This window comes from Gekko japonicus, unplaced genomic scaffold (assembly GCF_001447785.1).
Source record: "Gekko japonicus isolate JY-2015 unplaced genomic scaffold, Gekko_japonicus_V1.1 scaffold931, whole genome shotgun sequence".
In the NCBI taxonomy this organism is placed as follows: Eukaryota; Metazoa; Chordata; class Lepidosauria; order Squamata; family Gekkonidae; genus Gekko; species Gekko japonicus.
Window position 1 is genome coordinate 390262 of NW_015167566.1, and position 62380 is coordinate 452641.

Sequence of the window (62380 nt, forward strand, 5' to 3'; positions counted from 1 at the left end):
CCGCACTTAAGGCACCGTTTAAAGAAACCCCACCTCTTGGCCACAGGCCGGGAGAGGGGGGAACACACGACAGAGTCCAAAAAGAAATAAATCTGTAGAAACAAAGTCCTTTCACAGTAAAAATAAACAAGAAGAAAACGAAGAAACTTCGAAGAAAAAACGAGTAATAGGCCTAAAAGCCCAAATTTTTTACCAACCGAAGCGGAGAAGATCCTACCAGCGCGGCGGTCAGAAGAGAACTGGCGGGATCGTCATGCCCCTCCCTTGGTCATGCACTGTGGGGCTGGCGCGAAAATCCCTTTCGCTTTCCAGAGGAACTGATCGAGGTCAGCACAGGTGCACTGCATCCCAGAGGTGTGATGCACAGAGACCACGAAGATCTTCATTTGCCACACTGTTGCCCACTCACCCAGTTTGGAGGTCCTCTTAGAGCTCTTCATAGTCAGCCTTGGTTTTCAACATCCACTACACTACACCACTCACTCCTACTTCCATATAATTTATGAAAAAATTAAATAGTATCGGCCCCAATACTGAGCCTTGTGGGATCCCACTGCTTACACACATTACAAGCTCCATGTGTGCCCAAAATCATCTGCTTGAGTTTGATGGAAGGGAGCAGGAAGTAGCCGGTCTACTAGGATTCAGTTAAGGCTTGCTTACTGCAGGAGCAGCGTATTTTTATGAAAGATCAGTCACATGCAATGCTCCCTCTAAGCTGTGGAGTCTTGTGAGCAAAAATTCTACTTTGTGAGCTACTGCCATTAAAGTTGTGAGTGAGTGATTTGGTTACTGCATAAATTAGTTTGCTCTGGAGCTATCCTTCCTGAGCTAAGACAAAAATGTGTGAGCCGGAGGCTAAAAAACTGTGAGCTAGCTCACACTAACTCAGCTTAGAGGGAACACTGGTCACATGCACTCTTTGGTTTTATAAAATGTTCGGTTATAAGGCTGTCAAGGAAAAGGATGAAGTGCTAAATCAATCAAGGAGGAACAAAAGGGAAGCATATAATAGGACCATGTTGTCTCAGACCACTAGCCATTCCAGTTCAGCATCCTGTTGCACAGCAAATCAGAAAAAAATGTGGGGCCCTAGCAGTATCTCCTAATGCTTAGGATTCTAGATTATGCCCTCCTTGTGGCTTTAAAATATGTTACTAGAAGCAGGTAAAAAGGTTAAAGGTTAAGTTGGAACTATAATACAAGAATTCAACAGTTCTCAAAAGAAGTCCCTGATTAGTTTGTCCCAGACACCCCATCTAACTGTGCTTAGCAGCTTGGCCATGTATGCTTCTCCTCATTTAGAAATTTGGTTATCCATCAACTGTAGGGGGTTATACGCAGGTAGAATATATACTTTTCATGTCAGTTAACAATAACATGGGCAAAATTCGTATGCAGATTTATGAAAAATAATTTTATTACGTAACACCTTGTTTTTAACAATGTTGATTTTTTAAATTCAGAATACCTGCGTCATTCATGTAAAATAGTTTTGATACAGTACATTGTATGGTATAGTTTTTCCTCAAATTCTAAGGTTCTCCTAACACCTTAATCCTTTGTTTTAATAAGGGTGCCCCCTAAACAAACGTGCGTACATGTTCAAAAATAATTAACAAAATTTAAAATCCACTACATCAAGCCAGCTCTCAAAAATTATGACAAAAAATCTGAATGAATGTCGCACTGTTTGTTTTTTTTGCAGGGAACGTCATTCATGCTTTTTTAAATTCCAAAGCATGCTCACAAATCAGTTAACACCAACAGGAAAAAATAAAACACTGTCTATGACAATCATTTTAGTTTGTTTTCTGGACCAAACAGGTTTATTTCAATAACACACTCATTTACTATTGAATAGCAGCTTTAATACCAGTCAAGTCATAGATTCGAGAACAAAATAAACGTATGTTTAAAATTAATCTTTGGGAGGCTTGTAAATCTGCTGGAAAATGCTCATTTTATATTGTTTTTTTAAAAAATCTCCTTGTAGCAAATTTGTTGGTCATAAAACATTGATCAGTGTGGAAAATGAATCAACCCACAAAAAAGTCACTAAAAATCAATGTATATCAAAATCCTCTCAATTGGAGCCACAGTTAGTTTTTCATCTTGTTAACACATACTGTATGCTTCAAATACCAGTTAAGAGATTTTGCGTACTATTGGTCAGATAACGTTGTTAACATCAATAGAATTCACAACAACAAAAATGCTTGCCCCTAGCACATTTCACAGCTTCAACTGCTACAGACTGTCACTGAAAACAATGCATTGGTCAGTCTGAACCATGTCAAGTAAACTATGGAAGTAGCATATCCACAACACAAACTGTGCTAGTACTTTCTTTTCAAGTCTAACTCCTTAAACGGGTACAATCTGAGGGAGCCACTACCCCCAACCTGTGAAAAGTAGTGGAACTTGGCTATCAGACATTTTGAAGATGTGATAGTTACAGTACATTCTTGCAGCCCAAGCCAGGTTCCAGGCAGACAGCAGCACGGCCAGTCCTGCAGCCTTATAGCAACAGTGCATTGACTTATTCAGGTGCAGCTCAGTACCGGTGCGTCTGGTGAGAGTACTGTGGAGGCTGCTGGGAGGTAGTTGAATATCCCATGCTGCTCTGTGGCTGTGATGTGCTTGGTCCAGGATTTGGATAGGCAGCATGGGGATTGGAACGCTGAAAAAAACATTGGGAAAGAGGTAAATTAAGACTGTTCTGCTGTCTGAATTCCACTGCACATTCGGAAGCCTGCAATGAATCTGTCAGCAAGCATTATGTACCCTTCCTGCTTCGAACCACTGATATTGGTACTTAATCAGGCTCCTTAGGATACAAATGCCACAGGCAGTTGGGGCATATAAAGCTATATCCATCTTGTGTTCTGAACTCTTCTACATCATTAATAGCCCTTTCTGGATTCAAAGCCATTTCCTGATCATCTCCCTCAAAGTGATTTCTAAAGCAAAGGACAGAGAGAATATCATCTTCTGTGGAGTATTGAATTTCACTTGGAATTAGAGATTCAGGAAGCAATTTTTTACTTATACCTAACCTTTTTACTGCTCATTGCCCTGAGATATATTCTAGGTTGGAATGTATGTGATGCTTAACTCACTCAGACCACACCAGTAGATAGATCGAAGGAAAATAAGTACTTTCAACAAAACTCATTTATTTTTAATGTCACAAATAAAATGGTACTCTATTGTAAGATTGCTTCTTTGGAGAGTCCAATACATAGGAATTAGTGTTACTAACTCTGGATAGGGAAATCCATGGAAGTCCACCCTCCAAAGCAGCCATTTTTTCCAGGGGAACAGATCCTTGACTGCCTGGATATCAGTTGTATTTTAGGAGATCTCTAGGCCTCACCTGGAGGTTGGACCGAAAGAAATTAACTCAGAACATCCAACAATCATTTCTGAAGGTGGACCAGACTTTGGAACATAAGAACCACCCTGCTGGATTAGACTAGTGGTCTAGCATCCTGTTTTATACAGTGGGCAGCTTGTTGCTCTGGAAGGCTGACACACAGGGCATAGAGGCCAAAGGCCATCCTTCAGCTATATTTATTATTTACTTACTTCATTTGTATCACACCTTTCTTCACAACAGCTTTTATTGTTCTTCTCTCCTCCATTTTATCCTCACAACAACCCCATGAGGTAGGTTGAGGATGAGTGACTGGCCCAAGACTCACCCAGTGAATTAATGTGGCAGAGTGGGGATTCAGACTTGAGTCTCCCAGATCCTAGTCTGAAACTCTAACCACTACATCACACTGGCTTTCGTGGGCTATCTGCAGTTGAACAGTAGCAAATAGCCGGGCTTAGGTGAGTCATGCAAGCTGAGTGATAGCAAATAGCCAGGAAGTTGCTAGCAGGCAAGGCCATGAGTCCTCCCTCAAGACCAATATATAGGCACTGCTTCTATTGTTTTGAGTGGTTTTAACCCCTCCCCCTGATGTATTCTTCTGCAAACCTAGTACTTTTTCAGGTTTGCAGAAAGATCTATGTTGTCCATAGCTCTAGTCTCTGGATTTAAGTATCCAGAGATTTAACCATGATGAGAATCAGATATTATGTTGTCCATAGCTCTAGTCTCTGGATGATGAGAATCAGATTTGCATTATAACATAAAAAATGCAAAAGTTGAAAACAGATACCTGATAGTCTGAGGTCATAATAAGTCCACCTGAGGTAGTGGTAGGAGGAACAACTCTCACTTTTTTCAAGGGAGGTCCTTGTGTATGACTGTTGTCTTGGTTCCCTGGGTGACCAGTTCCATTTGTATGGTTATTGCCCTGCTGCTGCTGCTGGTTCTTCTCAATTGGTTGAAGACAAAGTGTAAGGTAATAACTCAGAAGCAGTTCACACAGAGCATGCACAAAGCCTCATAAAAGGTCACATGATGTACAAACCTAAGTACTTCAATACCTATGTTAGCATTTTCATAACATTCAATTATTATCAATGCTTATACATGTAATAAAGTCCTATCCTACACATATTTACTCCAATTTATATAGGCTTTACTTTATATGTTGAAGATTGCAGTCTTACTCAAAACCAATAAATATTAAAATTAATTAGAGTCATCTGCATTTTCTCTGACATTGGATAATCTTAGAAAACCATACACTGTTGGAATTTTTATTGGTTTCCCCAAAGATGGAAAATCAACTGTAAGCCTAGAAATGATAAGCTAGGAGTTACCATGCAGTTTCACTTTCATTGGTTGAGGAATGGGGCAGTCTTCCAGATGGAAAGAGACCTCCTCTTGCTTGCAGACAGCTGCCACAGTGCAGCAACAAGGGCTTCCTCTGAGACTATAGACTAAGACAGTCTGAAAAAGCCCCTATATACATACCCTTAAAACTGAGGTAACTAGAAAAAACATTTGCAGAAGTCTTTTTTGTCTTTGAAGAAGAAAAGTAAGAAAAGATCCTCCCATATCCAAACTAAGCTTGCTACTATTTGTACACACACAGTGAGAGTGAGAGTGAGAGAGAGAGAAAGAAAGAGAGAGAACACGAACAAAAGCAACCCTAAGAGCCTTAACATTAGAAATGTACTGAGTAGAAGACTGTTCCACCATGGCACTGCCAAAAATGAAACTTCACAGTAGACAGCAATTTATCATTCTTCAGTGGTTCCAGGGATGGGGCAGTCTGCAATAATACTTAGTTGATGGACATAGTTCCATGCATCTGCCTTACAAACTGCATCTGAGGACAGGCAATGCCTGTGGGTGGCTCATGCTGATGTCCCTCTAAAGGAATGAACAGTTAGGCAGGCCCTCTGGAGGTTGCTCCCCCATGGATTGTTTCTAATAGCAAATGCACTTCTAATGCCAGATGGATTAAAAAGAGGTCCCCTCTTTTGTTAAGGACAAACATTGGCTATGTTTCTGAAGGTGCTACATGTAAAGTTGGCATTACTAACATGCTTTTACCCTCAGTGTAAGAAAGAGAAGGTATTGGTTTTATGGTTGTGGTTAAAAGTTGCATCGTTTCTGTGCTTCTCCATTTAAGCGCTTGCATTACTCTATTTGACTATGTTATAGTTCCTTCCCTAAGATTGTTTGTATGTTACAGCTACTGTTGTCATTTTTGGTATAATACTGTTGCTATAATATTACTTACAGTTAATAAAAACATTTTTTTAAAAAAAGAGGAAGAGACAGTGCTTCCTAGAGAGGACTTAAAAACAAAAACAAAACAAAACAAAAACACAACAAACAACAAAACAAAACAAAAAACTAAAAGGGCTTCTGATTCTTTGGTCCTGGAGATGTAATAGTTCAGAGTTTTATAAACATTATGATTGTACCAGTCACATCCTTTTTACTGAACAGGACTGGGACCAAAGGAAGGATGATTCCTCTGCCCTGTGAAAAACAGTTATCTTCAGAAATAAAGTGGAAAGCTATACAGAGCACCAGTGTCAGCACAGAATATACATAACACTCTTTTAACAGAGACTGCACACACAGATGCAATATATTCTAAGAGAGGACTTTAAGTGAGAGAACTTTCAAGGCATGTGGCCAAAGACTCAGGGACTTGGTTAGTGTTGGCAGAACTCTATCAAGGTTCCACATGGGCAACTGGTGAATTTTGCAAAGTTTGATTACTGATACTCCACTCAGGAATCTACAAATGTGAAGGTGGTAAGAGAATAATTTCCCTTCATTATGATCTCAAATGACAGAAATGGTTTACACTTAGCACACTTCAAGGTGTTCAAAATTCAGACCTTTCTCCAAACTTTCTTGAAGGAATCTAGGATGGATTCCACCTGTGGGGTGTTAGGGTCTTTATGGTGAAATTAATTGCATCAATAGAAGGTCTGCCATGTGGTATTCTAAATTTTATTAGTCGATAACTTAAGGGAGGCAAGAATAATGTCAGTGACATTTTTGGAGTAGCTTAATTTGATGAGGCTTTGCCTTTCAGTTCCAAGCTGGAAGCTAGAAGAATTCTAAAGATCGAGGATTGGTCCTGTAAGAGGAAATCTGTGACATGGGAGATGCCATAATTCCTGGGTGGACCATCTTAGAAGGTCTGCAAAACATAAGCTTCTTGGCCACTGAGGCACCAAAACTTCCACCTTGTGGTGTAATTTCCATGGGGATTAGGTTGACGGAAGGAAACACATAAAGGAATGATGTTGGTCTTAAACTCTTCAGAGTGTCTATTCCATATGCCTTCTGACAGCAGTAGTGGGAGAACTTGGTCAGCTGATGGTCCTCTGGGGAGGTAAAGAGACTGACCTGCAAAGAGATCAACCTGCAGATTGTTTAAGTGGTAGCAAATATGACTGAAAGCTGAATGAAGACACCATTTTGATTAGCTCCACATGTTAAGAGTGCTGGGTTGTTGCTCCTCGTATCTTATCTATGTGGGACATCTCTACAAAGCATTTCACCCCATGGAACTGTGGCCTTTGAGGCCTCTGTTGATGAATGCCAGTTGGCTATCACTTCAGCTGAAGCCAACTGATGGGCAGGAAAAGTAGGGAAGAAAAAAATGTGAAAAAGATGTGAATGATAATAAACTTATTTTAAAAAACAGACTTAGACACATATGAAGAAATTGCAACTGGAATGATAACCAAAAAGCAGAAAGAGGAAGAAAAGAAGCAGAGCTCTCTTTGCACACATGGTGGAGACAGGAAAAAACTGAGGGTTAAGGGCACCATCAGAAGAGCAAATGGAAACACCAAGTTCTTTCTGCCTCCAAGATGATGATGAGAAAGCGTGTCTCAATATTCACAGTTATGCCCTCAGAGAAAGCATTTCTCTCCCTTTTTTTCAGGTAAAGTGAATGGTAGCAAGATTACTCGCATCAAATCTCCCAGAATACTACTACTATTCTTCTCTTTCCTGGCCAGTGGTGAGGAGAAGCACAGTGAAAAGGGAGAGGAAAGGATTCATCTGTCTGTTCTTGTGCTTTGTGCCTCATTAAAATTCCTCAGAATGCTGTAACTCTTGGTTTTTCCCAGCTAAAGGCACAGAGAAGAACAGGGAGCACTGATGGACATTTTTTCATGAAGTAGCTTGTAGAAACTCCACAAATGGAGCTGCTTTCTCCTGGCTAAAGGATGGGAGAAGAGCAGAGAGAACAGAAACTGCTCATCGGCTGCTAACCTCTAGCCCAGGGGGTCCCCAAACTTTCTGAGCCTGTGAGCATATTTGTAATCCTGATAAGGCATAGTGGGGCACAGCAACAAAAGGGCTGCCACAGGAAGCAGAGCCAGCCACAAAACGATTGCCACAGCTTAACTTCAGTCACACAGTGTAGATCCTTCTGCTGTGGTAGCCAGCTGCTTCCAAAACAACATTTTAAAAAAATCTGGAGAGCCAATCAAATCTCCAGTAGTCAATCAGAAGCCATGCTGGGAAAAAGCCCTACCTGGCCCCACCAACTTCCTGAAAACACTTGGTGGGTGCCCAGAAAAGGTGTTGGTGGGCGCACTGTGCTCACAGGCACCATGTTGGGGACTCCTGCTCTGGCCACTGCTACTATTGCAGTTCTCCCTGGCAATGATGGGGAAAAGAAAGTGAGCAATGCAGCTTCCCTAAGGTCTATGAGTGAAGGGGAAAATGTACAAGAATGGTGTGGGTTTTTCCCCCTCTTCAAGCTTCAGCTTGATGGGGAAACATGAGATACTGTCATTTTCCTAAGGGAGAATGGAAAGAAATAACTGCTGTGCTAAATACTCCAGGGTGAGCAGAACCAAACTGTGATCAATCTGGCTACTTCCCTTGTTGCTGCTTTTCATGAAATCAAGAGGAGCTGCCACCCTGTCTTGAAAGACTGCCCCACCCCAGATCACCTAGATTGTATTTATCACCTGTTTCCTCTAAACACCTTGGTAATTTTAGCATATTTTATTGCAACCTTCATGACAGAGTTGAAGCTGAGCACTATATTTCAGAATTCAGTAATAAAGAAAAGAGACAACACGTGCCAAATGTTAGCACCTCTTTGCTAATATCCTCTTCAAAAGTTTCATTTTCCTTTTGTTTTCCCATTAATACTATGTTTTGTGCATCTTCACTGTATACATGAATCCACAGAGAAGAAGAAGAAGAGATTGGATTTATACCCTGCCCTTCCCAAAGAAGTCTCAGAGCAGCTTACAAACTCCTTTCCCTTCCCCTCCCCACAATAGACATCCTGTGAGGTAGGTGGAGCTGAGAGGGCTCTGAGAAAACTGCTCTTTCAAGGACAGCTTGGACAGAACTATGGCTTGCCCAAGGTCATCCAGCAGCTGCAAGTGGAGGAGTGGGGAATGAAACCCGGTTCACCGAGATTAGAGTCCGCACACTTAACCACTACACCAAACTGGCTCTAGATAATCTCTAGATAAACTACCAGATAATCATAGAGTAGCACACAACATTTAGCATACTTTTCAAACTTACTTTTCCCATCACAGCCTTCAGTTCAATACCTACTTTGTCTCCTTTGTCATCTGGTTCTTCTTCAGTTAAAAATTCTCGTTTGGGGTAAGGGATCTGACATCCTTTAAATACACTGCAAAACAACCCCCCCCAGAAAAATCCAATCATACTTAGCACATTAAATTAGTTAGAACCACAAGTTAGTCCCCCAGCTCTACTAAATGATGTATTTCCATCTTAGCAGATGGCATAAAAATGTTATAAATAAAATAAAATGACCTTTATAGCTGTGGAAGCTGTGCTCTGCTATAGCAGACACTTGCCATTTGAGATTTTATGCAGTAACTGTAGCTTTCCAAGAGATTATACCTCACTTTGGGAAGCTATCAAAGTCTATATAAAGACAATCACTTTATATTAAGAACTACTTACACAACTTGTCAGGCAGAGTTAGTTACATACTTTATTGTCTGTTACCTTCAAATCTGTGCCTGCACACGCCTGCCTGCCTTGTGTATGAGGGAGCCAGATCAAATGCATTTACTCCTGACTTCCTGACTTCTTCCAGACACCTGAGAGTCGTCATATCTTATTGCTAGAAAAAGCTTTGATATGCCTTGTCCTGTTCTTTGGGAACCAGCTTCTCTTCCTGTCCTTTCTTACAGCATCCCATGTGATGCAGCCTTCACTACATGAACAGTTTCTACACCCTTCTGGGATATTACTCTATTTTTCTTTGTGCTGTAAGCTACTCTTCAGATAAACTTTTTCAAAGACTATTGCAAAGTCTCTTGTGCCTTGAGCTAGCAAAAATTATGATGGTTTTAAAAGGGGATTACACAGAGTCACAGAGATTAGATAGGTCCGTCAATGACAATGAGCCATGGTGAGTAAAGGGAACTTCCACATTCAGAGACAGTAGACCTCTGAAACCCAGTGCTACGCAACATCAGGGGAACACGATGGATTAGATGGACCACTGGTCTGATTTAGCAGGGCTTTTCTTATCCTGGCTAAATTCCACACTGACGGTAGAGATTCTATCTAGTACAAGCCTTCCCCCTCTCCTACTACAGCCTGTCATACACCCAACATCTTGCCTTTGTAGGAGGAGCAGAACTACAAAATCTGCACATACCCCCTTCTCCATGGGTACAAGTATCTGGTTAGGATCAAAACTTGGTATTTTGCCAAGGAATCAGAGTCAGGTTTTGATTCCTAGTATGAGAATAATTATTACGGAGCTCCTATTAGGGATGTGCATTCACCTCGGCCGGCCAGCCGACCGCCCCCCCCCCCAAATATAATGCCTATACAGCATTATTCGGGCTCCCCGGAAGCCAAATCAGATTCTCCAATCTGATTCGGCTTCCTGAAAAAGTACTGTCGTATAGAAGCTGAATCTATTCGGCTTCTACACAGCATCCCCCATACATCATTTTCCCAGTCCCCAGGCAGGCCAGCTGGGGAAGCAAGAGGAGGGAGAGCAGGTCAGTTTCACTCTCCTCAGCTTGGAAGCAGAGGAGAGTGTAACTGACACGCTGTACCTCTGAATCCCTTTCTCCAGCCAGCCTGCCATGGCCAGCAGGCTGGGGGGGGGGGTGTTAGGCAAAGCTGAAGGGGCTTGGAACTAAGAGAAATTATTTCAATTGTTAGGATATATGATTTTGCTAAGGGCAAATTAAACAATACCAAATTAGACATTTGGTGACTGACTATAAAAACTGGCGTGCTCCAGTGAAGTTCATTTTCGGAAACAGCTTTTAAGTCCTCATGCTTATAATTGGGAGCAACCAACTTCCCCCTTCCTTCCTACCCGCCTGCCAAGAAAAGCCTTTAAAACCAAGTGTGTGGTGGTTGGGTTTTTGGGGGTTTTTTTTTGCAAGAATTAAAGCTCACAATATTGGGAAGTATCCTCAAAGTAAAGGCCATTTCTCTACTGTAATCAAGAAGAAAACTGGGTGTATGAATCAAATCAGTATTCAAACACTTTGCCAGCCTGCAAGGTAAAGGTCACAAAAAGGCTATGCATGAGTCACTTAATTATAAGTCTTGCCTATATTAATTAGGGATTTTTTGAAAGTCACTGTTCCTACTGGTACAAATAATTTTTAGGTTTTAAAAAACGGTACAATTATGCTCCAGGTTCAGACTATGGTTTTGCCCTTTGAAGGCAGACACTTGTGCTTCTGTCTACCCATTGAATTTACAAATAAAAATAAACTAATTAGTTAAGTGTCATCTGGTATTTGAGGGGAGACAACTGGACCTGCAGGCAGTTTGCAGTTTCTGTGAAGACCTGTAGCATGCATAATCAACCTGTCAGTGAATAATAGGATTAGTACTATGAATAACAGACTCATAAAACAAGAGATTAATGAGAACATTACTTAAAAATGGCAAATGGGAAAGCTTATTATAAATGGTAAGCTTATTTATTTTACTTGAATTTCTTTCACTGTTCCTTTCAGCTGCCACAACCCTATTTCACACTCACTCTCCCCTGGACACTGCAGGCTGGAAATTTTTTTAAAAACATGGATGCTAGCTAATAAACTGACCACTTACTCAGATGTCGGAAGTGGATCTTCTAAGAAGTAAGGATCCTGCATAGCCTGTTCTGAGGTAATTCTCTTTATTGGGTCCATAGTAAGCAATTTCTGTAGCTAAACAAATTTAAACATAAAACATTTAGTGTTATGAAATTAACCACAAAAATATTTGTTGCATTACACTAAAGAAGCTTAACACAATACCTCTTTGCTCAGTTTGCAAAAGAATCCCAGAAGGGGAATAAAAACTGAACAGAACCCCCCCCCCCCCCAGCGGGGGTGGATCGTGGAATAAAAAGTAATGAAAATAAGCCTGAAGGGGGAATGAAAGAGGAAAAAATATCATTTGGGGGGTGGTGGGGGGAAATGAAGAAAATTCTAGTGGGAAAAGAAGGAGAAATATTCCAACCTCCCCTTTTATTTCTGCATATCTCCTCAAACCAAGGGGACTGGTGGAAACTACCATCATCTTGGGAGTTAGTATTGTTTTTCTGACTGTTTTAAAGTATTTTAATGTTGTTTTAACTCAATTATATTGTATTTATTTCTGATGTAAGCCACCCTGAGCCCTGCTTGCAGGGAAGGGAGGCCGATAAAATCAATATAACAAATAAAAAGAAGGAAGGGAGAATGGAAGTACATACTGACTAAGGAAAGCACAGGTGCCTACCAATCCTCTGGTCCTCCAGCCACTGCAGCTGGTACGGCACCTGTGAAAAACTCTTTCCTTTGAATGAGGGCAGCCAGGAAAAGCCTGGCCTTACAATGGCCCCGTCCACTTTCTGAAAAGCTTAGTGGGTGTCAGGGCTGCCATGGGTGCCATGTCAGGGAAACCTAGGCTAGGCCTTAATTCTGAGCACATGACAAATATAGGGTTAGGGACTTTCGAATTACTTTGGAGATATAATATTGCTAACAAAATCACAAAAAAAAACACATGAAGCATGTTTATTTCCCCAACAAAGGCACACGCTCTATAGCAATACTGTTTTGGTGTGCTGAATAAGGAAATGGCTGAATGTCAAATATTTCCACTGGGGGGGGGGGGGATGAAGACACAAAGACTATACTTTAGCGCATTATGTGTGCTGCAACAGATACTAAAGAAAACCTCACACTTAGTCTTGTCTTCAACAAATGCATCTATATGAAGATATTTATTCATTTATTTAAAACATTTATTAGCTGCCTTTCTACCTTGCAGAATTTAAGGTGGCTTGCAATATTAATAAAACAATGATTATAAAAACTACAAAAACACATAAAATACTGCAATTCAAAATCTCCAGTTGGCGACCGATAAATAAAAACCACGTTAGTCAAATGCAGTCCTAAATAAAACTGTCTTCAACTGCCTCCTGAAGATCAAAAGTGAGGGGGCCAGGTACACCTCCCCGAGAAGGTTTTTCCATAATTGTGGCTATAATGAGCAGAGATTTAAAGGTCTCCAATTAATACTGTTGGAAACAGTAAAAATTTCCCAGTTGACAGCATAATACCAACAAAAGCTTACCAAGTGGAATGCTTTGCTATCCGGCTTAACTTTATGTTTTTCCATATATTTGATAAGGCTGCAGTTGGTATACCTGAAAAAAGTTGATTTATAGTATCAGAACCTCTTTTACATCAAACTGAACAGAAAGTGTATTTATGGTGAGTGGCATAAAACCTACAGCACTCTTTTCCTCACTTGCTCAGTTACTCGAAACTGTCTGGTTCATATGAGATTCAAAATGGAGCTAGTACTGTGAGGCCATAGCCAGAGGCTACCAACTCATGTTATGTATGCCACATGGAATTAATTTACTTCATTTGTATCCTGCCTTTCTCCCTAGTGGGGACCCAAGGCAGCTTACATCACTCTCCTCTCTTCCCTTTTATCCTCACAACAACCCCGTGAGGTAGGTTAGGCTGAGAGAGTCTGACTGGCCCAAGGCCTCCAGTGAGCTTCCACTGCACGAATGGCTTCCCCATGATCACAGATCTGGCACAAAATCAAGGGGGAAAAGACTGAAAAACTATTAGTAATCAACTATTTAGTTCTCTTCCTCTAAAATATTACCCACTTCTTTGTAGTTAGGATTCTCATGATCCATTTTGAAAGACATTAAAGTTAATCTTTTGAATTTAACACCTAGAAGTCAAATTACTGTTAGCAAAGCCACAGTAATTTGATGTGTTGTGTGCTACATTTCAAAGATTTCCAGACAAAGTGGCTGCCATGGTTTCTTCAACAGCTTCACAAAACATGCTGCAGAAAAATCCACACATTTGGGGTGGGCTTAGTAGACAGGAATTATCTGTGGTAATCACAGGCCAGTCCCACCTCTTTCCTCCCACGTTTTCTGCCAGGACAGAGAAGTGCATCTAAGAAAGCAGTACAAGTCTCTTGCAGTTTTTGTCTTAACGCCTAGTGCAAACTGACATACCTCTCCCCTTCCAAGTCCTTGCCATTCAAGCAGAACCGCTAGGGGAAAAAGTCTTCATGTGGGAGTCCAGAACAGGGAAAATGAAGTACTGAACCTGTGCAGAACTTACGTGTTTCTTCTAAAGTCTTTCATTAATGTTGAATGTTCAGGCATCTTTTTAATATCTTCCCAATCTTTGTCTATGAAGTGAGCATTTATTAGTATGTTGTTTGCTTTACTTTACAGAGAACACAGAAGACAATCACTTGCACATTCAGAACTGTTATTTTAGCTCTATTCTTCCATTTGCTTAACTGTGCTTCTTTCTTGTTCATCTCTGATGAATCTGTTAAGAATGGAGAAATACTCTCTCTCTATCTCTCATTTCGTCCACAATACCTGAATCAAAGTTCCAAATATGGAACATGGGTTTATTATTCATTTTTAAAATGTTCATTTTGAGGGTTGCTTGCCAATTAACTTCCCTCCCCCCCAAAAAACCTCCCAGCAATCACGTGCCCCTAGCAAACCAATGTGGTAGTTCTACAGCAGCCACCAGGCATTGTTACAAAACTGTATGCTGAAAATATACAAGTTCAGCCTTCAAATTATGCTACTTTTTATTTCAAGACAAGAACTTCTAATCAATCAAGAAATCTAAACACAAAAACTACTTAATTGCTAACTTCCACTGCAGGCTGGGGTGATAACCACCTGCACAACCAGTGAAACACTTGGGAAAATACTGTTTTCTCCTGTCTGCTATGACTCCTTTCAGCACCTCATTATGGCATAAGGTATGGATATATCACCTTAAAATGTTTAAACTTAAAAATGACATTAAAACATGGAAATAAAAATAACTTTTTGCTGTATTCACCTATGATAGCAAAATGTTTAATGCATCTACCAGTGCTGCACAGTTCATTATTTTATTTTTATTTATTTGATTTATAGACCGCCCTCCCCGTGTGTAAGGTTCAGGGCGGTGAACAACATATTCAATAAATACATTTACAAATAAGATTAAAACAGCTAAAAACAATAAACAAGTTCTATAGCTATTTCAGATGGTGCTTAAAGGACCAGTTTATGTCCTTACCCCATGAGGGGAGAGGAGAGATGGAGGAGACCAGGCTCAATGAAAAACCATTGCTGTCCTCAACCATAGTGAAGACCCTAGTGCAACCTATTGATTATAGTGCACTGATAACAATGACAAAGATATACAAACAAATATGACAATATACATCTTGTAGGAATGTCCACAGCTACAGAGACGAATATGCAGACAGGATTCAATGTTGCAGGCTGTCTTGCTTTCAGAAAAGAGATGCAGCAGACATCATGCAACACTCCTCCCGGGCAAAAGTTGTGTGTTTCGAGAAATTCTTCTTCAGGCAAATTATTTCTCCTGGAACCAAAGCTCACAACGCTACAATGTACAAGTCAAGAAATTCTGTAGAAGGCCTGGTGGAACATCTCTGTCTTACAGGCCCTGCAGAACTGCACTAGGTCCTGCAGGGCACGGGTGTCACTGGACAGAGAGTTCCACTAGGCCATGGAGAACCGGAGAAGCCTTCTACAGAATTTCTTGACTTGTGCATTGTAGCATTATGAGCTTTGGTTCCAGGATAAATAATTTGCCTGAAGAAGAATTTCTCAAAACACACAACATTGTTATCAGTTGCACTAGGGTCTTTACTGTTTATTATAAGTATATGATTTAATTGAATAATAGAGTTATAGTAGCATATCAGAACTGTGTGTTTTGTTTGAACACAGTGATTTTCCACATTTACTCAACCTTCCCGTGTTTCCCGCCAGTCCTCAACCAAAGGCCTGGTGGAACATCTCTGTCTTACAGACCCTGCAGAACTGCACAAGGTCCCGCAGGGCACAGGTGTCATTAGGCGGAGAGATCCACCAGGCCAGCGCTAGTGCTGAAAAGGCCCTGGCTCTGGTCAAGGACAGCTGGATATCTTTCAGGCCAGGGATCACCAGGAGGTTCTTCTCCCCAGAGCATAATGCTCTTCTGGGGGGGGGGTATACCACGAAAGGTGGTCCCTGTAGATACATTGGTTTCAGACCGTTTAGGGCCTTAAAGGTTAGTACCAAAACCTTGAATCTGATCCAGTATTTGACCTGAAGCCAGTGCAGCTGTTGAAGCAATGGTTGAATTTGCACTGTCAGATGGGTTCCAGTAAGGACCCAGGCGGCTGCATTCTGGACCAGTTGTAGTTTCCGGCTCAGCCTAAAGGGTAGCCCTGTGTAGAGCGAGTTACAGTACAGCCTTGATGACAATATGAAGCTTTGTTCTATAGCAGCATTACATTGTTTCAAACTAAGCTTTTATGGTACATTAAAGGTATTTTTAATAGCTTTATTGTTCTTAAAATTGATGTGACAAAGCCACCCCCAACAACTCTATCCAGGTAGCAACAAAAGAAGAAATAGAATATATACCTGCAGGAAATCCCATAACATTGAATATTCTGTCCAGTTGGTCATGGTGATACGGATTACTAGTTTTTATATCTTCTTGTCGGCAGTGGAATATTGGCTCTGATGTTAGTAGTTCTGCAAATATACACCCTATAGCCCAAATATCTTTACAAAAAGGGGAAAATTATATATTTTTCTAAAAGAAAAAAGCATGGTTTAAAAAACAGCAGCATAGCTTTCACATGGCCTCTTACAGCAAGCAAATCTGCTTTTAAGTAATTTGGAAAAAGCTTTATATTTTCATCTTAACTGCTGTACTTCCAAATTTGCCCTTCAGTTTCAGACATTCCGTCTCAGATATACAACATACCACAATGCCAGACCTCAATATATGAATTAATATTTTATTCTTTGGATGAAATAAACAAGAAGCACTATTAAAACTTTTAACCAGTGACCAAATTTCATCTAATGCTGTTTTTTGCCTTCTATTTTTCTTTTCAAAATTTAAGCATGAGCCATCATGCATTCAAAACTGGTTCCACTAGCACAACTTAGGCCAACCTAAATGTTATACTAAAAATGCATCGCTGGATGCAGAGCAACTGAACATTTAGCTCCCATCTGTCATCTCTACTATAAATTGCTCATGTCTTGATATCACAACATTCTGTGTTCCTTGCTCCCCGCCCTCCATTTCCATCAGTAACAACCAATAATACAGAGTGCAAGCAGGGAAGCGGAGATCATTAAAATTTCAGGATACAGGTAGATTTTACTATATGTTACAGAAGCAACATCTAAATGCACAACTTCTTTTTTGGGAGCAGCTATGCATTTAGTGTCATATTTCACTTGGTTCTAAAATAATTTTCAAGTTTCATTTGGTTTTAAAGTAATTTTCAAGTTTGTTGTCACAAATAGGGAGCAAGCATTCTAAGTCAAACAATCTGTAAAATGGCAGCATTTCAATAGAACACTCAAGAAACTTTCAAAAGCTAGCTTTTATATACACTAAAATACAACAATGACTTCACCAAGTGTGTGTGTTCTATGGGACTGTTTATGGAACCACTATGCAAGTATCCAAGCTACACTGTTTTATATCCAAGTCCCAAAGACTGATCTTTAAGGTATCCAGGGACTGTATACATTATCTCACAGGACACAATCCAGGGACGCCCTCAAGTCTGGGGAGGGGAGGGGAGAAGCAAGAAGCCATGCATTCTTCAACTGATTCCTTGAGCATACTTCCTAAGCAAACAATCCAGAGTCTGAATGCCTATGTAAACCTGGGCACCATGGTGCTTGCCAGTGAATTTCCTGGTGCCTGTTTACTCCTTCAACAAACCATTTCTTCCCCAAAGCTAGTCCAGACATTCCTCTACCTCACTGGAGGAGGTTGTGCTGCAAAAGAACCCAAGAGGCATAACCTTTGTGTTTGCAGGAAGCACCTCATTCAGAAACAGCTGTCTTCAGTGGTTGATGTACAACTTTCCCAACATTTAATAATTGGCCCCAACACTCCATGGAAGCCATTTTTGAACAGATGCCCACAGTAGCTGTTTGTGGTGGTGTCCCAGTCCTCAAAATTCCAGAAGTGCTCACAAACTCAAAAAGACTGGTGACTGCTGTGTAAGCTTCTCCAAGCCCAATTGAGCACTCATGTCTTTTATTTAGAGCCCACTTTCTCACTGAGACTCAGGGCGGGTGACAAGGTGTACATATGATGTAGCAGTTAGACTCCCTAACTAAAATGGGGAGGCTCGTGTATAATCATCACCTATGAAGCTCAATTAATTAGTCAATTTCTTTCAGCTTAATCTACCAACCAGTCTGTTATAAGGATAAAATGAAGTTGGAAAGAATCAAATACAGTGCCTTAAATACCTTCAAAGAAAAACAGGAGAAAAGTAAATGACAGAGATAACCTTCTCATTCTTTCTCCATCCCTAGTACTGCTAAATCACATGAGCTGGGGACAAAGAAGGGGAGGTTTTCAACTTTGATGTCTGTTGGGCTCAGGGAGCATCTTCAAGCTCAGTCAGACAAGTTAAGGAACTGCAAAGTTTTCTTGCTTCTAAACCTCAAGAGTCTCCAAGAACTAGGCCTTGGGCTAGCTCAGGGACAGCTCAGCTCCCTAAAGTCTTAGCATTCAGTCTTTGGACAGCACTATTCTGTTAAAATTTGCAAAATTGTGAAATGAACTAAATTTGTGGTATTTTATAACGGAGTATCAGATTGACCTATGAATTAGTTAACAAGGAATTACTCTTGTAAGGTTATTCTTGAGATCACTACATGTATACGTGGCTTGCATACAAAACTAAAACTATCTGCCCCTGTGGGGCTTGTGTATAGCTAGTTCTAGAGTGAAGGAGCATTTGAAAGGATGTTGTCAGGTGGGATTTCCCCCTCCCCCTTAGCAAAACTAGGACAAAACAGATTTCTTTCAGTTCTAGCTAAGAGTCTGCTAGAATGAAAACATTCCTGTTGCTATTCAACAGTAGCATATGCTTTAGATAGAAGTGGGCATTAATCATTTTATTTATTATTTATTCATTTAAAACACCACTCTGGATCTTAGCCAAAAGGCCAACAAGAGATTTATTTAAATTTTAAAACATTCATTAGCCACCTTTCTACTCTGTGGAACTCAAGGCAGCTTACAATGTAACTAAAAATAACTATCAGAAAAAATGCCACAATTTAAGATCTCAATTAGGAATGCCAAATAAAATTTTTAAACACAAAATTAGTCAAATGTAGTCCTAAATAAAACGGTCTTCAACTGCCTCCTAAAGACATGAGGGGACTAGGCGTACCTCCTTGTGGAGGCTGTTTCATAACTGTAGGGCTCCCAACTAAAAGACCCTCTCGTATGCCCACCAGATGAGTATGGTGAGACAGTCAGAAGGGTCTCTCTCTGCAATCTCAGTCCCTGGGCAGGAATGTATGGCAGAAGATGGTCCTTCAGATATCCTGGTCCCAAGCCATGTAGGGTATACAAAACCAAAACCTTGAACTGGGCTCAGGCGCAGATCGGTAGCTAGTGTAATTGCTGTAGTACTGGGGGTCACATGCTCCTGGTAGCTGGCTCCCACAAGCAGTCTAGCCACAGTGTTCCGCACTATCTACAGCTTCTGAATGCTCTTTCAAGGGTAGCCCCAAGTAGAGTGCATCTCAATCATTATTAGAGACATTTAATTAGTGAGATTCATATTCAATAAAAGTTAATGATTAAATACATTGCAAGTATTTGAGATTTATTTTATATCATTATTTGCAAGGCTGGGGAACTAATTTATTTACAAAATCTATGCTTTTCTGTCTTCATCAGGTCCACCAAGGCAGCTAACAGGTAAAGTAAGCATTATAAATGTTAAAGATTCAACAAGATGGCCCTGACCTGAATAGTCCAGGCAAGCTTGATCTCGTCAGAGCTCAGAAGCTAAGCAGGGCCAACCCTGGCAAGTACTTGGATGGGAGACATCCAAAGAATACCAGGGCCATGACACAGAGGCAGGCAGCAAGCCACCTCTCTGAATGTCCTTGCCTTCCAGCCCCACTAGGGGTCGCCAGAAGTCAGCCATTACTTCCAGGCAATTCAACAATATGTAGAAAAAACAAAACAAGGTTCAACAAATTTCTTCTCTATGTTGAAAATGTATTCTCAGATCCAAAGAATGGATTTTTGCACATGCAAAGTCACTTCAGGTATAACCAGAAATATAAATATGCTGTCTTGATAAATCAAATATCATCTGTTGCACCAACAACATGAAATTACTTACCAATAGCTTTGGTATAATGTCTTGCTCCAAGCAGCAACTCTGGAGCTCGATACCAGAATGTTACAACTACTGGATCCAAATCGGCTAAAGGCTTCAAAGGTGAATTAAATAGCCGGGCAAAGCCCATGTCAGCTGCAAAAGGATGAAGGGAAAAAGTGCTTTACATTTTAGCACACAGGCTGCTTACTATGAACTGACTCAGCTCAAACTCACACGCTCTGGTAGAAGGCCTTTTCAGTCTCTCTTAAACAAGCTAGCAGAACCTTTCCCACTTTTATTGAAAAAATGTAGCATCATAAGTCATAGCTAACAGAGGATTCGCCAGTGTTCTGAATCAAAGCTCATCAAGTCCTCAGAAAGCTGTGAAACCCAGACTAGTAGGGGAGAATCCAACCCAATGGAAAATGCTGCAAACATTTTTTTAAATATAAAGAGAAGGTGTGATAGGGTAGGTGACATACTATTCTGACCGAAAAATAATAATTTTAAAAAAATTATTAGACAACCCAGTTTAGGCACCTTGTACATTTCACTTGTACTAATTCAAGAAGCTTAGAGAGGCTGAACAGATGTACCAATTGTAGCTGGGTTTCCTTCTAGCCTAAATGCAAAGCACTGCCAATTTTTGCCACTTTTTCTTGTTTCAGTAGTTTTCATTCACTTGAATACTAAACTCAGAGTGCATTCACATCCATGCTCCCAAGCAGCAGATTACTCTGGCACTATACATATTTTCTCTACCATCCAATTAAGGGATGATGCAGACTGTATAGAACAGAAATATTTTACTTCTGGATTCTAATGCTGTTGTTAATTATTCCTGTCCGAGAGCACAGATCAAAATGCATTCCTACAAGAATTTGATGTTACAATTGTGGGCACCAACAGAAATGAGCCATCTCTTAAGGATATAGAGCTTATATGATTATGGAGCAAAGGTTGCAGATCTCATATTTCCACCAGAGGAAAAACTCCTTTAACTTCTCCTGTAAACTGAATGCATGCCTTTCGATACACAGGCCTATTTAAAAACTGTATTATTTTCATTTTAAGAGTTGGAAACCACCCAAAAGATTCTCTATTAAAAAGCAAGACAAACATGCTAGGGATAAATAAAAAACAAGCTGACCCATCTTTTATGGCTCTATAGAGGAAGAGTGCAGTGTTCATATTGAAACACCTGTGCTTAAAAATGCCGGTGTAGTACTTTGGATCAGAGTGGGGTGGTCCAAATAAGATGAGTCTTCTGCTTTAATCACACTTCCGACTCACAGGGAAGGGCTATTTCATATCCATCAACAAAGTGTAACCAATCTGGGGAGCAGTCAGTTTTTCAGAATGTTGCGAAAATGGCTACTGCTTGCAGAAAGAGTGGGTGGTCAATTTCTACTTAACAATGGATAAGTTTTATCACAAGCAATACCACCACAGTTAACACTAAATATGTTTAGACACTGACCTACCCTCCACTGTTCATGTCTTGTTGACAAGAGGACTGCAATCTGCCAGTGTTAGTACTGCTGTGTTTGTTTAAAAAACTTATAGGAATCTAGAGTGCTCAGCACTACTTTGATTCTATTCCTTCTGAACTGAATGATGAATCACTCATTGACGTCAGTTGGAAATAGCTGAAAACCAGCAATAAGCACAAAAACTGGCTCCTTGGTTAGAAGATTAATGATCAATAGTCTCGTACAACCAAAAAACATGTAACCATGGAATACTATGTAAGTTACAAAAAGAAATCATCTCAAAGTAGGAGTCAGAGGGAAGAGAAAAGAAAAAAAATTAAATATTCAATATGGATTTTGGGTTATATTAGCTTTATACAGGATGCACATTGGGCATCTCCTTGGTGCAATTCATTTATTTCCTTAAGACACCAAGCGCATCAGTGAGATGCTGGGTTACATTACAAGGAGGATTTTATTCTTGGACTAAAGTTTAATTACTTTTTATAGAGTTTTTAAATAACGGACTTTGTGTATTATAAGAAGTTTTCACAAACAAAATTTGTCCCAATACTTGTATCTTCTCATCTTCTGTTTTGAAGATCTACTGTTTTGTGTATTTTCCTCAATTAATACTTCTGGGCTTTTTTCTTTGTCTCCTCTATTTGAAGAACCAGCCTACCATCTCAACAATACTTTACCCAGCCCTCATTAACACCAAATGTTATTACTCAGCATTTTCAGTGAAATAATAATTTTCAGGGAAATTGAGGGAAATTTTAAGACTTCCCTTTGTTCTCTATCCCTCCAAACTGTTTGATGTTGTCCACCATTAATATATTTTTACCTCTTCATTTGATGAGGTTTTTGTCTGTGATCCAGAAAGCATTAACAGTACTATTGACCTGCGCAACTAAACCTTTAGAACATTCTGTCTTAAATGCTGCGCTGGGACTTATCAAAGATATAAACATACCAATTTTTACTCTTCCTCGCTCAGGACCTTCACCCATAACTAAAATATTAGCAGGTTTCTGTGGAAAAAAAAATAAATACACAATACATATACCAAGATAAACCTAAACATTTGTGCCTGAAATTAGCAGATGTTTCCAATTTTAAATTAAAATGCAGTGATGTACCATATAAATAGTGCCTGTAAACAAGGCTACACATGGAGTGAATTTATTAAGTTTCTTGGCCAATTTGGAGCTACTCTCTCTTACAGAGCTTCCCTTCAATAACTCCTCTATCTCAGCTAAGTGTCAGAGTTCACCCACAAAAACTGTTGCTTCTCCCTGCCTCTCTAACATCCAAAATTAGCCAAGTACTGAACATAATCTTCCCCTGTTCTGCATAAACTTTCAGGATTAAGTGAACTAATCATTGTATGATAATTCGACAATAAAACTAGAGATTCTGAAACCATGAAAGTGAATTGGAGTTTTAAAAACCAGCCAATTAGCCCTCCTCAACACACGGCCTTTCAGATGCTTCCCCCTTTGCAGATAACATTCTTTTCTGAATTGTCAACCCTCAGATGGATTTTAAAGGTTTGCTATTAAGGCTTTTTTAAAAAAATCCCCTAGTTTGTGGCACTGTTTTTCTTCCTCAGTAATATTAATGATAACAATGACAAAAGTTTAAACATTTTTGAACGAGCTGGCGAATCACAATAAATTTAATATGTTGCTTAGAAGGTTATATAAACTGACTTTAACTGTGGAGGTCTAAACATAGTAGTGTATCCCGCTCTCAGACCTCTCCCCCCAAAATTCAAGAATTACTACTGTTCTTTTAAGGAAACCTAGCACCAACAACTCAGAGCACAGAGCTTTGACGTAAGCTATCATTTAAATATGCATAAAGGCAATTTTTTTCCTTATCAGTACTGTCACAACTGTGAAAGTGCTAGGTGACCACATATTTATAAACTTTACGACAACATAAAATAAGTTAGATAAAAATAGCTTAGGAAGGCTTTGGACGGATGAAAACACATTTGATATGAACAGCTGTAACCTGCCATCATAACAGGGGCAGCATAAATGTGTGAAGGATTAGTGAAGAATAGATTTGAAAAGGGATATATGCATGACTCTGGACAGGTTTAAAGATGGCCGAAATGCAGTTTCATTGAAATATGTGCTTTTAGCTAAGGAAACCTAGACCTACTATACAGCACTGTTAGACAACCTGGCTAGTAGTAGTGATACAACAGATATTTAATAAATATCAGCCCAAAAGGTGATTCCAACATTGTAGATATTGTGCAAGAAAAGAAGCATTTCACAGAAAGATGGAATAACAACATAAATTGGGGCTGGATGCCATTTTAAAAAATTACTAAGTAAGGGGGATTCATTCTGAGGGGTTTGGAAGAGTCTTATGATTTGTAAAAAAACCCCTTCCATTTCTTCTCCCTGTTCTTTCAAGAACAGAGGAGTGATTGCTCCTAAGGGGATGAGGTTAGCCATCCTGCTCTGCTCACCTGTATTGATGCCACTCCCCCCCACACACCTCTGCTCTGTTGCCATGACACTGAACACAGCCCTGTTTCTCTCCTTTTTTGTGGAGAAGGAAACTGCCTAAGGCAAATGGTGCAAAGTACCAGGCAGGCTGAATCAGCCTCCCTTTCCCTCCTCCTGAATCCCACTAAACCACTGGTGTTCTTAGCCTAAATGATGCACTTGCATATAGTGCGGGGTTGTTTTTTTTAAAAAAGAGCATGGCTAAGAACAACCCTAATGTCTACAACATGGCACAACTCTACGATACCAGGAGATAATCAATCTAACCAAGGCTATTGCATATCAGTGAACTTCCTGCATGTTCAGATCATTTTGACTGAACTTAACATGAGAGATGCCTGCATTCTACCACACATCCATGGATCTCCAGAGTGAAACAAACATGTATTTCTCACACATGTAAGAAGGTTCACTGTGTGAGAAGTAGCTCTCTAAAGGATTAAATTGTGTTCTAAAGGAAAAGGATTCAACAAACTACTGGTTGAGGAGGGGCAGAGCAACGACAGGACTTGCTATTTTTCTTCCTATTAGCCAGGCTAAGTACTACTATGATATCCAGTTTGCATGCTTCATGCTACAAGGTTGGTACAGCTATGTATAAGCTGTTCAGACTTTCCATTTAAGAACATATATTTCAGCTATAAATCTTAAAAATGGTTACATGTCAAGAGGCTGTACAGAAAGTCCAATCACATTCATTAGAACACTCTTCTGGAGAAAAGGTTATTTCACGCTAGAAAGCAGACGTTGAGGAAATGTTATTGAGAAGCAGCATATTGAATTGTTAAGTAAGTTACTACCTGCCTACAGATAAGGTGAATTATAAATGTAAAAAACCAGTCTCAAAGACAGTATTTTTTACAGTTTTCTACTGCCAGACTCACAAGGGGTATAAGGCACATGCAAAAGGTGGATCGGGGCTAAGAATTTCATGGGAGGCTCTATGTCCATGGCCTATTGATAATCCCAACATAACACTGTGCAAGGACCATGCCATGGATGAGGCTACCTCTTCAGCAAGACACAACAGAGAAGGGCTTCTTGCTGAAGAGGGTGAAAGAATACAAGCTCTGGATACAATCATCATAAGAGGCACTGTTATTACAGAACTTCACTGCATTATGCTGTGATGCACTCTGACAATGTCAGGCTGCCACGGCGCAGCTCTTACAAATTCCTATTTTGTGCAATCATACTTTAGCTCACTTCTCATTAGATATTACTTCTCAGAACTAGGAAATATTCTTACAACCAAGAGAGACACTACAGGCTTGGCAAAGAGAAAGTTTGGTGTACATCTTTACTTTTTTTAAAGGTACAAAGGCGTGGGATGTCTGCATGTTCTCACCCTTTCCTAACTGCTTTCAGACATTTTTAATTATTCTTTTGAACTAAAAAAAAATACAGTTTCAGAGGGCAGCCATGTCGGTCTGCAGTAGAACAGCTGGACTTGAGCCCAGTAGCACCTGAGAGACCAACAAGATTGGGGGGGGGGGGTTATGAGCTTTCGAGAGTCAGGGCTCCTTTCATCAGACAGGAATCAGAATGGAAACCTGACTGCTTGTGTCCCATTTAGAAGGTGGAAAGGATGTTGCAAAGAAGGTATTCAGGATGCAGAGGTACAATCCCTCCTGACTCGTATCCGATGAAGGTCACTCTGACTCTCTAGCGCTTATATCCCCCCCCCAAACTCTTGCTGGGCTCTAAGGTGCTACCGGACCTGAATCTAGCTATTAAAAATATAATATAGTATTTACTAGAGTTATCACAATCTCTCATCTGCTAATATTCCAATCATAATATTAATACAGGTATAAAGATCCAGAATACACAACAAAATATAAAGGGGAAAATTTATCACACTACATGCAAAGAACCAAAGTAGCAACACAAAAGACTGTATCTCCCCGAACCACTCCGATAGCATTTTGTTCTTTAAAACCTCGCCCTAAAAACCTAATATGCACACACACACACAAATAATTTAAACAGAGAATCCATTAATCTTTTCCAGATGCAGCAGAGGTGGACAAATGTATGCTTCCTTAAAGTTTCAGGAGATAAACCCAACATCTGCTGAATTAAGAATGACCAATCATTCAGTTAGGTTTCTGCCATCCAGTGTACTATACCATGGTTAGAAACCACTGTCAAACCATTTTATCTGGACAAGTATAATGGTACATCAAGTATAACAGTATCTCAGTCTAAATACTGAAATTACTTCTAAACTTAACTTATTTTGCTTACAAACCAACGTCCAGTCAGAGACTGATTTTTCACAGGGCACACCCCCACACCCCTCAGGAACATAAATTCACTGGATGATGAAGTGACCTTGGACTCACAAATACTTACTCTGAAATAAATTATGTTAGTGTGATAAAGAGTCCAATGGCACTTTAGGAACTAATTATCATGGGGCTTTATTTTCCACATCTTAAATATAGGAGCAAGCTGATCACCCAAGTTTGTTTTGCTCTTCTATTCAATCTTTCTGTTTTACCTTTGTGTTTATTAGTTTACTTTCCAGAGCATCTGATTTATTTTCCAGCATTATCGTTCAATCTTTGTCTTGCTAAACTGATCTAAGTCTTGATCAATATGATGCCCTAACCCAGGGGTCCCCGATCCTTTTAAGCCTGAGGGCACCTTTGGGATTCTTACACAGGGTAGCGGGCACAACCACAGGCGTAGTCAACCTCAAAATATCAAGGAGTGAGGTTATGCAAAAATCTAATAGTAACTCTTCAACATTCCAGGTAGAAGCTCTGTTTAACAGAGCTTTTAAAATGCCTTCTGCATTTTAAAATGAACACATTGTTTACAAATAAGTCCTTCCATACACACAGCTTACTTTCAGTCACATAGTGAAGATCCTTGTGCTGTGCTGCCAGTTGCTGGCAAAGCAATATTTTTAAAAAAATCTGTAAAGTCAATCAGCTCTCCAGTGACTATCGGAAACCCTGCTGTGTTAAAGCCCCACTGTCTCTGTCCAGGTACCAAAAACACCTGGAGTGCACCACGTGCCCACAGGCACCATGTTGGGGGCCCCTGTCCTAACCTGTCAGTTTCAGCTAAAAAAAACATAGCATCCTCACTAATACTAATTTTTCTATAGGGCTGGAACTCACAGATTCTTTTGCCTAACAATGGCAATTTCCTCAAGTGCAAGGAGCTTTTTCTCTGATGTAAGAGGATCTTCCACCAATGAAGAAGCCTCCTGCATCAAGGAAAGTCACCTTGTACCAGAGGAAAGTGACATGTTAGCAGAATGGATAGGTGGGAGTCTAACTCTTTTGACTCTTGTTAAGACTGAGCAGGCGAGACTTCCAGTTTCGGTGACTTCAATGGCGGGCGTGCTCCTTCGGAGCTCCAAAAGGAGCGGCCCATGACGCTGCGGATGGGAGGGGATGCCGGTTGATCCGGACTCCCAGCCTGGGGCAGTGGAGATGCCTCTCCTGAGGTCGTGGCCAAGGGTTCGAGGCTCCTCTTAGCCCCGATAGGTCCCGCCGCTGCGGCGCCATCATGGCACCAACAGGCGTACACTGGACAAGCGAACAAGGGGTCTAGCGAAAGTAAAGCTTTCCCTACCTCAGCACCAGGCGTGGAATGAAGCGTGAGTTTAAACCTGTCATTCGGTAAAGCCCCCATCCGAAGCCCTGAACAGTGTCGATTGAGGGGGAGGGAACCTGCCCAACCCCCCCCCCCAACTTTAAACAAACTGTTAAGCGAGAAGGGAATAGGAGAAACAGTGATTGTGGATTGAATCAAGCAAAGCACAGATTCAATTAAAGTGACTTCTTAAATAAACTTTTACTGACTTTTAAAAAACTTTCCTTGGAATGTAAACAATGGCTGGCCGGGCAGAGAAGATGGCGACGAGACCGAGACACTCTCTTGGTACTACAAGATCAGCACATCTGGCTACTAAACTGGATGTAAACACTGACTTTCCCAATATGTTGGCTGGATCAGATGACAAATCTCAACAATAATTTTGATGCGCTCCAAAAACAGCTTAAAGAGACAAATTTAAAAACAGAAGAGACTGCAAAATCAGTGAAAAAAGTTGAAGCCAAAACAAAAGCTATTAAACGAATACTGGAGGTGGTGGAAAAAGAGAGGACCTCTGATAAAGACCAGCTTTTAAGACTGCAAATGGAAAAATCAGCTTTTGTCCTGAGATTTCAAGGTGTTCCTGAACAGAAAGATGAGAATCTAAAGGAAATCTTAAGTGAAGCGTTGGCCCCAATGACAGGTTTAATGGTGGAGGTACTACAAAGCGACTTGGATATGATCTATTGGACATATCCAGAATTTATCAAGAAAAAGAACCTGCCTGGGGAGATAGTGGCGAGATTCTCAAAAAGATCTACAAGAGACGTGGTGCTCAAGGCCACAAATGGGACAATCTTCAAAATCAAAGGCGCAGAAATCAGAGTCTTAAAAGACACTCCATTCGAAATTAAGAAAGAAGAGGAAACAATACATTCCAAACAACTTCCATTCATACTCAAAATGCAATTATAGTGGAAGATTTCAGCTTTGGTTTTTAGAATCAGCTGTTGAAAATGCATGCAGAGAAACAAAACAGAGATTTGGACCTTGCAACTCTGCTCCACACACACTGTATTCACACAATAATGTTTTACTGAAGATAGTTTAGAAAGTGTATTTGCCACCTCCTCAGAGGCTTGTTAGAAGTAGCTCACAAGTAAAATAGTATAACATCATAAAACAACTATTGTAAGCCACCTCTAAAACTGCGAGTATGCAGGACACACATTTTCCAAATATATACATTATTATCTACAGAAAGATCCTAGTATGGGATTTTATTACACTAGAAGATTACTCTGCAGGATTTAAAACCACTAGTTTTTGCTAGGTTGTCTGAAGAAGCCCAGCACACAGGCACTATAGCCACTATTTGTCTATACGCTTGCCAAGTTAGTTTTCTGTAATATGTCCCATGAATAACATCTGCATAGTCTATGATAACCCTACTTGACGCTGGCCAAGAGGAAATAAAGTAAGATTTTGGGGAGAAAAATGCTTAGCTAAATCAACAGCTTTCATGTTTCAGTTCTTTAGTAGGGTTTACTTACGAATCACCATTTCTGAACAAGATTAAGACTGAATGAGACATGTTCATGATGCACTCGATTGCTATAGAAAGGGGAATTCGCTTGAAGGGTTTCATGTTTACTATCTACTCTTACCCTTTCTTAGTAAGAATGACATGTAAATCTGTGCCTTTGGATCACTTCTGCTCATATTGCAGACATTTGGAATTTATCTAATCCAGTCTCTCTTGCTCAGATGTGGAAGAAAATTACATAGGACAGGCTTTTTAAAAGAGATCAACCTTCAGTCTTCAAGATATTTCACTGGGGATGATGAAACAAGACCGATTTAGCTGCCCAGTGACCTATATTAATTTTTGATCTAGTGGCAGATTTCTATGTAGGGCAGTGCCTATGCTCTCTTTTATCTCATTGTGGCATCACTTTTTAAAAAAAAAAAATCACTGAATGGGACGTATGAAACAAAACATGAACTAAGGTGGTACAGTTCAATCTCCCTAGCCATTTCTTCAGAACCACTGTAGAGAACTGCAGCCAAGAATACTGTATATTGAAATGCCATCAAATCTGCATCCCTTCAGACAACCGAGCTCCACTTGCTTCTCTCTAGGCTCTAAGGGAGGAGAAGGATCACAGTGTCATTTATGAATGCCAACAGAAGTGAATGCAGTTGCTAGACTGGTTCAACCACAATTTTAGGGTAGAGGATAAAAATCCAAAGCACCAAATGTTTGGTTTAAAAGAATGAGCACAGATATTGCCCACCTGTTAGGAGAGCATATATTTTATTCCTAGTTTAGGACCTGCTTAGATATTTGTTATTCAAAACATGCTTGCTCAGTTAGCATGCTTGGACCGTGGAGACCCTTACCTAGTGCTACGCAATAGGACCATTTTTAGTTGATAACGCCACAGCACATTTTGGATGGTAGTAGTCATGCAATATGGGCAGATAAAAATTTGTCACATTTTTATCCTGTCCTTCGTCTGAGGAAATGAGACATACGTGGCTCTCCCCTTCTCTCTTTTATCCTCACAACCCTGTTAAGTAGGTTAGGCTGAGAGTTACCAGCCCAAAGTGACCAAAGAAATTCATAGCTGAGTGGGGGAGCTCAGCTCAGGTCTCCCAAGACCTAGTCTGACTTTCTAACCACTACACCACACTGGTTCAATCCAAGGATTTCTCAACGCCCTGTCCATACGGCAATGAACCAAGTCTCCAAAGCTGTGGTTTTGTGCTGTGAATCAAACCTTGCCAACTGCAATCACAGTTTTAAGGCCAGCAACTCATTACATAACCCAAAAAGTAATGTGGAAATGGTGACAATCTAGCCCAGTGATCCCCCAGTGTGACCTGGTGGGCACTATGCTGCCTCCTGATGGGTTTTATTTTCTCCCCAAAGCAGATAACCACTCCTGGGTTTCCTCTACCTCACTGAAGCAAAAGGTGCTTCAGAGGAAACAAGGAGGCATCACCTGTGACTTTGCAGGGAGCATCTATTCAGAAACAGCTGCCCCCATTGCTCCTTTTTACCTCTTAACAAATTGTGAACAGCCCCCAGCCAGCAACGGCAGTCATTGTATGGGGATGCAAGTTCTCCATCCTCAAAATTCCAAAATGTCTAGGGACTCAACAGGACTGCGGATCCCTAATCAAGACCGCATTCAAATTGACTAACCTACATAAGTTATCTACATAGGTTACACATCCTGGAAAATCTACAGCAACTAATAGCCTACATAGCTCTGCTGAATTTACCCATTTCCCAAATCATCCATTTTGGAAATGCAACACTCTTGCATCTGTTTTCATCAAGTCTAACTTGATTTTTTTTTTTTACTATTCAGAACTTTAAGAAAATCTCCTTGATGGTAGCAGTTCTCTGCTTTCAGTGCTACATGAACATCAGCTGTGCCTCTGCTAGAAAAATACACCCATGGTTTAGCATATGTGCAGTTACAAGAATAGTCTGCCAAGAAAAAGCTTTGTACAGAATTCAGTTATTTAATTTTCATGAGTTCATCCAGTGCCTATCTTTTTTCTTTGACACTGAACCTATTTTAAGAGACTGTTTTGTAAAAAAAAAAAAAAAACCAATCCCCCCCACTTCTTTACTGATTTTCCATGTGGTCAAAGCGACTCATACGGGAGTCAAACTGATCACAAGGTTTAGTTTTTCATAAGATCCTCTGCACACATCAGTGCTGCATCTGCAGTGTACTGGACTGAGCCATACTATTCTGATGTTTGCTCCAATGATCAATTTTGCTCAATCTTTTGGTCTGTAACAAGAAAGGTGCAGGCCATTTACGCTGGCAGTATCAGAAAAAATTGCTGGGCAAGAGAATGAAAGACAAATTATCTATGATGGAGCATATTTTCAGGGAGGATCACTACACTGAACACTGCAGATGCTGTTCTGAAAGATCTGAGTAATGCATTAAAAGAATAATTGAAAACTAAAACTCCAGATGTGTATAAATGTGAACAGTTGGTAAGACTAGCTATTTCGTAAGTGATGTGTGTTGTAAGATATGTATCCCAGCACTGTTTTACAGATCAAAGGCATTAAGCTAATAAGCAATGCCATGGCTGAAAATCATGAAACGGCATATCAAAAACTACTGCGTTCTCACATACACAAAAAGCAATACAACATGAGGATGCATACTTCTGCACACATACTCCAGAACATTCAACCTGATAGACTCCACTAATGATTCCCTAGAATCATAGAGCTGGAGTCATCTAGTCCAACGCCCTACACAATGCAGGAAATTCACAAATACTTCCTCCCCACCCCTAGTGTCCCCTGCTCCACGCCCAGAAGATAGCAAAAAACCCCTCCAGGATCCCTGGACGAACGGGCCTGGAGAAAAATTGCTTCCTGACCCCAAAGTGGCAATCAGCATTTCCCTGGGCATGTAAGAAAGGGCCACAAGAACTGAGCACTGATGCAACAGAATCAGCATTGCTGACAGATGGCCATCTAGCCTCTGTTTAAAAACCTCTAAAGAGCCCACCGCCACCCACGGAAGTCGGTTCCATTGAGGAACCACTCTAACTGTCAGGAAGAAGCCAGTACTCTACAAGCGATTCTCTACATGCCCCAAGACCACTCAGTTGAAGTCAAGGGGACAACCAGACAACATGCCACACAGCAGGCTGCAGTAAAGATGGTGGTTTTGTCAAATTCACCTTCCCTTGCTTCAGCACAGTGCTCTAACACTATCTGAGAAACACCACAGTATCAGAATGACATAATACATTTACTATTTGTTATGTAATTTTTATGCTTCCCTTCTTCCAAAGACCTCAGAGTGGCATACATCATTCTCCCTTTCTCTATTTTATCCTCACATCAATCCTATGAGCTAGGTCAAGCTGAGAGAGAGAGAGAGAGAGAGAGACTGGTCCGAAGTCACTCAGGGACCTTCTTGGCAGAGTGGAGATTTCAACCTAGGTTTCCCAATACTCTTAACCACTACCCCAAGCTGGAACTCAGTTTGAATACTGTTTGCTGGTTTTGTCACCTCTCCTCATGTTGGAGCATCTTCCCTACCAAGAAAGCTTTAAGAGTTTGGGCCGTTTTAGAGAGGTGAGAAAATGAGAGGGAATTATGTAAGTGGATAGAGTGAACAGCTTATCTCTCAAAATACAACTATTTTGAAGAGACGTTATCTGATGAAAGTGATTGGCAGCAGATTCAGGAAACCAAAGAATTTGATCATGCAACACAGACTGCTTATAAGATGAGTTGGTGATTAGTCAACTAGATGGCTTTAAACGAGGGCTATACATAATTCTGGAGGATAGGGCCTATCGATAACCAACAGGCATTATAGTAAATCCATGTTCAGATGCAATGAACTTCTGATTATGACAAGCTGAGGGCAAACATCAGGAGATGACTATGTCCAAGGAGTTTTTGACTGGCCTCTACCAAAGACAGTGATGGATTAGAGTGGATCTTTGCTCTGATATAGCAATACAATTTCTTATTTCCTTAAAAGGTTAGCATGCACAGAAGACAAAATTTCAAAAGAAATATCACTTATGTGATGATAGATGCAACTTAGCAGTGAGACTTAGTTTTGCTCTTATTGTGGTATTGCTTTTATTCAACCAGACAAAAGCAGCTACAGGAGAAAAGCATTTCCCTTGTCAGACAGAAAAAACTTCATAAGAAACACAGACAAGCTTAATTGCTAGACATTTAATACAACTGTTAGTAACTCCATACCTAGTGTCTTCAGTAAAACACTACTAAATATAAGCCTTGCATCTATTTCTAATCCCCACCATAGAACTACTTACCAAATCCCTGTGTAACACCCAGTTAGCATGTAGGTAATGAATACCATCTAGAATCTGATATAATAGCGATTTCACCATCCCCCGAGGTAACTGAACTGGCTTCTTGTTTGCCTTAGAAGCTCTGTGAAACTTTATAATGTGCTGAAAAACAGAAAACAAGCATGCCTAATAAACCTATATGCTAATATTTTGACACAGTGCTTTAATTGAAAACCTCATCTGAATTCATTAACCATTGGTGCAATCCTTGGGATTTAAACAAAGGGGCATGCATAGTTCCTCCCATGGCAAGAGTTATCATCTCCCTTTGGCATCAGTATTGTATTCATGCTTAATACAGCAACCAATTGTTTTGTATATTCTCATTGTAATTTTGTCCTTTGTCTTCAAGCCCCATGCATTTAAACTACACACACACACACACACACACACAGACAGAGGTACCAAAGTTATATTTTTCTTCGTATTTTAAAGATGCCAGTATCAGTGACATAAACATAGAAAAAGACTCATCAGAAAGAACAGGTATACATCTGAAATGTGATCGTTGTTCAGAAGCTCCACATGTATCAAAACTGTTCCCAACATTTCCAATGGGGAAAACTCAGAAACCAGTGGGGGAGCATTTCAGTCCTCCCAGGATATTCAATAATTGACTTGAAAGCTGCAGTATTTCAGCTGAAAAGTATGAAATGGAAATTCCTTGGAAAAGCTGCTGTTGGAAGTCATATGTAAATATGATACTATCAGACTCAGATTAAACAGGAACTTTGGGTGGCTAGCTGCTCATTACGAAGACTAATTGTTCCCCCTTACAGGTTCATGCATACTGTTCCAATCTCCATCCTACAGTATCAGTTCATCAACAGCTGGGAGGGGTCCACAGCCAATCTGAGCAGTCTGTTTATGCTCTTTTGACTGGACCTTGGCTTTTCACCTGGGATTTCTGAGCTCTAATACATGACAATTCTGTTTCTTGTAGCTCTATATGTCTCTCTGCCAATTCTTCATACACTTGACAAAATCACCTCTTCATACACTGACAAAATCAGACAAAATGACTGACAAGTTTATGCTATAATAAATTTGTTTTTAAGGAGCTGGAAGACTAATACTGCTAGTCCCCTAAAATTTACAATGTTCTTCACAATGTGTGTGTATATATACACTTATCCACACCTTAGATCTGCTCTGCTTGTCCTTCTGACTTGTCCTTCTGGCAATTCCCTCCTTTTGTGGGATGCATTCCCTCCCCACCTCATAAGAGCACCAGCCTTTTGGGGGGTTGCTCCCACTCTGGAAGAACCTAATAGGAAAGACTAGCTAGGCTGAAGAAACTCTAAGGCAGCACTACTCAAGCAGGGCTTTGGCAACTAGAACTAATGTTCTAACTTTCCATGTGCTCTTAATTGATTGGCTCACTAACTTTCTTTTCCAGTGTTTTTTTTAGAGATATTATGTTTTTGCTATCATATTTGTCTTGGGAATTATGTGGGCTGTTTTATTTAACTGTTATTTTGGCTGGTTTATATTTATGGCTGCAATACATGAGCCACTTCATGCAAAAAGCAGCATGCCAGAATTTTCTTCTAAATAAACATAGGAACACATAGATCACAGTAACAGCTCAAGGCTTGATAGTAATTTTTATTTTGTCATTTACTTAATGCCAAGGCCTGGGTCATGGTTCCAAAGAAGACTATCTGCTTTGCATGCAGAAAGGTTCAATCCTTGACATCTCCAGTTAAAGGTAATAAACCTCAGCCTGAGATCCTGGAAAGCAGATGCGAGACAGACAGACCAATGGCCTGACTTGGTATGAGGCAGCTTCATGCATGTTCAAATTTTAGAATGTAGAACTGAAACACAATATGCTGAAGATTTTGTCCAGACTGTCAGCCTCACCTACAGTCACTGACAGCTATAACCATCACACACTGTTTAAAGTTTATTCACCACAGTCCTTGAACATTTTTAGATACAGAACAGACACTGTCCAAGGACATAGACAGAATGTGCTTCCCAGCACTTCTCATTTACTCCTTTCTGAACTATATAGTAGAACTGGAAAATCTCTAGACATCCAGAAATTTCATGTTGGCATGAAAGCTAAGACAAGTGTGACCAAAGACCCATTTTACAGATACTTGAGAACATCATCCCCTTTCCCTCAAAGGAATTTTAGGGAAGATGCAAAAATGTGCTAAAGTCAAACCATCAGCTACGGCATCCACATATTATGGTACAATTGCACTGTACTTGCAAGTGTGGACTGGCATATGTCTAAATATAATTTCTTGAAGCAGCTGGAAGGTACTGGACCAAATATGGCCTCTTCACGTTAGGCATGACCCTATGCCATCTCACCTGCCAAACCAGTGGTATATGTGGAATGGGAGGGAAGCAGCCCCTGGGGCAACAAGATGTGTTGGCCAGATGCTTAAGAAAGACCTCTACCATTACTCACATACTTCATAAGGCAACTTTTTGACTACTTTCTACTTTTCTCCAGTAAAGGACTAGCTTCTGCAGAGAGGATTAATTTCTAACATTATCTTATGTTCTATTCATCCATATGCTCAAAATGTCATTGAGGCCAATGGCAGCTCTGCATATTCAGGTGACATGTTTGGAGAACATAAGTAAAGCTGTCACAGATTAAGGACAAAAATGCATTTGCAAAGAACAAAAAAAATGAATGGAACATGATGCAGTACAAAAATTGTATGTACTTCCTTAGTCACTTCCTTTCATTGCAGCTTGCCTCAGAGACAAGCACTTTGTTGCAGTACAAGTTTTATCTGTTGCTGAACAATTTATCCAATTATCTACAGACTTTCTTACCCAGAGGTCATGTTCCGCATAATCAAAGAGAAGCCACACTTTTCTGTCAGCATGAGACAGAAACACCTTCTGCAGAGAAATAACGTTTGGATGCTTGAGTTCCCGCAGCAGCTGCAAAACAAATGCTATCCATTAGAGAGGTGTCCATACAAGCCAGAGATGAGAACTGACGATTCTTTGTATAATTTAGAGCCTTATGAATAAGCATGTTTTTCAGAATTAATCTTTGAAGCTTTTAAATCTACAAGTAAAAGCAGTATGGGCTTCATTTTACTTAAGGAATTTCTTACAGATGTAAACCAGACTATAACTAGGGCAAATGAATTTCCCTTAGGACACAGATAGTACTATTTAAGTTTAAATGCTTATAATTAAAAATATTAAGTTTATATACCAGGAAAACTGTGCTTCTTATATAGGAAGATCAAAACAGAATTTGTTTCCCTGAGTTCTTTTGTGTCTTTTTTTGTACTAAGGATGAGACTTTTCTCCACATTTATTTAGATATATAATTATTTATATTTATTTTATGTGTATATTCACATTATATTATATTTATATCCACATTTATTTAGATATATATTATTTAGATATGTAAACTTTGCTTTCCCCCAAATGGAGACCCAATGTCATTTAGATAATTTTCTCTTCCTCCATTTCATTTTCACAACAACCCAGTAATGTAGTTTAGTCTAAGAATGCCCTCCTGGGGCCACCAGGCGAGCTTCAATGACAGAGCAGACATAGGACCCTGGATCTCCCAGATGCTAGTCCAACACTCTAAGCCACTATCCCATAACACATTCCAGTTGTATATATTTTCTAAAACTTCATCACTTAGTATTATACCAGTGCTTCTCCCCACATCAGAAATGCTGATTCCCCCCCAAAAAAGAAAGTCAAAAAGTGGAGACACTGTGACATTAGGTCAATGCAGATCAGTACAGAAGGCCTCATCAGTGAAAAGTCATGGAAAATGTATTCAAGAAGTCTGTTTAAAATACAGTCTTTAAAGAGCTTTGTAACAGGAATATTGATGTCTTTATTGGTCTCTAAAACAGTAAAAAGTCCAGTAGCACCTTTAAGACTAACAAACTTTATTGTAGCATAAGCTTTTGAGAAACACCGATCACACCAAAAGAGTGCTTGTGAATGGTTCCTCATCTTCTTGGAGAGGAATGACAAGTGGAGTGCCTCAAGGATCTGTCCTGGGACCTGCTTTGTTCAACATCTTTATCAATGATTTGGATGAAGGGATAGAAGGAATGCTTATTAAATGATGATACTAAATGGGAGGAGTAGCAAATACAGCAGAAGACAGAGTCAGGATACAGGATGATTATGACAGGTTGGAAAATTGGGCTAAAACAAATAAAATTAATTTCAGTGGGGATAAATGTAAAGTTCTGCATTTAGGTAGGAAAAATCAAATGCATAATTATAGGTTGGGGGAGACTTGTCTTGGCAGTAATATGTGCGAAACGAATCTTAGTAGACCATACACTGAACATGAGTCAGCAGTGTGATGTGGTTGCTAAAAAGACAAATGCCATTTTGGGCTGTATCAACAGAAGTATAGTGTCCAGATTATGCAAAGTCTTTGTTCTGGTTAGACCTCACGTACAGTATTGTGTTCCGTTTTGCTCTGGTTAGACCTCATGTAGAGTATTGTATTCCGTTTTGGGCACCACAATTTAAGAAGGATATAGACAAGCTGGAATGTGTCCAGAGGAGAGCAACAAAGATGGTGAGGGGTCTGGAGACCAAGTCCTATGAGGAAAGGTTGAAGGAGCTGGGTATGTTTAGCCTGGAGAGGAGATAAGTGATATGATAACCATCTTCAAGTACTTGAAGGGCTATCATCTAGAGGATGGTGTGGAGCTGTTTTCTGTTGCCCCAGGAGGTCGGACCAGAACCAACAGGTTGAAATTAAATCCGAAGATTTTTTGGCTAAACATTAGGAAGAACTTCCTGACAGAGCAGTTCCTCAGTGGAACAGGCTTTGTCAGGAGGTGGTGGGCTCTCCTTCTTTGGAGGTTTTCAAACAGATGCTGATTCTGTGAACTTAGGCAGATCATGAGAAGGAGGTCAGGAAAGGCTGCATCAGTGCTTAGTTCTTGTGGCCCTTCTTACACGCCCTGGGAAATGCTGATTGCCACTTTGGGGTCAGGAAGCAATTTTTCTCCAGGCAGGTTTAGCCAGGGATCCTGGAGGTTTTTTGTCATGTTCTGGGCGTGGAACAGTGGTCACTGCGGGTGTGGAGGGGGAGGTATTTGTGAATTTCCTGCATTGTGCAGGGGGTTAAACTAGATGACCCTAGAGGTCCCTTCCAACTTTATTATTCATCCTCAGGATTTATTGGTCTCTGTTTACTAAATTCTGTGTTATTAGGGTTTGAGTGTCACATAATGGGTCTTAACTTCTTGGAAGTTTTTTGAAGCATGCATTTACAAACACGCACCCTTGTAAAGTTATTCCACTGCCCATTATGCATATTCACATCGTAAGATGTCTGAATTTTCCCCAAGTGTTAAAGTAGGATGCACTTTCCATTTGCAAAACGCCAAATAATTCTACAGAGACACTAAACATAGCCTAACCATAAACATGATGAAGTTATTTGGAAGAATAATCTTATCTTTTTCACTCAAAATATTCCATTAAAAACATGCATCACAAAACCTTTGCTTACATTTACTATGCTCTATCCAGCAAATTAAGAAATTAACAGATTTAAAATCCTACATAAAATGATCTCAGGAAATATGGCTGAACTGTGAGAACATCTTCCTGAATTCTGGATTTTGTTCAACGTCTACCTCATTATTTTGAGGGTCACTTTTAGGGTACAATGATTGACAGGTGCAGCTTGCTGTGACCTCTCTCATCTGCTTTGCAAATACAAATAAGCTAGTACCTTTTGAGTACATTTACACAGAAAGAGTAAATATTTCATTGTTTTATCTTCGACTATTTTTGTTGTCAAGTCACAGCTGATTTATGGCAACCCCATATAGGGTTTTCAAGGCAAGAGACATTCAAAAGTGGTTTGCCATTGCCTGCCTCTGCACAACAACCTTGGTATTCCTTGGTCATCTCTCATCCAAATACTGACTTAATGCATATCCCATCTCATTTTTTGAAAGCATTATAGGAAGCCATAAATTAAGCTGCATCTAGTTCCAGAAAGACTCACTTAGGATTAACACTACTTACTGCTATTTCTCTGCAAGCAGACATAGAAATTCCAGTACCTTCTATTTGCTTTAGAGCATAATCTTTATCGTCTTTCCTGTGAAAGAAGAAAACAAGCTTCAAGAACAGTCTTGTAACATTAAAGGAAGCATTATGAGCATGATCTAAGAATTCCCCCCTCTCCCCACATAAGGCAAATATTTGGAATGGGAGGAATGACAAGCAGGCAGGCCTTGACAAACGTTCATTGGACTGAGGAGCCAGCCTAAAAAATTAAGGAGCCCAGACCCAACCATACTGAATACAATTTTTTCCACTGTCATATTGAGTGGAGTATGTTGCCTCTAATGGAGTTGCAAAACTGGCCTGAAGAAAAATCTTCTGTCACTTCAAATAATGGTCTGTGATGCCCCCTTCTCCACTCACAAGAGTGCCTACCACCCTCTACAGCCTCTCTTCTTCAGGTTATAGGTTATACATAGGTGAGGACATTACACTCGGCACCCTTCTTATCTCTTTTAAAATCTACAGAGACACATGACCATCTCACATCTCAGCTTCTCTCTCTCACTCCCAGAGACATCCACAGACAGGGTAGCTCAGCCCCCTTTATTAATCAGCCCTCGCTCATACAGAGCTTCTGGGGATGGGGTTCAAACACTGTTCCAATCACTTGCTGCCACCACCATTCATTCATATCCTATATGTATGTAAAGCAAGATATTAAACTGTGTGAGTGTGTGCTTCTTTCCCTTAGACATGCAGCTGACATGGTTAATCAAAACAAGAAACTTTTATTTATAAGAACAAAACACTTAGGACAGTCTAAGAACTGTCTAATGTCTAAGTCCATTGAACTGCTGAACTGAGGTCCTATACCTACAACTCGGATCCTATAGTTACAAATTTACTATTTTCAACAGATTTTTATACAGTTCTCCTCAGCCAGAAAAACCCTTTTCACCTTTTCACTGTCTGCTTTTCTGCTACTAATTCCTGTCATTTTCAATGGTTGTTTTTCAAATCTTCCCCCTCTCAACATTCTGTCAGTTCTTACTGGCTGCTCTTGGAGAGAGGTGGAACCTAGCCCGTCCCATCACATGGTCTATTAAACCTCTATTGCTTCCATGCCACAAAAAGCATCAGTCACACACAAAGCCTCTATTAAAGATACAGGACATTTTCCTCCATACCTAAATTCAGCAGGTACATGAACTCTACATGAACAGGTAAGAAGATAATTTAGCTACAAATAAGGTACAGAGTTGTTTCTTCCTCCTGTTCTTTCAGATGGGGTGCAAAATGTTTTCTGCACATGAAGATGTTTTCCTGAAGAGGCACAGCCCTGCACAACTTGAAAACTTTTGCAGACCCCCTTAGTTCCCATCACCTGCAGGAACTAAGCCTGTGTACATGATGTCACTGGAATCAACAAATTCTTCAGTTTTTCCCCACTTCCATCTTCTCGCCCCTTCCTGTCATCTTTCTTGTCTCAAATTTTAGATTGTAAGCTCCTTGGGGCAGGACCTTCCTGTCCTGTGCAATAACAAACCCACCTTTCATTTAGCTGAATGTAAGCAAACCAGGCCTAACTAATGGGCTCCAGTGGGGGTAGCCCTGTTAATTTTGTGGCAACAAAAACAAGAACCCAACACTATAAAGGCATGTACTACAGCATAAGCTTTTAAAGACTCAACGTTCTTTAAGTTAATGTGGTAAGGCAGGCCAACTGCTACCACCAGACTACTACGTAAGTAGAACAGAAGTGAAGGAAGAAAAATACCTAAGAATTATTCTCTTTTCAACTCAAGCACAGAGTGTCCATGTGTGTATAGATTTCCAACAGGAGCTCCCACTTCAGTGATTCAGTAAACCTGGGTTATAATCCTCTGCACATAGTTTATACACCAAGCCTGAATATAAAACCGGTCACAATGCACTCTATTTGTGCTCTGAATGATTCCTATACACTGTAAACTGGCTTGAAGACTGAAAGGTTTGTTTGTTTCTTCCTCTCTGGGTTTCTCTCTGCCCCAGGGAAAAGTCTCTTACCTTTGCCCACTCCGCCAAGCACGGCCACCTGCCTGACTTCAGTCCCCCCACCCCCATGAGAGAGCAGAAGTACACAACAAAGGCAAAAGAGGGCCAGAAGCCACTGAACCCTGTTTGCAGCAGAGCTCATATCCTAGAAAAAAATGCTAGAAGTTTTGAAAGGCATTCCTTCTAAAGGCTGACTCCCCCTTTCCTCCCTCCTTCTTTTAAATTCTATAGCAACATTTATAGGCTAAGGTCCTCAGAGCTTTAGACACTCTACAAGCAAGTATCAGGGTGCCTGGAACTGCTGCTGGGATGGGAAAATGAAAGACAACACAACAAGCTGTTGAACACATGTTGGAGACCTTCCCTGCTGATAAATTAAAATATGACCTTTGCATAGCACACACATCAGACAAATCATCTGCTTGTTGCATATACATTTAAACTGATCACAGGAGCATATAAGGTCACATATGATTAGTACCTGCATTTCCCCCCCCCAAAAAAAGCACAAATACCTCCATAAGTCACAGATAACATTATCCCTCGAAAGTTCAAATTTTATACCATGCTTATGAGTACCGTACAAATCTTCTCCATGGCCTTCTAACATCTTAAACCCAGGGAAAGAAGTATCTATATAAATCAGACCCAAACGATTCATGCTTGCACATACAGCAGCAGCTGAAAAACACAACTATAATGATCAAGATGACTAAAAATTAAGCTTAAATTTTAAGATGATTCTACAGGACTAAAATTAATCATGTGCTTCAAGTTAAGCTGTAAACCTTCCCACAGTAGAAGAAAACCGGTCTGATTAGAAGCTGCTACCCTTGCTTTTGGACCGTAGATTTCTATCCAATAAAAGCAACATTATGTGCTAAGAAAAGATAAGAATTACTCCCAATGTGTTCCTCCCCCAAACCTGCTTAAGGCCTCTGTGAAATGACATTACTGCATATTAGCTACTCAAAAGAAGTGGCATAGACAGATCCCTTATAGCAGTGATGGAGAACCTTTTAGAGACCGAGTGCCCAAACTGCAACCCAAACCCACTTATTTATTGCAAAGTGCCAACACGGCAATTTAACCTGAATACTGAGATTTTAGTTTAGAAAAAAACAACTCATACATTAACATAAAATGATCCAAACAAAGTAAGGAAAGCAATCCCAAATGCCTTCATTTACTTAAAATTATTTGGCAGAGATTTCCACACTTTAATGATGGTCTGGGCCTGGCTGGGGCAATGGCACTCGTGCCCACAGAGAGGGCTCTGAGTGCCACCTCTGGCACACATGCCATAGGTTCACAACCACTGCCTTATAGTATCTGAGAAAATGCTTGTCCTAAAAAACTCGTCTTCCCCATCACAACACAGGGCATAAGAGATCCAAACCATCCTATCTGGCTTGAGTAGTATGGACTTTTCCAGCAACTTAACATGCTAACAGCTTGCAACTCAGTACCAAGATCAGATAACGCACATTAAGTTAAACAATATTCCAACAGGGGTTATGCCAGTAAACAAATACATTATTCCTGTTTGAAGTATGTCCTCTATATGCATTCCTTTGTGAATGTATCTGTATGAATACCTAGCATATATCTACCTCCTTTTCATAGCAGTTTGGACTGCCATGGATAATCTCTGCTAACCGGAGGGATTTCTGTCACCAAACTGACACTTCCTGTCTCCTGCCTCCCATTGCAGAGTGGAATGTCCTCTGAAATGCTCCTCTTGGGGGTAAGTGGACTCCCAGAAAAGCATGAGGAGGGAGATGGAGGTCTGATGGGGAATCAGCAAAACACAATTACTCTTTCAGAGAGCAAGCCTGTATCTTGTCTCAGTGCATGACTGTCATTTCAGGTTTGTTTTACAGACTTTCTAATATCATGATGCTTGCTCTTCATAATCAGTTTCCTGCTACTTTTATAGAAGCTGCAGCAATGCATCTTGACTGGCAACTACAAGCACCTCGTACTTTCAAACAAATATTCTGAAACAGAAGAACACCAAATCATTTTTTCCCTCTCTGTATGTCAAGTGCTGAGTTCTTTAGGACTGGAAGTAGTCTCTTTCACACCTGGAGACAGATGGTGCAGTCCTAAGAGCGCTTTCCTGGGAAAAAGCCCATTGATTAGACACCTGAGTAAGATTCTGAATAGACCCGTTTAGGACTGAACTGAGACTCTGGCAGACATTAAACCTGACTTGTTCGTCTTTGCCATTTGGCATGACTTTCTAAGCCTGGATTGTATAGCTATATGATTCCCTCTGTGTCAAGTGAACCCCACCCTTAAACATTCTAGATTGCTGGCTATATGCTCATCAGTGTTTGTTCCGCACACTCCTATGCTGCCTCTCTCCAGAATGAAGCTGCCCAACAGTTCACAATGTAAGTAAAATATAACAGCCATAAAACAACCAAGATCAGCAACAACGAAATTAGAAGAATCATCTGGCAAAAGATTAATAAAAACAATGATAATGCAACTGTAAAACAATAGAACAGCCCAAACTGAGATACAGGCCATACACTGATAGGACTATTGCACTGCTCATTTATCTTTGATCCATGGCCCCAAGTCCCATCCTTCTTTGCTTGCTTCTAACCAAAGGAATACTATTCAATTAATGGGAATGGAAACCACTGCTTGCTTCTAAGCAAGCCAAGCCCTAGCTCCTTGCTCAGCAAGCTTGGCTACCAGCATCTTTAACAGCCTTTCCTCCCTCCAGCTGCAGATACACCCTTGAAATACTGCTCCTAAGGATCAGTGGGTGTGAGAGGACATGAGAAGGATGGGGGGAGGGAATTTGCAGAAAAAGAAATCCTGGAAAATTTCTGGGAAAAGTTTCTCATTGATCTGGTTTAGCACATTTATTTTAACTTTTATTTAGTCAAAATATATCCAATATTACTTTCCCCCTCCAATAGTCAGAAAAATGGTTTAAATGGTAGATTCAAGCCCATTCAGAGCCTTATTGGGAAATTATTTTTATTGGAATAATTCTTGTATAAATTTAAAAATAGTGGCTTAGATCCTATGCCTTTGTTCTACATGTACTTCTCTCAGCTGCTGCAGGGAATGCTTCATCTTGCATGCCCCCCCCACTGCCTGAAGATTATAATATACTTATTTTGCATTATAACAGAGTAAATTATTCTGAACTCAGAACCTGGGGAAATGTTGGTAGCAATACAGGAATATTTCATTTTATTCTGAACAAAGTTTGAGTCCAGTGGCACCTTTAAGACCAACAAAGTTTTAATGAAGCTTAGACCCTTAAATAAAACTTTGTTGGTCTCAAAGGTGCCCCAGGACTCAAACTTTGTTCTCCTGCTTCAGACCAACATGGCTACCCATCAGAATTAAGCTTTAGCTGTAAGCCATGCCTGGAATGCTTACATTGAGATAGTGAGATATATTTTAAACTTGATATCTGATGATTTTGCAAGAACTATCACAATAATATGAGGACAGGTTTGTGTGATGATCAACGGCAGTATGTGGCTGAGTGTCCTCCTGAGGGAGGCAGCATGGCAGTATTCAGGGCACAGAGTGCTCAACTCTGAACAACACAGCCTTTTGCAGTCATCTTGGCATCTGTCTAGAGAGCATCATGAGCAAAGGCTCTGTTGCTGACTGTAAATAGTTTGAGTTTTCTGGAAGTTTACCTTTTCAGCCAACAACGTATGCTGGTCATATGAACATGGTCTACCTGTCCCGCCCCAATCAAGCTACGGTAATCCATGCAACGGTCACCTCCAGATTGGACTACTGTTGTTGTTGTTCAGTCGCACAGTAGAGTCCGACTCTTCGCGACCCCATGGACCAGGTCACGCCAGGCTACTGTAACTCACTCTATATAGGGCTACCCTTGAGACTGACCTGGAAACTCCAGCTGGTCCAGAATGCGGCAGCATGGGTCCTCAAGGGGACCCTGCATATGGCACATATCCAACCTGTGCTGTGTGAGCTACACTGGCTCCAGGTGGAGTACCGGATCAGGCTCAAGGTTCTGGTACTAACCTTCAAGGCCCTTAATGGTCTGGGACGCATGTATCTTTGGGACCACCTCTCCTGGTATACCCCCCCCCCCGAAGAGCATTGCGCTTGAAGAGAAGAGAAGATTGGATTTATACTCCGCCCTTCACTACCCAAAGGTGTCTCAGAGCAGCTTACAAACTCCTTTCCCTTCCCCTCCCCACAGCAGACACCCTGTGAGGTAGGTGGGGCTGAGAGAGCTCTTTTGAGAACTGCTCTTTTTCAAGTTCTTATCAGAACTACGGCTTGCCCAAGGTCATCCAGCCAGGTGCAAGTGGGGAATGAAACCCAGTTCTCCCAGATTAGAGTCCATGCACTTAACCACTACTTTTATTTATTTTATTGCACTGCATTTATACCCCACCCTCCCCGCGAATGGGCTCTACACTGCGAACCACTACACCAAACTGACTTGGCATAAATGAATCTACTAGTAGTCCTCAGCCTGAGAGACATCTGGCTGTCCTCAACCAGGGCCAGAGTGTTTTCTGTCCTGGCCCCAACCTGGTGGAACTCTGTGCCCTGCAGGACTTAATGCAGTTCTGCAGAGCATGCATGGCAGAGAACGTTCCTCCAGGCGTTCAGTTGAGGACAGCGATGGTTTCTATTTGTCTAGCACTCCTGTTTTTCCTATCTCGGCCCCCCGTGAGACGGTGGCACATTGGTAGTTTTAATGCCATCTTATTAGGTTAATAAGTTAACCACTGTTTTTATTTTAGTTCTGATTTTAGTATGTGTATGTTTTAACTGATGTACGCCGCCCTGAGCCCTGTTCCACAGGGAAGGGTGGTTTAAAGATAATAAGATCCAAGTGGCATCTGCTGCCTATTTTCACAAGTCACTGCAACACTGAAAACCCTTCCCCACTAAACAGCAGCCAAGATTCCCAGGATCCCACATAAATTATCAAATCCTTGGCTTCATACAATTCCCATGCATGGAGATTTTTAGAAGGCTAGAACACCTGAAACTAAGCAGTGACACAGAATAGTCCAGCTAGCCTTGAGTGCAGTAGCACCTTAGAGACCCACAAGCCTTTTGAAGTATGCACTTTCAAGAGTCAAAACACCCTTCATTAGATAAATCATATCACAGACAGAGTTCAAAGTTTTTAATCATGCAGGAATAGTTTAAGAACCACCCTGGAATGTCATTAAATCAGAGAAATCCTTCACTGATTCCTGGGAACTTAGAAGCAAATTAAGTTCATGAAATAGAAAAGAGTAACTGTACAGTAGCACTTTAAAGACTAGCAAAATTTATGGTAGTTTTGTGTTAGTCTTTAAGGTGCTACCGGACTCTTACTCTTTTCTACTGCTACAGAAAAACATGGCTACCCATCTTCATCTAAGTTCATGGAAGACAGTCACTGTGGTGAATATGTCTGTCAACAGCTGCATGGAACTTCTGTGTTCAAAAGCAGTACCCTTCTAAATACTAATCCACAGGGCTGCAACAGAGGAGGCTTTGGCCTCCATCCAGTATTTGTAGGTCTTGTGGGGCCGTCTGGTTAGCCACTATGCAAAACCCAATGCTCAACTGGAGGGACCAATGGCCTGACCAAGGTACTCTTAGGTTCCACTGGGAAAGGAAGCCTGATCTCAGAAGACAGATTCTGTCTCTAGCCACAGTGAAACTTGCTTCTGGCCCAAAATGTTTAAGAGACTCAGAGCACTTTAGAGCAGCTCAGTGAACATACAGTCAATGCAAAATGCACCACTGTAAGATCTTAGGACAGAATTTCAAGTGTGTATTATATTCTTGCACTACAATGAGATAATTCTTAGAAAGTTAAATCAGTCTTGATTGCAAAATCCATGCAGCCCTTATCTAGGATCTCAACCATAAAAACCTTCATCTTATAAAAGAGCGATCAAAGATAACACTAAAAGCTGTTCTCAGGATGTGGTCAAAGAATGTGTTATATCTTGTACCTGCCTTCATGCTAGCTTTCCAAAGTACAACTTCCTCCACACCAGCTTTCAGATGAAGCAAGCCCCTGTGGTTTTAAAACTCTCTCAAGAAACCTGATCAGAAATAGGACAATTTCACAATGCATGCATTTGAAAGTTTGAGAGAACAAAAACTGTGTTAAGAATCACAGTAAGCATCTTTATTCAGAAATGCAAAATCCCATTGCATAAAAGCTTGATTTTTTAAAAACTCTGAAACTTTAGTCACTGACTAAAAATTCAAAATTGCTCCAAACTGGATAGCCCAGATGCTAGAAGCTAAGCAGAGTCAGTCCTCATTAGTATTTGAATGGGAGACTAACAAAGAAGTTCAGGGTTGCTACACAGAGGCAGGCAATGGCAAACCACTTCTGAATGTCTCTTGTCTTGAAAACCCTATGGGGATGCCATAAGTCAGCTGTGATTTGAGAGCAAAAAAAAGGTGATCCTTGCCTCTTCCATTTGATAGGTAGGAAATTTAGTCATGTATTTCCAATTGTTTGCTGTAATACAGAGATAAACTGATAGAGGTCCCTGCCACACGGCAGGAAAAAAACCGGGCAAAGTGCAGCCTTTAAAAGCCTCACCGAAATAGACACGCCGCGGCGGGATCCCACGGATCCCCTGAGCCGCGGCGCCATTGCTCCCCAGCACGATCAGATGTCGGGGAGGAAGTGACAGTCATGAGGGGGAGGCTGCCGAACTGCACATTTCTGAGCATGCGCAGTTCGGCCAGGAGCCGGGGATGAGCCGGCAGAAGGACGCGCCGGCGATCCCACGGTCGGCCTTGATGCGCCCTTTCCCGAAGAACCACCTAGGTAGTTGGTTTATTTTTGATGCGGGGTTTTGGGTGGAAGGGCCAGATCGGGAACAGGCACGCCACGCTCCCCAGATGTTGCTGTGGGATCGCGTCCGTTTGCTGCACCCCTGATCCGTCCCTCTCCCGGCCCAAAACCTCTCGTGTGACCGGGGCCATAGTCACTCTTCAGCACAAGTCAGTGTCTATTGATCCAGCACTCCAATAAGGTCCAAGATACTTGGCCCAAGAAGACCCATGGTCTTTAACTGAACCTTCTGAAAAGGATGCAACTGTTAATCTGAATGGGAAGAAGTTTCAACAGAAGATCTCATTGTAATTTAACGCTGAAAGGATTTTGCTTCAACTACATTAGCTACTCAAGGGGACATAATATTCCCATTCAGATCTCCTCAGTGGAGATCTTGCCTATGAGTGTTCCTAGGATTGCACTGTAATTTAATGAATACTTTAGGACAGGACAGATACTAAATATACACATAGATAGTTGCTCAGTGTTGAAACTTTTTGGTGTATACAACAGAAGACTGAGGATAGCATAAAATATAAGGCAAATCTGTATAAGCTGCAAGCTAGCTTTAACAGTGCCAGTGATTACTGAGGAAAGCTTATTGTTATTGCATGTTCAGTGATTTTTAGCCAGGCTTACATTTTTACAACTAGACGGATATTGTTGGCTAACATTACAGTAGACTGCTTGTTTAGCACAGCAGAACTGTTGGCTAACGTTACAATAGATTCCTTGTTTAGCATAGAGAAACCTATTGGAACTCTCAGGAGCTAGAGACTATAAATTTGATAGAATTTTCATCATTAGAGTAGGTGACTGCTTACAGTTCGAGAATAACTTGCACTTCTAAATATTCTTATTTTCCCTAATGTACTGTTTCAAACAACCTTGAGGACCCTCCATACAGAGGAACAGTAGTTTTCCCATCATCATCTTCTGGAACTACCCTGCAAAACAGTGAAATCACACTACATTTATTTTGGCTATTTCATTTATAACCTGACTTTCTCTCCAATGAGAACCCAGGAGGCTTACACCATTCTCCTCTCCTCTGTTTTATCTTCACAACACCCCTGTGAGGAAGGTTAGGCTAAGAGTGTACAACGGGCCCAGCAAGCTTCCACAGCAGAGTGAGGATTCAAACCTGCATCTCCCAGATTAGTTCCACACTATTACACCACACGGGTTCTAACCAATGTTCCCTCTAAGCTGTGGAGTTTTGTGAGCAAAAATTCTATTTTGTGAGCTACAGCCATTAAAGTTGTGAGCGACCGATTCGGCTATGGCATAAATTAGCTTGCTCTGGAGCCCTCCTTCCTGAGCTAAGACAAAAATGTGTGAGCTGTAGGCTAAAAAACAGTGAGCTAGCTCACACTAACTCAGCTTAGAGGGAACATTGGTTCTAACTACAGTGCGTTTACTTCTAATCCTCAACAGAAACCCAGAATACCATCAGTGATTGTACTCAAAAGCATTTTGGTTTTCCTGGAAAATCAGCAGGACCACACTACTCATTTCTCTTCTGATACAGATAGGATGACATAGGTTGTTTCTGTCCTGCACTCCAGCCAGAAGCGAGATACAAATGGATCTAAAAGTTGGAAAATGTCTTACCTTTAACATCAAGGGCGATCATAACAAGAGATATTTTTAGCTAGAAAGTCTTGAGCCTAGCCTTGAAAAGGCTTGATATTTATGTCATGAGAATACTAGGAAGGCACTTGCTTTAGTTGCTTTTTCCAGGTCCTTTATAAGTTTGTAAGGTGAGGGGAGAAATTAGGTGAATGGAGTTGCTGGGTACAACCCTTAAGTGCAGAGCTTTTCTCCAAAAGAAAGAAGCTCTCCTCTGCGAAAGGTAATGTGCATCCCATGCTAAATTTCTGCCTACAGCAGAGGGAAATTTTGTCTATTTCCTTTTCCTTTTTGACTCCAAGGTCACCCAGTGAACTGCACGGCCAGGTGAAGATGTGAACCTGTGTCTTCCAAGCCAAGTCCAACAACTGAACCACTGCACCACACTGCTTGTAATGATATTGCTTTTAAAAGGATCACATTCTAACAAGCCAAGAAATACAGGTTATGCATCCTCACTAACCTTAAAGTGGGTTGTTTGACTGGCAGTGTATTTCATTAGAGCGAGAAGCTCTTACACTGGTGTAATGTGTTGCCCCTCGCTGCATACAGTAGTAGGAGACAACCCATATATTGTATCAAGAGAGCACTTTTAAATAACCAGCATTTATATAAGCCACATAAAATACCACTGACAGTATTTAAAACTAATGATTCTACACATATGAATCTCACAAAGGTTGAAAAGTCTCACTAGAGTTACTCAGATTACAGTACAGAGGCAAATATGAATTCTCCCCAGTAACAAATACACCTTTCCCCCCTGAAAATAAGTCTTTTCACCAGGATATATAATGGGCACAGTTGTTCTAAGAAAGACTGGCATAAATTACAGTTAACAGTACACTGGAATACACATGGCATTTCTAACCTCAAAACCTAGTTAACCTGTACAATTATGGATTTCGATACCAAACCTATATTCGTAAGAACATAAGAGATGCCAATGTTGGATCAGGCCAAAGGCCCATCCAGTCCAACACTCTGTATCCCACAGTGGCCAGAAATACCAGTGCCATCAGGAGGTCCACCAGTGGGGCCAGGACATTAGAAGCCCTCCCACTGTTGACCCCCCCAAGCACCAAGATGACAGAGCATCACTTGCCCCAGAGTCCCTATCTATACCTTGTGGCTAATAGCCACTGATGGACCTCTGCTCCATATGCTTATCTAATTCCCTTTTGAAGCCGTCCATGCTTGTAGCCACCACCACTTCCTGTGGCAGTGAATTCCAAGTGTTAATCACTCTTTGGGTGAAGAAGTACTTCCTCTTATCCGTTCTAACCCGACCGCTCAGCAATTTCATGGAGTGCCCACGGGTTCTTGTATTGTGAGAAAGGGAGAAAAGTACCTCTTTCTCTACCTGCTCTTTCCCATGCATAATCTTATAAACCTCAATCATGTCACCCCTCAGTCGTCGTTTCTCCAAGCTAAAGAGCCCTAAGCGCCTTAACCTTTCCTCATAGGGAAAGTGTTCCAACCCTTTTATCATTCGAGTTGCCCTTTTCTGCACTTTTTCCAAAGCTATAATATCCTTTTTAAGGTGTGGTGACCAGAACTGCACACAGTATTCCAAATGAGGTCGCACCATTGATTTATATAGGGGCATTATGATATTGGCTGATCTGTTTTCAATACCCTTCCTAATAATCCCCAGCATAGCATTGGCCTTCTTTATTGCAGTCACACACTGTCTCGACATTTTCAGTGAGTTATCTACTACAACTCCAAGATCTCTCTCTTGATCTGTCTCTGCCAGTTCAGACCCCATCAACGTGTATTTATAGTTAGGATTTTTGGCTCCAATGTGCATCACCTTGCACTTGGCCACATTGAACCCCATTTGCCATGTTGACGCCCACTCGCCCAACTTTGACAGATCCCTTTGGAGTGCCTCACAATCCTCACTGGTTTTCACCACCCTGAACAACTTCGTATCATCCGCAAATTTAGCCACTTCACTGCTTACTCCCATCTCCAAATCATTAATGAACAAGTTAAAAAGCAGTGGACCAAGTACTGATCCCTGTGGTACCCCACTGCTTACACCCCTCCACTGGGAGAACTGCCCATTTATACTCACTCTCTGTTTTCTATTAATTAGCCAGTTTTTGATCCATAAAAGGACTTGTCCTTTTATCCCATGATTTTTGAGCTTGCTTAGGAGCCTTTGATGAGGAACTTTATCAAAAGCTTTCTGGAAGTCAAGGTAAACAATATCTATTGGATCCCCCTTGTCCACATGTTTGTTCACCCCCTCAAAGAACACTAACAGGTTAGTGAGACAAGATCTTCCCTTACAGAAACCGTGCTGAGTCTGCCTCAATAGGTTTTGTTCATCTATGTGCCTACTAATTCTTTCCTTAATAATGGTTTCCACCAATTTACCCGGTATCGACGTCAGACTGACTGGCCTGTAATTTCCCGGATCTCCTCTGGAACCCTTTTTAAAGATGGGAGTGACATTAGCTACCTTCCAGTCCTCAGGAATGGAGGCTGATTTTAAGGAGAGATTACATATTTTTGTCAGGAGATCCACAAGTTCACAATTGAGTTCTTTCAGAACTCTTGGATGTATGCCATCTGGGCCTGGTGATTTATCAGTTTTTAAGTTGTTTATCAGTTTTAGGACCTCCTCTCTCGTCACCTCAATCTGACTCAGGTCTTTCAACACCCCTCCCGAACTCAGCGGCTCTGGAGTGGGCAAGCACCTCTCATCTTCCACAGTGAAGACGGAGGCAAAAAATGCATTTAGCTTCTCAGCCATTTCCCTATCATCCTTCAGTACTCCTTTTACCCCTTGGTCATCCAAGGGCCCCACTGCCTCCCTGGCTGGTTTCCTGTTTCTAATGTATTTGAAGAAAGTTTTATTGTTGGTCTTTACATTTTTTGCTATATGCTCCTCATATTCCCTTTTTGCATGCCTGACCACAGACTTGCATTTTATTTGCCATAGCCTGTGTTCTGTTTTATCAGCCTCACTGTGACTAGCTTTCCACCGCTTAAAGGAATCCTTTTTACCTTTTACAGCTTCCATTACTTTGTTTGTTAACCATGTAGGCTTTTTCTTATACCTGTTTGTGCCTTTCCTAACCTGCGGAATATATTTTATTTGAGCTTCTAGAATTGTAGTTTTAAACAGTTTCCAAGCTTCCCCAATGGTTTTGACCCTTTCTACTTTTCCCTTCAGTTTCCTCCCCACATGTCCCCTCATATCAGAAAAATTACCCCTTTTAAAGTTAAAAGTGGTTGTGTGAGTCTTTTTGGCCAATTCCCTATTTGTACAAATGTTGAACTCAACAACATTATGATCACTGTTCCCAAGCGGTGCAATCACTTTTACATCTCTCACCAGGTCTTGAGTGTTACTTAGGACCAAATCAAGGATCGCCTCTCCCCTGGTAGGTTCCATGACCATCTGCTCCATAGCACAGTCATTTAGAGTGTCTAGAAACTCAATCTCTTTCTCTCGACTAGAACACATATTGACCCAATCAATGTGTGGGTAGTTAAAATCACCTATTACGACACAGTGTTTTTGTCTAGCTGCTATCTTTAATTCATTCATCATTTTATAATCCTCCTCTATCTTTTGATCCGGTGGGCGATAACAAACTCCCAGTGTTAAGTTTCCTTTTGGCCCCACTATTTCAACCCACAGAACTTCCAGAAGCGAATCCAATTCTCTTAGCCTCTCAATCTTTCTGGACTTTATACCCTCTCTGACATACAGAGCCACCCCACCTCCAACCCTTCCCCCCCTATCCTTCCGATATAATATATAACCGGGAATCACCGTATCCCACTGATTTTCCTCATCCCACCAAGTTTCTGAAATACCCACAATGTCTATTTTTCCCTCCGACACCAAGCACTCCAACTCCCTGATTTTACCTCGGACACTTCGAGCATTTGTATAGAAACAGCTGTAATTTCCCATACTGGTTAAGCCTGCCACCTTCCTCTTGCTATCTCGAGACCTTGTCAGGCAGTCCATGCCACTAGCCATGGTCTCAGTGGACAATTTCAATCCACCTCCCTGTAGAAAAGCAACAGGTACCCCCTCATCTCTCTGAGATGAGCCAACCCGAACCAGAGACTTTTAGTCTCCTGTCGGCTTTCCCCCATATTCATTTCACATACTGTTTTTTGCAATAATTTTCAGTGGAGTTTTTAAAATTATGGTCTTATCTTATCAATGAAGCAATTATTCATGACTTAGGTTAATATGACAACAACGTCTGCTTAGTAGGTAAAAAAGAAGATCAAGGCAAGACATACACAGTGCTATGGCAGCTTGAGGGTTTCAGGGGCACTAAATGAGCACCCAAGAGACACTATGTCGAGGCAGACTCCCTCAGCCATCTACCACAAAGGAGAACCCAAAATTTTAATTAGCAAACCCTAGTCAAACTTAACTTTCATCAGGCAAGACACTTTTCCCTTGGTCTCCACCACTGCCCTACATCACTTAGAGGTAGTCGAGGCAGCCTAGACATATTAATGGTTGAACCAAAGCCCAACTGGACAGACCAGCAATGATTAAAACCTTCATGATTAAACTTTATACCCTGGATACAAGTGACACTGGAAAATAATCCCATCTACATTTACACCCTGACAGATATAAGTGTATGGATCCCTTGGGGAGGGACCATGGTTCAGTAGCCAAGCATCTGCTTTGCATGCAGAAGGTCTCAGGTTCAGTCCCTGGCATCTCCAGTTAAACGGGATCATGTAGTAGGTGATAGGAAAGACCTCTTCCAGAGACTCTGGAAAGCTGTTGTCAGTCAGAGTAGACAATACTGACCTTAACAGACCAAGGGTTTGACCCAGAATGGAGTAGTTTCATGGGTTCTGGTTACAGTTTACAAAGCTATCACCTGTCAGAAAAACAACCGTCTTTGAAGCATTAGAGACAGTTCCCTGAAATATAGAGACAGTTCCCTGAAGTATAGGTAATGAGGTGAACCCATTTTTAAAAAACTACTTTTACAGTTCATTTGTAAAAAGTCAGAACACAACAAACCTCTTATACTAGTCATTCTGAAAGAACACAGAAAGTAAAGTCAAACATCTGTAACATGTAACACAAAGCAAGCCCAGAGCAAGATTGGTTGGGGGGGGGGGAATGCCTTTCCTAGAAAAGGAAAGCTTCAGGGCACCTTAATATGTGTTGATATATTAACAGCGTGAACACCATTGCCAGAATACTTTGATGCATTATATACCAAGAGTCAATCCAGAAAACAATCACTGAAACATTACAAACAGCAACCTTGAGCTGCCTGCAATACCAATAATCCGTACTGAGCCAAACACAGACATTCTTATTTTGCTCTAACAATATTTGGTGCTATGGAATAATATAGTCTCTGGTACCATTAAATGATTCAAAATATTAAGAATGCTTGAAGAACAGTAGTACTTCTGCAGTTATCTGAAATCAAATCTACCCAAAACAACAGACTTGATGCACTATCAAGCTGAACTGGAACAGTGCTCTAACAAAGTCCCTAAAATCAGGTCAGTTTCATAGAGGTTGCAGAAGTCATTGATACCAAGGAAGTACTTCTTCATGCTTCCATGTGATTAACATATAGAATTCACTGCCACAGGAGTTGGGGCCGCTACAAGCATGGAGAGCTTCAAGACGGAACTGGATAAACATACGGAGCAGAGGTCCATCAATAGCTATTAGCCACAAGATATAGGTAAGTCTTGGTCTGGGGCAAGGGATGCTCAGTATTCTTGGTGCTTGGGGGGGCAACAGTGGGAGGGCTTGTAGTGTCCTGGCCCCACTGATGGACCTCCTGATGGCACCTAGCATTTTAGGCCACTGTGTGACAGAGTGTTGGACTGGATGGGCCACTGGCCTGATCCAACATTGGCTTCTCTTATGTTCTTATGTTTATGGCGGGGGTAAGCAAACTATTCCTGCGTAAGAGCCAAAAAAACTGCAGCATATACCTGCAAAGATATTGGTATACCAACACACAGAGAGAAGAGGGTTGTGCTTGGCCAGACTGACTGGAATAAGCAAATTCACAGCAGCAGCACACTAACACCTAGTACTAACACCTGGCTGGCGGCTGCGTGTGTCAGGCAGATAATGACAGGCATAAGCCACATCCATCATCATCTCCCAGAGCACTTGGCCCACTAGAGTTGCCAAGTAAGATGAACTGGCACACAGCTACATGCCAGGGGTTTCCTACCTCTGATTTACAGCTAAAATGCTGGAGTGACTCTACACAAACTCATTTTGGATAGTTTGAACATGTAATTATACCATTTGCAAGAAATAAATGGTTCACAAAAAGGGTGATGAACAGTCACACACCTCTGATCAATTTTGGATAAATTTAATTTTCAGTTTTCAGTACTGAACTACATATTTTCATAAACAGGCATGAAAAGGAGGTAACCTACGTTTCCACCTGCCTTTGAGTTTCACTGTTTTGCATAATCATAAATCAACCAGGAAAGCTCTCTAATGGAACAGCAGCTGAAATTCATTGCATATCTGTAAAGGCAAGCAACCACTCATACTTCTTCCTGAAGATCAGATGTATTCAAAATGTTGATGCAAAAGACAACTGTACCAATCTGTCAAAAGTACACTGTCATGGAAATACTCCAACCTACCTCAGGTCTAAGCTTATGCTCCAAAAGGGGATCACTCTACTATGGCAGAAAAAACCCACCAACAGATGAGTGGCATATAACTGGGTGAAAAGGAAGAGTGACAGAGAAGAATGAAGTCAACTGTGCTGAAGCAACCCATCATAACTCTAATATGGTAGATGTTTCATAGGAGCTACAAATGAGAAATTGCAAAGAGTCACACATGATTGCCCTACTTTCATTGCACTTGCTATACTGGCGTATATACTTAGAGGATAGTATGCTAAACTTCAAAAAGCCAAAGATTTAATGCAGTTACATCTTTTTTTTTACACTGACGACTACTGTTTTCAAAAATCTAGCGGGCAAAAATGAAACAATGCACACTGTTATGACTGTTTTAAGGTTAAAAAAACTAGTAAAATGAAGTTTGCAAAGACAAAATGATCTAGAATAAGACTGATCAGTCAGTATTTATAGACGAGCAATGAAACACTAGCTCTTAGAAATATTCTTTTTGATAAGTCAACAGCAATTAAGTTCACAATACTGAGTGGCTCTATTATCCACATAGAAACCAATACCAGAAAGCACACAGGATTAATTAAGGCATGATTTTATATACTAACAGCAGTCAAAAACTGATAGGCACCTTGCTGGTCCACATGATAGTAAGGAGATTTTGAAGAAATTAAGGGATACAACAGAAGAACCTGAGAACCATACAGCTGTGGCAACATCACACCACCCACTTATCGGCACAATCGTATCAAAATGGATGGCGCTACAAGTGAGACCAATATGCTCCTTTGGGTTTTTCTCACCACCACAAGCATTCATCTCTTTGCAGATTCAATCAGAAATTTTACTACCCAGTGTTTGAACTGTTAAATACTACAGAACAAATGAATAAAAACAGGAAAGTAACCTCAAAAAACCAATAGAACTTTTTCATCTAAATAAATTGCAGCACTCAAGCAGAAGTGAGCAAAACCTTATAACTGATGCTGGAAATGTATTTAAAATTGAAAACAACGATCTGTTGTATACTAACAACTGTGACACAAATGCTATTTGCAACTATATTTTAAATTATTTCTTATCAATAGCTATCCCTTTTGATATACAATTGTCTTGGACATGCAATGCATGAGTAATCACCAGATGATTCTCTCTGATGATTCAAATGAATTTATATTCTCCTTTTCTGATTTTTTAAAAAAATAATTTAACAGAGCTTAAACTCAATAGCCTGATATTTCAACTCTTGCTTTCCGAATTAAAACTGCTCATGTTGTAGCACAGCCATGTAAGATTAACCATTATTTTCAATTGAACGGAAAAAAGCTGTATTATTCAGCACACAGAATAGACTTCCCAGTTCTCTGTAACGATTAAGCTGTCTGAGCAGTCACACACACCGGTTCGCCCTTAAAACCAACAAATATTTTGAGAGCACAGGTTAGATTACAGTTTCTGCAGTGCAAGATTTTTCTAGTAATAGGGTAGATTTGTACAAACCTTTTACAACCCAAAGTTCATGTTGCTGGTGAGCATGATAGCACATGCAATGACAATTACCTCTCACCTCTAACCCAAGGGGGCTACATAGCAGTTCCAGCCTTACGTGTTACTCCAAAATATGCAGGAGTCTTGTGGCACCTTAAAGACCCACCCATTTTCATTCTAGCACTAACTTTCATAGCCTTGAGCCCATTTCATCGGAGATACATAGTGAGTCAGTCCTACATGCCTTTCCACTGGCACTTTACCACCACACATACAAAAGGTCACATAACAGGTGGCTATATTTTGGAAAATGATGCCCAAAACCTCTGATGACAGTTGGTGCATATTTATCACAAAGGCAGACAGCTATAAAATACAAAATGGTGACAAACTACTAAATCATGGAACAAGCCAAGAAAATCTAGGGTAGCTTAGCAAAAACAGAAACTGTGGTTCTGCAATATGTAAAGCAATGTATTCAGCCAAGAAAACTCTTCTTATCAAAAGGTTACACAAGAGGATTGCTACAGCTGGATATCTGCCAACGGTCATTTGAAGGATCTACTATAGTAAATTGCAGGATGTAAAATGAGCAATGCTTTTAAAAATCCTAGGAATAAAACCACAGTTACTAAGCCGGGCAGGTATGAGATGGAGAATGTGTTAATGGAAACATAGGAGACAGGAGGCATTGTTAAAAGAAAAGCCACAGACAAAACCACTGTAAGAAGATAAGCAGGAAGAGACAGGGCACACAACTGAAGATCATTTAACACCTGTTACTCCTTAATGCTTTTTATTCATTATTAGGGGAACCTTAGTGTCAGTTTTGCCCACGCATGCTTGCACGTGCGATTAGCAAATTCTAATGTGTCACCACAAGTGGTTGTGAAGACATAGCCGGTAGGTGTCAGCTATTCAAGCTTCCTAACAAATGAGCTCATGCAGATTAAAGGAAGAGGGAAAGAAGTAAAACCCTGAGACAGAAGATGATCAACAGCTTTACAAAATGGGGAAGGGAGCCTGAGAGGCAATATGCTACGGGCAACATGGAGAAAGGGAGTCACAGCTTACCCTGTGAAGAGGTACTCTGGTGAAAGCCCACCTAGAATGAAGTAGGTAGGGGTAATACAGGTGGGGGACCCATGTCAGACGGTCTCGTAGCAGAACCAAAACATAAGACCAGTAAGCAATTTTAAAGGCTAACCTACATTCATTTCAGCACGAGCTTTTCTAAGTGAGATCTTATTTCATCAGCACATAGCTGCTTTTGATACTAGTCCTTTAAGATGCCACCTGGACTCCAGGTTTTATTCGGCGCGGGAGTGCCTCGTTCGCTTCGAAGCCGCACAGAGTGCAACCCTCAGACGAATACAGGAGTCTTGCAACGAGCGTACTTAAAATCAGAGCGCGCTGCGCCAGGGAGGTGGGGCTGCTGCAGACGAGCCCATAACTTCCTCCGGGTCCCGCAGAGCGCTTGAGCGCTACACGCCCACCCCTGAAGAGCGACGGCCCGGCAGACAGCGTGGCAGGCAAGAAAGCCGTCCAAGGCAGGGAAGGCAACGACTGAAAGGCGGCGGCGGGCGCTTAAAGGAGCGGAGGAAGGCAACGCCGCCGGGGAGGGTGTGTGTGAAGGGACCACTGCGAGCCCCAGGGATGCCCGCCCGCCCCATCACTCACCCGTCTTTCCTCTTGGCCTTGTAGACGTGCCCGTAGGTCCCCCTGCCCACCTTGCAGCCCTCGTACTCGAAGAGGTCTTCCACGCGCTCGCGCTCCCCGGTCAGCTTCACCTTGAAGTCATAGTCCATCTTCATTCAGAGTCCGGACCCGCCGCCGCCTTCACACGACACTCCGCCCTGCGGAGCCCCCGCCCGTCGCCGCCGCCACCGCCGCAGGCACCAGGGGGGAGGAGGAGGACGACGACGACGAGGAGGCCCCGCAGCCGCGACGCGGACCATCCAGGTGGGGGGAGGCGAGGGAGGGCGGCTGCCGCGCGGCGGGGACTGAGGGGAGTAGGCGGTGCGGGGGGGGGGGGTAGGGGATTTATTCCTTCGCCTCCTTCTTCTGCCTTCTCCCCTCAGCCGGCGAAAGAGCCGAGCCGCACAACAGCCGGTATCTCGCGACTCGGAATACGGCAGCCGCGCCTGACCACACTGCTGCAAAAGGAGAGCGTCGCAAAAAAAAAAAGAGCCCCTCCTCCTCTTCCCAGGCTCTACTCTTTCTCTGGCTCTCTCGGTACTAGAGAGCGCGCGCACCACGTGGAATCCTACCGGCTCTTAGTCTGCGCCTCCCACCATGCACCGCATCATCCCACCCACCACCCCGGTTGCCGAATGGAAGCTTGGGAAGTGTAGTCGAAATTTACGATTGGGTTATCAAAGTTTGAGTCCAGTCGCACCGTTAAGACCAACAAGGTTTTATTCAAGGCATGCGCTTTCGCGTGCACGCACACTTCCTCAGATACAATGAAAAGGTGCTACTGGACTCAAACTTTCTTCTATTGCTTTTTCAGACCAATACGGCTGCCCACCTGGAGCTATCTTCATGGTAGGGTTATCAAGTGCATCTTGGGAGTTGTAGTCACACCGTGCTGCCGTCCGCCCATGCATGGGGAGTGGACGTCTTGGCAAGGGGCCGCTGCGTGGGTTTCCTGGGAGTTGTAGTCAGAGACTCTAACGGCAGCAGTCGTCAAGGTGGCGCTGCTAGTTTTAATCTAAATTAGGGATAAGGGCGGGCCAGTGGAATTGGACAACATTTTTTTTAGACGGCAAATGGCTGGTTCATGCAGGTTTTTTAAACATCTCTTTGGGACAGACTTTTTCCATGACTGTTAAGTCGGGCGCTTAACAAGAGTCGGAGAGTGATTTCAGCAAGAATGCGGTTTATTCTTCAGCTTAGTTACAGTATAACGATCGCCAGCCAGAATCCATCATCAGAACAGAACGAGACAGCCTACATACACTGGCTTGTCGATATTTAAACATTCCCGGCTAGTGTAGCCACACCCCCTGTACAAATAACAACCTATGAGGTTGAAGATATAAGGCCCAATCACAAGCGGTCCCGCTTTACAACGTGATTGGTAGACACTCTCTGGGCTAGGACTCCTATTGGTTACATTAGGATCCTAGCCCAGGCTGAAGCTTAACATTGGTTTTCAATCAGGCGATTCGCATGTTAGTATCTACATTCAAGTCAATACATAACAAATCCCTCCCCCCTAAGCAAAAACATTAAGAACAATCGTAATCGCTTAAGTAGGTGGGCACTCTGCGCACTCTCTGTGACCTGCGTGGCTGTACAGGCTCAGCAGATGTCCCAGCTTGGGGAACAGCATCGCGCTCGGGGACTCCCGAGTCAGGAGCACTTTCACCACTAGCAATGGGTCGTTGAGTAGGGGTCTGCCCTGACTCGCCGACAGTACCGGGGCCCTCGGGCGCATCGGTACTCACCTCAGGGAAAGGTTGTGGAAGGTCCTCAGGATCAGGTAGCTCAGTTGGCTGCGAGGTGGAACGGCCAGTTGCCCACCGCTGCCTCAACTGGTCCACATGTCGCCTCCATTTGCGCCCGTCCGCAAGCTGGACGACATACATGCGTGAGCCTACCACTTCAGCAACTGTTGCTGGAAGCCAAGACTGTCCCCCAGCATAGTTCTTGGCGAACACAGTATCTCCGCATTCGTATGTGCGGACCTTAGTGGGGACCCCTTGCTGCTGGGGCCTCAAGTCATTCAGGTCTGGGTGGAGCCTGTCAAGTAAAGACGCTAGGCGTCGCCCCATTAGAATCTCGGCCGGGCTGCGGCCTGTAGCCGAGCACGGAGTTACGTGCTGGCGTAGGAGAAAAGACGCCAGCTTCACTCCCCAGTCCCCGGATGTTAGCTTGGCAAGCGCATCTTTGGTCGTGCGGACCATACGTTCTGCCTGCCCGTTCGAGGCGGGGTGGAACGGGGCAGAAGTCACTTGCCGAATACCATTTCTGGTCAGGAACTGTACAAATTCGCGCGACACAAATTGAGCGCCGTTATCACTAACGAGAATGTCTGGCAACCCATGTGTTCCAAAAAGACGGCGCAATACATTAATTACAGCAGTCGAAGTGGTGGTTGACATTGGCGCCACTTCTAACCATTTGGAATATGCATCCACAACAATCAAGAACATTTGCCCTTGTACTGGGCCAGCCAGGTCGATGTGTAGCC

The 62380-nt window shown here is 41.5% G+C and overlaps 1 protein-coding gene across 2 annotated transcripts; it reads right to left on the reverse strand.

Annotated features, from left to right (window-relative positions):
- Positions 1-1936: 1936 nt before the first annotated feature.
- Positions 1937-59990, reverse strand: CDK8 (cyclin-dependent kinase 8). Of its 2 annotated transcripts, none has more exons than XM_015413824.1 (13): positions 59863-59990; positions 39567-39642; positions 36351-36461; positions 33507-33647; positions 22544-22601; positions 20117-20248; positions 16344-16487; positions 14008-14077; positions 12983-13055; positions 11486-11583; positions 8972-9050; positions 4173-4328; positions 1937-2683 (listed from the first exon to the last, which is right to left on the reverse strand). In XM_015413824.1, the coding sequence occupies exons 1-13, from the start codon at positions 59988-59990 to the stop codon at positions 2558-2560; spliced, it is 1392 nt and encodes a 463-aa protein (XP_015269310.1). In that variant the 3' UTR covers positions 1937-2557. The 2 variants fall into 2 exon arrangements, with proteins under 2 accessions (XP_015269310.1, XP_015269309.1); XM_015413823.1 differs by having other exon boundaries at positions 4173-4331.
- Between the last annotated feature and the right edge of the window lie 2390 nt (positions 59991-62380).

Bases quoted from the DNA above. Each gene is read 5' to 3' on its own strand.
- CDK8 (XM_015413823.1), bottom strand. From the start codon at position 59,990: ATGGACTATGACTTCAAGGTGAAGCTGACCGGGGAGCGCGAGCGCGTG. The intron at 11,584-12,982 runs GTAAGCTTTTGT...AAATTTGTTTAG, and splicing joins ATAGCAAAGCATTCCACTTG to CTACAGAAATTGCTTACTAT. The intron at 4,332-8,971 runs GTAGGTATTGAA...CAACCAATTGAG, and splicing joins CAGATGACAAAGGAGACAAA to AAGAACCAGCAGCAGCAGCA.